This window comes from Gossypium raimondii, chromosome 8 (genome assembly GCF_025698545.1).
Source record: "Gossypium raimondii isolate GPD5lz chromosome 8, ASM2569854v1, whole genome shotgun sequence".
NCBI classification, from domain to species: Eukaryota; Viridiplantae; Streptophyta; class Magnoliopsida; order Malvales; family Malvaceae; genus Gossypium; species Gossypium raimondii.
This window is the reverse complement of record NC_068572.1, coordinates 50,327,356-50,398,035: the sequence shown is the minus strand read 5'-3', so window position 1 is coordinate 50,398,035 and position 70,680 is coordinate 50,327,356. Positions and strand designations below refer to the sequence as shown.

At 32.5% G+C, this 70,680-nt stretch overlaps 9 protein-coding genes, 1 non-coding gene and 1 pseudogene across 12 annotated transcripts; 6 read left to right on the top strand and 5 right to left on the bottom strand.

Moving 5' to 3' along the window:
- Positions 1-138: 138 nt before the first annotated feature.
- Positions 139-1,146, bottom strand: LOC105791946 (uncharacterized). Its single transcript, XM_012620266.2, has 2 exons — positions 867-1,146; positions 139-736 (listed from the first exon to the last, which is right to left on the bottom strand). The coding sequence occupies exons 1-2, from the start codon at positions 1,045-1,047 to the stop codon at positions 216-218; spliced, it is 702 nt and encodes a 233-aa protein (XP_012475720.1). The 5' UTR covers positions 1,048-1,146; the 3' UTR covers positions 139-215.
- Positions 1,147-1,746: 600 nt separating this feature from the next.
- On the top strand, positions 1,747-1,818 carry TRNAC-GCA (transfer RNA cysteine (anticodon GCA)). Its single transcript has one exon. It is a non-coding gene; the product is annotated as a tRNA-Cys (tRNA).
- Positions 1,819-2,709: 891 nt separating this feature from the next.
- LOC105791944 (aluminum-activated malate transporter 12) lies at positions 2,710-5,355 on the bottom strand. Its single transcript, XM_012620263.2, has 6 exons — positions 4,746-5,355; positions 4,490-4,630; positions 4,136-4,408; positions 3,933-4,054; positions 3,699-3,842; positions 2,710-3,548 (listed from the first exon to the last, which is right to left on the bottom strand). The coding sequence occupies exons 1-6, from the start codon at positions 5,065-5,067 to the stop codon at positions 2,925-2,927; spliced, it is 1,626 nt and encodes a 541-aa protein (XP_012475717.1). The 5' UTR covers positions 5,068-5,355; the 3' UTR covers positions 2,710-2,924.
- Positions 5,356-24,510: 19,155 nt separating this feature from the next.
- On the top strand, positions 24,511-27,128 carry LOC105791943 (plant intracellular Ras-group-related LRR protein 5). The gene is made up of 3 exons (XM_012620262.2): positions 24,511-25,193; positions 25,702-26,618; positions 26,713-27,128. Exons 1-3 carry the CDS (start codon positions 24,575-24,577, stop codon positions 26,851-26,853), a joined length of 1,677 nt encoding a protein of 558 aa, XP_012475716.1. The 5' UTR covers positions 24,511-24,574; the 3' UTR covers positions 26,854-27,128.
- An 8,236-nt stretch (positions 27,129-35,364) lies between these two features.
- LOC105791940 (protein LOL1) lies at positions 35,365-37,380 on the top strand. Of its 2 annotated transcripts, none has more exons than XM_012620256.2 (6): positions 35,365-35,532; positions 35,845-35,994; positions 36,411-36,524; positions 36,631-36,744; positions 36,828-36,937; positions 37,027-37,380. In XM_012620256.2, exons 2-6 carry the CDS (start codon positions 35,934-35,936, stop codon positions 37,069-37,071), a joined length of 444 nt encoding a protein of 147 aa, XP_012475710.1. In that variant the 5' UTR covers positions 35,365-35,532; positions 35,845-35,933; the 3' UTR covers positions 37,072-37,380. The 2 variants fall into 2 exon arrangements, with proteins under 2 accessions (XP_012475710.1, XP_012475711.1); XM_012620257.2 differs by having other exon boundaries at positions 35,367-35,532; positions 35,803-35,994.
- Positions 37,381-39,692: 2,312 nt separating this feature from the next.
- Positions 39,693-40,346, top strand: LOC105791942 (late embryogenesis abundant protein 6). The gene is made up of 2 exons (XM_012620259.2): positions 39,693-39,865; positions 39,958-40,346. The coding sequence occupies exons 1-2, from the start codon at positions 39,779-39,781 to the stop codon at positions 40,219-40,221; spliced, it is 351 nt and encodes a 116-aa protein (XP_012475713.1). The 5' UTR covers positions 39,693-39,778; the 3' UTR covers positions 40,222-40,346.
- A 36-nt stretch (positions 40,347-40,382) lies between these two features.
- LOC105791939 (uncharacterized) lies at positions 40,383-43,487 on the bottom strand. Its single transcript, XM_012620255.2, has 2 exons — positions 42,962-43,487; positions 40,383-40,877 (listed from the first exon to the last, which is right to left on the bottom strand). Exons 1-2 carry the CDS (start codon positions 43,196-43,198, stop codon positions 40,638-40,640), a joined length of 477 nt encoding a protein of 158 aa, XP_012475709.1. The 5' UTR covers positions 43,199-43,487; the 3' UTR covers positions 40,383-40,637.
- A 186-nt stretch (positions 43,488-43,673) lies between these two features.
- Positions 43,674-45,926, bottom strand: LOC128043148 (uncharacterized). The gene has a single exon (XM_052635409.1). It carries the CDS (start codon positions 44,759-44,761, stop codon positions 43,940-43,942), a length of 822 nt encoding a protein of 273 aa, XP_052491369.1. The 5' UTR covers positions 44,762-45,926; the 3' UTR covers positions 43,674-43,939.
- A 10,579-nt stretch (positions 45,927-56,505) lies between these two features.
- Positions 56,506-59,424, top strand: LOC105791941 (AP-2 complex subunit mu-like; annotated as a pseudogene).
- A 472-nt stretch (positions 59,425-59,896) lies between these two features.
- On the top strand, positions 59,897-64,028 carry LOC105791937 (AT-hook motif nuclear-localized protein 13). Of its 2 annotated transcripts, XM_012620252.2 has the most exons (6): positions 59,897-60,044; positions 60,130-60,700; positions 60,790-60,845; positions 61,360-61,491; positions 63,025-63,186; positions 63,387-64,028. In XM_012620252.2, exons 2-6 carry the CDS (start codon positions 60,148-60,150, stop codon positions 63,672-63,674), a joined length of 1,191 nt encoding a protein of 396 aa, XP_012475706.1. In that variant the 5' UTR covers positions 59,897-60,044; positions 60,130-60,147; the 3' UTR covers positions 63,675-64,028. The 2 variants fall into 2 exon arrangements, with proteins under 2 accessions (XP_012475706.1, XP_012475705.1); XM_012620251.2 differs by having other exon boundaries at positions 59,980-60,700.
- Positions 64,029-66,899: 2,871 nt separating this feature from the next.
- LOC105791938 (AT-hook motif nuclear-localized protein 23) lies at positions 66,900-68,517 on the bottom strand. Its single transcript, XM_012620254.2, has one exon. The coding sequence runs from the start codon at positions 68,151-68,153 to the stop codon at positions 67,290-67,292; it is 864 nt and encodes a 287-aa protein (XP_012475708.1). The 5' UTR covers positions 68,154-68,517; the 3' UTR covers positions 66,900-67,289.
- Positions 68,518-70,680: the final 2,163 nt, after the last annotated feature.

Sequence of the window (70,680 nt, the reverse complement as noted above, 5' to 3'; positions counted from 1 at the left end):
ACCCTAATTTCCAAAAAGAACACCACTGAGTTAAGTGGCCATGAACTTTAAGAAAGTTGACAGTTTTGGCATTCTTTTCCCCTTTTGGAAGGTTTCCACAAATTGAGATTTAGTAGTACAGTATATGAAGAATAAATAAAAATGCTAATAGGGTTTTTTCCATTGCAAATGATATTATGTTCAATTATTAGAATTTACAAGCTCCATTACTCATCTTAGTATAAGCTAGCAATTTGAGGACTGCAAAAAACTTGCACTTCCTCAAGAGTAACCTTGGAGTCATCCCCAAAGAGGGACTCCTTACCATCCTTTCTCTTAGCATATGATAATCCCAATCTAGACTTGGCTTGCCTCAAGTCCCCAATGCCTGAATTAGTGTCAGGCCCTGCAAACCCGCCCATGACCGGCGCCAGGGGAGGTCCAATGAGTAACCCATCAGCCCCAAACTGGGGACCCCCTCGAGCATAATCAAAAAGCGCTGCACCACTACCCCCAATTTTGGGCAGTATGATAGGATCAGTTTCCCCATTGTCAATCCAGTAAAAGAGGAATGCATCAAATGTATCATAGTAGTCATCTGTGCTTCTATACCCTTCAGGGTTAAATGCTCCGAACTTGAAGGATTTGTTTGTATACCCAATTATCACGCATGGTCCCTTGAAATCACAGCATTCATGAAAATTCGTTGCGCTAAATCCATCAACAGTAGCCTTATAGCAGCATTTTAATTCCCTGCCTGCTCATAAACATATGACAAAGTTCATATCAATTGCATTTTACTAATTCAGAATCTGAAATCACAAGTAATATCTTAATAATAGCATTGTTTTGAATCTAGAAAATGATGCATGTGAATGAGAGAATACCTCTTAAGAAAGTTTTTTCTACCAGAGAAAGAGAGAAAGGAAGATCGGTATCATGGTAGTTAGGCAGTGGCTTAAGATCAGAAGTTTTCTTCTTGCCTATGTTCCAACCAAATAAGCTATAAGTGCTTCTCCTCCAGCAACACTGCTGGAACACAACAGACTTTGAGATGCAACATGCCATTTTAGTGTTTCATTCACTGACATCCTCACAAATTCCACAAACAGGAAGGTTTCTTATCTAATATCTTATCTTATATGATCTGTCCTTCCACCAGTGTTTATCTCTTTCCGGGTAAATTTGAAGTATATACCCATTTTAAATAATATTGAGGGTTTTAGGTTTTTTATATATTTATATAAATAAAAGAGTTATTATATAAAAATTAATTAAAAATATATTTATTAATCATTAATTAAAAAATAAAAAAACATAAAATAAAAATACAAATGTGAGTAAAAAAATTGAACTTAAAACACAAGATGAAAAAATACTAATATTTAGCTATCTGATCAAAGAAGTTAATATATCAAATTAGTAAAAAACACATTTTATAAGACGCGTTTTTATTTCTCTCCAAAATTGGTCTATTTTCTTAAATATAAAAAATACATAAAACCTAAATATTATTTAAAATCTGCATATACTCTAAATTTATCTGTCTCTTTCCCCATTTGTTTACTGGGACAGGACAATGATATTGAAATTTAATTTTACATTTTACATTTTCTCCCATATTAAGATGCATAAATATCTCTTATCCAAAAAAAATGCACAAGTATCATATAGGACATGCATAGGAAAACTTTGATAAAAGGAGGAAAAATAAAGGATGCATAAATACACAATAATAAAGATAAATTTGCCACCACAACAACATCAGGGTCTATAGCTCAGTGGTAGAGCAATTGACTGCAGATCAATAGGTCGCCGGTTCGAACCCGGTTGGGCCCTAATTCGGTTTTACTTTTTCCAGTCCAGTCTGACACCTCAAATTTTGTTGGGACTTATTTGGAATAATATCTTTTTAAGTCCCCAATTTCCTATTATTTTGGGTTCCTTTGTTGCAATTATAATAAATTACTCCCACCCAGTCCAAAACCAAATTAAAATACCTAAAATACATTATCTATATCATAACTCAAAAGGCATCATATCATCTATTTCCATTCTTACCATTATTTATATAACTTGATATTGTTCAAAATTCAAAAATCATTTATATAATATTCTAAGAAAACCATTTATATAATACTTTCTGTTTGCATCCAAAAGAAATTTATTTGTTTAATTTAATCTAGAAAAAATATTTAATAAATTAATTTTGTGGGGTATGCCTGAATTTCGATCGGGCTTTGACATAATATCAAGTTCATATTTCAGGTGAAACTAAAATGAGTAAAGAAAGTGCTTAAAGATACTTTGTTTAGGTCTAACCTGGACCCGACCCACCCACGAATTGGCCTAGCTACTACTTGTATCAAGTCATCTATCTAAACTTATAAATGGTAAACTATAAGAATACTCACCTAATTATGCCTTTGGTTTTATTTTAGTCACTCAATTATACCTTTAGTTCTATTTTGGTAACTCAACTATTATTTTTTTCCGATTTAATCACTCAATTTTTGAGAAAATATGATAAAATATTATTATTATAATTTTAAATTAACAAATAACTATAATTATTTTATTAATAATATTTATTAAAAAATATTTTAGATACAAAATATTACTCACAACTTACAAGACATAGATTTTTTTATTATAGAACTTAAAGTATAATAACATATTTACATTAATTTTCCAGAGATTAAAACAATAAATAAGGAAGAGTATAAAGTATAGAGCTGCAATATATTCAACTTTTATATATTATACAAATAAAATTTTAATATTTTATTTATCTTTTAATAATGATTACTTCCCTTAATTTATATAAAATCTTTTATTAAAAATAAAATAAATAAATATATATATATATTCATGTGATGAAAAAGAAAAAAAACTAGCGAACACTTGTCAAGAAAACTAATATCTAAAAAAGGTTTTTGTCTCTCTTAAAATGCATGGGATGGCAGCTGATTCTTAGTAACATCCACTGGTGGTCTTTTACATGTCACACTAATATCATCGTCATCAGGATTGAACTCCTTGTAGCAAGCTATCCTCCCCAATTCTTCAACTTCTTCAATCACATGATCAAGCCTTGCCACTATCTCCACTAGCAAAGATGCAAAAGCAGCAAAAGGAAGTGCTTCCGAGAATTCTAGGCTTGTTATTGCAATTTTGCTCAGCTGTGGTCTCAAAGCCTTTCGTTCATTCTCTTTAGCTTCTTCCCTGCCCAACCTTTTTCTTTTCCATTCCAAAAACGCAGATGAGTCTGTTTTCACACTTGCTAATGACACGCCATGATCTTGTTTATACCGAGCGGCGTGTGCAGCTGCCAACGCTAGCATGTTGGAGGTCGTCTGGTTCTTTTTTGAGCCTAGGAAGAGCCTTGGTTGGGATTTTATTGCGGTGTCGAGGTCTTGCAAGGCTTCATGAAGATGATCGGAGAGTATTTCAGGGGAGCAATGACGACGTCTTCTGATGTTGTTGGCAAGTTCCATTAGTGCTTTCGTTACTTCTCCGGCAAGTCGAATGCAGGGGTCTTTGAAGCGGGCACGGACTGATCGTGGGGTCTAAATAAAAAAGAAAACAACGAAATTATCGGTGATCATATCTTAATGAATATCACATGGAAAAGTGATAAAAGCATAGCCAAAACATGTAACCATGTTCTTGCTTTCTTTTTTTTATTCTGACAAAGACAAGTTGTGTTTGAAGAGTACCTGAATTTCAGTTTGCAAGCATCCATGGAGAGCTACAACAGTATATCCAAATTGACGAAGAACAGCTCCCACTTTCACATATTGCTGCCATGGAAATCTGTAACAGTGCCTCGAATGCCTTGGTTCCCAACTTGCATACAGTGCCTGCAGAAAACCAAATATTTCTTTATATTAGCCACAAACTATATCAAAGGGCTTTAGATAGTACATTAAGGAAACATGTAAAGAACTAACCAGAGTTTCATCGATAGATTTGGAATCCAGAACTGCTTTATAACCTTTATAGATGGGATCTTCTGATGATTTGTCTTGGTTTTCTTTTATCTCAGGATCATTAAAGTACTCATTAACACAAGCTGTGCATCATTTTTCAGGTAAAGTAACATTAGCGTTTATTAACACACACAAAAAATGGATAAGTTCTCAAATTTCATTACCTTCTATAGATTTAGCTAGCCCTTCGAGCTTGCCTACAGTGGAGTTATGGAGGTCTTCACCTGACCAGATTGGAAACACCAGAAGACTCATGAAAAGACAAATGGCACAGCCAATGGAAATGGCGTAGAAGCGATCATGCACAATCTTTAATACGTTTTCGACTCGGTAGCTTGACACGGTGATCAAATTGAAGGTCAAGAGGAATATCACAACACCATAATCGTAGTTTTTCTTTATATAGGGAAAGAACCTCATGCATGTAGCTGCAGTTCCTGTTGAACAAGATACAAGCCTTGAGAGGTTAGAGTTGAAAAGGAAAATTTCCCAATTCCCATTCAAGTCAAGCTACTTACCAATCAGGAAAACAGCAGCTCCTATGAAAACGGCTCGAACGACGCTCTCGGATCTAGTTGCAATATAGTTAATGAGGAAAGCCAATGATCCTGCTAAAACTGTTCCTAATCCTCTGTTCAGTCCTTTGCATAATGTTGCTCCTGTTAAAACACGAACAATATTGAATGTATTGCTTGATCATCAGGAAAATTAATGCATAGTAACAAATTCAATGAGTGGGATTAGGCCAAGAGGAATTTAACAAGGAAACAGCACCTGCAGTGAATTCTAAAACAACAACCACCGTCATGACAGCCCAAATGGCACTTGTTCCAAAACTTTTGAACAATGGCTCAATCAAATACAACAGGGAGACTAGTGTCAAACATAAACCAACTTTGAAAGCATGAATTATCCTCCTAGGGTCTTCTCGACCAGCCTTCCAAATGGTTCGCCACAAACAACCAGTAAATCTTTTCATTTTCCCTGAAAAATCAAGCAGGCGTTTCTTCCAGTTGTTCTTAACCATTTCAGGCACACCATTTCGTCCATTTCCATTCACTTCAGTCTCCATTCCCACATGAACTTTGGTAGCCATTTCTTGAAAGGAAATAAACAAGCTTTGATAGACGGAAGGAGGAGTAATTGACCAACACAACGTGTATAGTAATTGAGACTACACAGACCAGAAAAAAGAGCTGATATTTTTGTGGGTGGCTGGTGGGGGAGTTTTTGGAGTTTTATTTGTGAGAACCCCGACGTGTGGACAGGGATGGAGAGAGGTGATATTGCTTCTACAGTCACAAGCTTTCCATTATAAAGTGAAAAAAGAAAATAACTTGAAAGCTGATCATTTTCACAGGGCTAAAGTCAGCGACAAGATCATTGTTTTCCTTATTTATGTCTTAAGATGACGGTTAGAGTGGTTTTAATGATCATTTGAATGCATGGATAATACTAATCTCGCCTAATAATAGGCACGCAAGAGCAAGTACACAACAGATTGATTAATAGCAGATTAAACAGCAATTACCAGAGTTACTGCCAAACACGGTGAAAGTTCAGCTGCAGTGCACCAAGAAACACATAATGAAAGATTTACTGTCATTTAAGGCAGGTGTCGTTTTCAGAACTCCATTCAAGCTGCATTTTTTCTTTTCGTGCGGTCAGTAACCATCGTAGACACAAAACTTGTGGTTCAATCAACAGTGCACTGCCAGCCAGTTGACCAACCCAATAAAGTACTGCAATCACAAGAGATTATTGATAGGAGTAGCAAGTGTAAAGGGAATTAGCTTTGTTTTACTATAAAAATGATAATGTTAAAGCTAGAAGGCAGAAAGAGTTCTGGGGTCACAGGTCTAAGCAAAAATAATGCCATTGAAGCTAACTTGGTCGAAAAGGTGGGGTTAAGGTGTTCTAATTTTGTTTTTTTGTTTTTATCATATCGTATGTGCTTGAAAATCAAGTATTTATAATGCAGGGCTACATCTAAAAATGACATCCAACAAATAACGGTATGTATAGTTTGGAACTAATAATAATAAGATATATGTAATGTAATATAAGTTTAAATCCGATCATCTGTATATTTTTCTTGAATTTAATTTCTTTAATAAAATCATATAAATGTGTGAAAATAGAAAAACACCTTATAATAATATTTATTAAGTGTTTAAAATTTGATACTTTTAGTTATTTCTCTGACCGAATAGTATCGAGTTAACTTGTGACACCAACTCAATTAAGACAGCGGTTTTGATCATAGTATATACTTTTTATAGGAGGTCACACAACTTGAATTCGTATCAAATGATTGTCGAATAAGAATTTTAAGCATTGCTCGACATAAGTTAAAGACATATATAAAATTGTTTTGATCATTTTAAAATGTTTAAATATAATATTATAGTTTTGTTAGGGAATTTTGGGAGGATGTATAAGAATTTAGAAGTTACATATGATGTAAAATTTAATTAAACAAAAACCAAGTGAAATTAATGAGGTTGGATTAATTCATTCAGATTCAATTAACAGTTAAATAGATTTTAAAAAATTGATTAATTTAATTAATAAAAGTTCAGTTCATTTATTAAATGCTCAACATCGAATGACATTTTTCACATGAGGGCACCTGTTGGTGTTCCTAACCAACAGCTGTGCTTGATTTTTAACAAAGCCCACACTTCTCGTGCATTCTCAACTCTTTACATTTGCAGCTCAGATTTTTGACATCTGCTTCCTTTCTTCTGCTAACATTTGGCCCATCCACTAGAGCTTGGTTTTTGAGGAGTATGTGTGAAGAAATAAAATATATTAAAATTTTGAAAAATAGTGATTATTAATAAACGTTATAAAAATGTAAAAAATAATTATTGAATGCAAATATTAGGAAAATTGTTGAGAAATTGAATTTGTGGAAGTTAGTGTTTTATTTGATGTTAGTAATTTTTTTCTTTAATTATGTTTAAGTTTCTTTTAAAGAAAGGATGGAGAAGTTGTTAGAAAATATTTAAAATTATTATTTTAATTGAACTTATGCTCGATTAATTAGTCGTATCATCATAATAGACTAGTTAAATAATAGTATAAAAAATGTATCCCTCTCCGTCATTAAATTAGGGTCACGGGCATTACTAATACTTCAAATAATTAATCAATCATAATTACACATATACATACTAGCTATTAACAATATAATATACAGTGGCAGGTCACAAACAATCAAATTATATCATACTAGAATATTATCCAATCGAAAATGATGATTCATGTTGTGCAATGTTAAATTGGTCTTCCACTGTCTACACTCTTATCACTATTTATCTCTTCTTGAATGTTAGAATTCGGATACATACAACACTATTCCAATTATTAGCATCATTCCGTCTACGATTATCTTTTTAATTTATCTTCAATGATGTTAGTGGAATGCACTTAATTTAGGTTTATTAACCCACCCCAATTCAAAGTAAAAGTTACTCTTACAGCCCCTATTAAGAGTCTACTGGACCCTAAAAATAGTTTGAAAATAGGCAGGGACTAATTTGAAACAATTCTGGAAGTTTAGGAATTAATAAAATTTTGATTTCAAGGGTCACTCACCCTTGTGGCCAAGCCATGTGCCTCATACGCCCGTGTGGCCAACACACAGCTAAGACACACGCCCGTGTCTCAGGCCGTGTAACTCTCTGACTTGGGTCACATGCTCATGTGTATTTCCCATGTGTGACACACGCCCGTGTGGCCAGGCCGTGTGCACCCAAAAGTACCTTAAAACTCAAGTTTACCATTTCCTACTTACTTGGGCACTAAGCAACTCAATTACCAATCATTTAACCTATTCAAAACACGATTGAACACACCCAAAATACACCAAATTCATCACGTAATATGCCTAACCAATGTACCCTCATTGGTACCACATTTTATATGTTCAAATACATCAACAACACACCAAACATTCAAGACTTTCATTCATATCACATTTACCATATTTGAACTAACTTTCAACTTCTAAAGTTACCAAATCTGAAGCTAAGCACATACCAAGCATTATGCTAAGCTACCAAACTCTAAATTATCACATACCAAAATATAAACTAGGCTAACATACCAACGTAGCCTCAACCACAACCATATACACATTTAACTATCATTTCACTAGCAACTAAGTTAACCACACCTTATAAACAATATCAACCAAAGACTTCCTAGGTACATGCCATTACAAAATAAATATCACCACACTTGAGCTCGAGATTTGTGTTTTGATGCTGAGTCAGCGATAAATCGAATAGTACCTAACATGCGCACGGAAAACAAAACCGCACATTGAGTAAAACTCAGTGGTATTTCTATAATTCGAAGAACATAAACTTGATATAAGTATTTAAAATGCAAAATGCAACAAGTAAGTTATGTTCTTGTGTTTCAATTCAATAGTATAATTTTTTCTCATTCCTTATTCACATCTACTAAGATTTTCACATGTTCAAATATATAAGTATATTCAATGGCATTTCATTTAACATTTGCATACATCATCTCATGCAATGACATGATTCTTATCTTTGATCAATACTTGAATTCATTCAAGTTTCACATCTCAATTCATCATTTCATATCTTATTTCTCATCTCATAATCATTTCTCATATTTGTCATTTCAATATTTTCTCATCTCATATTCATTTCTCATCTTTGTCATTTCAATATCAATCACATAAATTATTATTTTACTTTCCCCTATTAACACGACACAGACTCGAACAGATACACAGATCCAACCAACACACTAGTTTAATACCCAGTGCCTCATTGGAATAATCCGAAGTAATACTTGCACGCAGCACTATATAAATTGACACCTAGTGTCTTATTGGTTAAATCGAAGAAAATTGGCACTCAGTGCCTCATCGATTTGTGGTTGAAGTAATCCCTAAACTTTTTCTATCCTATGGCATGTCATCTATATCCGACTCAGTCCGATACAGTTAATAGGGATTCATTTCACTTTTCAATACAACCAATGTCTCAATTTCATGAATATATATCATCACATATAAGCATATATTCAATTTGATAATAATCACATTTTTCTCAAATCAATATATTTCATAATATATAAAATCAATCTATTTCATTTCAATTATGAATTTAATTCAATTCCCAAGTACTAAAGTACTCACCTCAAATGCTTACCATATGCAAAAAATTATATATGCAATATTCTACTATTTAATTCGGATTATAGAAACATAAGTCGTGACTTCTAAGTTATTCGAAGTCGATTTTATCCTTCCCCTTTCTACTCGAGGATTCTGGTACGACATTAGCTACGGAATAAAACAATTAAATCACATTAATATTACACATTTCAATTTCACATTAATTTTAAATTCACACTATATTTTGCTTATTCTTCAATTTAGTCCCTCAACCAAGACTAATTTTAACCTTCACATTTAACTTCATATTTGTATACTAATTTCACTCTAGACCACATTTAGCTTTCTCTTTTCCAATTTGACCCCTTAATTTTGAATTTTCACAATTTAGTCCCTATTGTTCAAAATCAACAATTAATTCCACACTTTAGTCATTTTCTATTTCTAACTTAAAAATCTATCTATTTAATCCCTAATACTTAAACTATTCAACAATGTCAACATCTAAAATCTTGAACAACACTAAAAATTATAATATGGGTCAAGTAGCTCTAAGTATCTGAATTCCAAAAATGTAAAAATTACATTAACTAATTAAAATTTGAAAGTTTGAAGCACTTGGTGCCGTCGGCCCCTTTGTTTCTTTCTTTCTTCCCTTTTCTTTAATTTGCATGCAATTGTTTCATCTTTCTTTCTATTTCTTTATTATGTTTTTCATTTTATTATCTTTATTATTATCATTATTATTAAAGTTACTTTAATATATAACATATGCACATGCAAATTCATTAAACCATAACCAGCAACCTCCCACCATTTTAATAAATGGTAAATTTGCTACTTTAGTTCCTTCTATTTCTTTTAATTTATAATTCAACTTTTAACCCTTACACAATTTAATCCTGTACCTTAATAACTCCTAATTTCACGAAATTTACTAAACCAAAAATTAATTAGCTACTAAGTTAGCCTTGTAAATATTTAATAAAAATATTTATGGATCCGATTCTGAAAATGGAGTCCCAGAAATATGTTTTTCAACACCCTTGACTATCGGGTCATTACAAAAAATATAACTTCAATTGAAACTAAGTATTTTAAATGTATATTTAATTTTGTTATATATGAATCTTGTGATAAATTTATTAAATTATATTATATAAAATTAATTAGTTATAGAAAGTTTTAACAAAAATGAAATTAATTGAAATATAATAGCAAAAGAAAGAAACAAAATGAGTTGATCTTAAATTTAATAGCATTGGCTTAATGGGAAAGTTAATACCCGTGAATTTTAAGATTCAATATCTGAGCTTCATTCTACATAAAATTATATGTGAGTTATTTACATATATATATATATATATATATATATATATTAGTTTAGGTTTGAAGGTTTTATGGTTATCAATACAACCATATAATTTATAATGATTAATTTTTATTATAATTATTCGGATATATTTTTTGTAATTGCAGAAAATCCGTGGTTTTTAAGTGCTTTGCACCAATTCACGTATTCAACTGCAGTCATGATATTTTCTAAAAGCACCAACTTGTTGAGAGGAGATTGGTTTTTGTCTACATACAAACTCACCATTTTAAAGGCACCAGTAGGGCTAGTAATACGCAGTCTCAGTCTCTTGATTGCAGGGGCGGGAATGTTTGGTTGGATAATATAAGTATTATCCTAAGTCCATAATCTTATATCTCTAGGGTAGAATTTAAGTTGAGGAATAATCTAACATTCTCATATTAAAGTAAGATTCTGGGTTTACTTCAATTCAAGGCTACTTATCCCTAAACATCTCTAATTTTTTAATATATATTCTTCAAGTAACATTCCAACTATATTATTGTTGTTATTATTAATATTATAAGTTAAGAAAATTAATATTTTATCTGTTATTTATTTTATTTTACCTCAAACGTGACATTTGTAATAATTTTATCATTCTTTCTTTTATATATATAATTTTAGTCACATTTTCTCTTTAAATCATAACAAATAACATGTTTTAATAAAAAATGTATTTTTCTTTTTGTTGCCATTTTGTTCAAAGATAAGCTCTAATTACTTATTGTGCAATTAAAAGTAAAAGCAAAGACAATATAATAAAATGTGCTTTTAAATAATTTTACAATCATCAACTAAAGAACAAATTAAATTTTACATTCCAACCAAATAAACTAAATGAGGTAGTGTAATCTATTCAATGATGCGTTAAATAACCTTATATTATGATAATCTTATTACAAAAGTAATATTACATTCCGCTAACTAGACTCTCATAATAATCACAAGATTTTGGAATATAAGAAATAATACTAAAATCACCTCTTTCTTAGGTAATGTTAACATTACATTGCCATCATTTTAGTGACTGATTTAAACTTAAATGAAAATGGAATAATAATTGTAAGAGTCAAATTTTGCCCAGGCCCAATAATAAAACAATAGCAAAATAATAATAATAACAGTCCATTTAAAAGGCCCGAAAGCCCAAAAAAATTATCACAAGCCCAAATACAAAGAGAGGTCCTATGGCCCAAAAACTTAAACTTTTTTCAGAAAACCTAAAACCCTAGTCCCCCTTGGCTCCGCTCCTCATGTCGCGTTAGCGTGCTCGCCACCAGAGCCCTGACTCGCCTATGCCGCCATTGCACCAAAATGGCAAAGGTGCGCTTCCAGTCGTCGCCGTTGACCATGGACACCTGCAAAAGGAAAACACAAGGACAAAAACACAAACACGCAAAAAACAGTAGAAAAACAATAAAAACAACAGTTTAAGTGTAACATATTTGACTATAAAAGCCATGGCAACCATGTATTTATTTTTTATAGACAAGTAATAAAAAATACAAAAAAATCGATTACAAAAAAGGTGATTCTTTTGATTTATTTTTATTTATTTTTCGAAACAAATAGAAAAATAATAAAAGGAGTTTTTTTTACCTGTTTCGGCCGTCGGTGAGAATCGTCTCCGGCTTGAGAAGCCTCGGAGTCCCTCTAGGGCTCTGTTGAGGGCCTCATCGGAGGGAAGAAGAAACCAAAAGGTCTCTTTACTTTCAGCCTGATTTTGTCAAGATTTTAGTTTTTTAACCCCAAAACGGGATTCCTTATAAAAAGGGGTTAAAAGGGGGTTTTTGGTATTTTTCAGCCACTGGAGACGACGGTCACCGTCGCCGTTGTAACAACCTATTTTCAGTGAAATCAGAATAGTGGTTTTGGGACCACAAATCCGAGTCCAGAAGAAAAAAGTTATTTTAATATTATTTCATGGTCTGCATTATGATAGAAAAGTCGTATGAAAATTTCGTGAAGAAATTTTACCAGTTACATGTCTAATTAGATGGAAATAACCAAATTGCATAAAATGCAAAAGTTGAGTTCTAGTAGCTATAGGTATAAAATAGCTACGAAATTCAAAATTTGAGGTCCTTATATGTCAAATAGACCATTAAGAGGAGTTAGTAGATAAGTATGATGATTCATTATTAGAAATTTAAGAAAAGAAAAGAATGAAATTGGAAAGTAAAAATAATTAAAGATGATAAAGTAATAAAATAATGAAAATATCATCATATTATCATCTTTCCCAAATTATTTTTACATGGAAACCCTAGTTATAAGAACTTGAAGGTAGCAAGCTTATTTTGGCTCAATTAGGTGAGTATTCAAGTCCCGTTTTTAATGATTTTTATGTCTCCGAGATCGTAATAGCTTAATCTAGCTATCTCAGGGATTAATTTGCAAAATTATTAAAGTGCTAGGGTTTTTCCATGGATGAATATTCATGAATTATGAAGTTTTATGGTAGAAAATGAAAGGTTGTTAATAGATAAACAACTTTTGTAAAGTGAATTTTGATGAAATTATGATTTAGGGATTAAATTGAAAAGATGTAAAATTTATGGAAAATTCTAAATTTTATGAAATACATGGGCTGCTATTGTTACATGTAAAAATTGGCTAGGCTTAGAATAAGGATTAAATTGCATGAATTTCATTTTCCGAGCCTAGGGACGAAATTGTAATTAATTAAAAGTGTAGGGGAAAATAGTAATTTTACCTAAGATGTGAATTGGATTGGATTGAATATGATTCATATTAAATTCAGCTAAATTTACTCGTATAGATCCGGATACACCAAATATGGAGTTAGATCGTGGAAAAGAAAAAAATGTCGGATTAGTAGATTTTGCATACACGAACCCTTGTCGAGGTAAGCTCGTGTAACTAAATTGTATATTTATATGTTTAAATTGAATATTATGTATTTGAAATGCATAATTTCCATGTATAATTGTTGACCACATTTCCTACAATGATCGATAAATATTAAGTCCCGTTTGAATAAATAAAATTCGATGGATACCGGGTTCCCGAATTGGTTGTGGTCCTGCATGTGTTGCGAACACACCACAGCTCGAAAGAGCGTCTCATTATTATCTCTCATGAGTATCTCGATATTTGGCTCTCACGAGCTTCCTGTTATATGGTTCTTGCGAGCTTCCTATTAATAGCTCTTCGGAGCATCCCGATTGGTTGTGATTCTGCATGTGTTGTGAACACACCGCAGCTCTTATGAGCATCCCGATTAATGGCTCTCCGGAGCTTCCAGATATTGGCTCACTTGAACTTCCCGATTACGGCTCTTATGAGCTTCCCGTTACATGGCTCACATGAGCTTCCCGTTTTATGGCTCGAAAGAGCTTCTCGTTTACATGTTTGCATGAGCATTCATGTATATGAATTGAAGGATTATAGTTTCGTACACTTTGTGTGTGCTACCTGTGTATCCATCGATATTTTCAATGATTCAACGGGTAAAATCCTGACATGAGAAAAATATGAGTTCTAAATGAATCATTTCCCGTATATCCCTGAAATACATGGAATTGATATATGTGAGCACAAGATGTGGAAAGTTTATGAACATGGAAATTTGATATTTGATAAGCTCATTCATGTTTCTTGAAGTTCATACGAAATACATGACTAACTCGTTTGATGAGGATATGTGTTTAGGCTATTGGCCAAATTGGTTTGGTTATATTAGCATGCTTACCTTAAATGTAAATGAATGGTAAGTTAATTTCCCGTTATACGAACTTACTAAGCTTAAAAGCTTACTCTGTTTATTTTCCCTTGTTTCGGAAGCTCGTTGGGTTGGAAGCTTGGCGGAAATCACTCACACTATCCATCGGCCCATTTCGGTACAAATATAAAACTAATTTTGGTTATAATGACATGTATAGGTTAAATAACCAATGTTGGCATGTAAAGGTTGGTTGTAACTAGCCATTGGAGTGGCTTGAGTTGGACACATTTTGATGTGTATATATGTGTGGTCTTATCATGTTTGTTGTGTATTTGATGTGGTTGAGTGATGAATAACTTATAAGTATGTTGATAATTGGATTGAGTTAATATGTTTGATATAAATAAGCATACATGTGAATTTGATAAATTTAGCAAGTTGGATTCTTGGTAATATATGATGAAATGTCATGCATAAGGCTTGGTTTTGGCTTGATTTATATGTCTTGTATTGGCTTGTGAATGTGTTAAAGTGTTATCGTAGGTGCAAGGCAAATTTGGGTCAGAAAAGTGGCTTGGAAATAGCCTATTTTTGTTCATACGGGCAGAGACATGGGCGTGTGTCCCCTGCATCTTGAAAAAAATTTGAAATTTTGCGAAAAATTCGCTGAGTACTTGGTTTAGTCTCGACTTGTTTCTAATGCATATTTTGGGCCTCGAGGGCTCATATAAGGGACAAGATGATTGATTTCTGATATGAATGTTAAATGATATGAAATGCCTGTTATATGTTCTGTAAATTTCGGCAATACTCCATAACTCTATTCCGACAACAAATACGGGTTAGAGCTGTTAGAGCTGACGACCGCACCCACGACAGAGGTCCGCCGTCCCCATGGCCGACCTAAGAGAAAACTTTAGAGAAAAAAAAAAGGAAAGGGTTTTTTTTTAAACAAAGGAAAAATGAATTTTTTTTGGGAAAATTTTAACTTAAATAAGGTATTGGAATGGCGTCGTTTTGGCTTGGTTCCATAAATCCCAAAACGACGTCATTTTGGGCATGGTCCGCCAACCTGACCTAACCCCCCTTAGGATCCGCGTGTTTTTTAAAGGGGGTCTATTTATAGATTTGGTCCCTCCTATTTTTTTCATCTTTTTAATTTAGTTCTATTCATTTTTATTTTTTTAATTTTTGCCCAATAATTTAAATCTTTGTGCAATTTAGTCCTCTGACCCACTGTGAATCCCTTGGGGAGTGACACGTGTCAATATGATGGGGATAGTTGCCATTTGACCCCTTAAAAATTTCTATTTTATTTTGATTTAATCCTTTATATTATGTTTCTTTGTAATTTAGGCGATAAATTTTATTATATTTTCGATTTAGTCTTTTATTTCCTTTTTTCTTATTTATTTCACAATTTATGCTTTATGTTTCATTTAAATTTCAATTTAATCCCTCATTTATTTAATGTTGCCTATTTATTTACTATATCTTTTATTTTAACATTCAAAATATTATCCCTTTTATTATTATTATTTCTATCGTTTATATTAATGTTATGGTAGTAATCATGACGCAATATTGTTGTTATTACCATAAATTGGTGTTTTACTTTTATTATATTTGCATTATAATTACTAATTAGCCTGACATTTTTTTATTTGTTCATTTAGTTATTCATCTATCATGTTAATATCATCATTTTTTTTACTCACCACTATTTTACTTCATTTGGCCAATCGCCTTGAACCGTGTTTAAATATACTTATCTATTTTTATACTATGCCCAAATAAGTTAAATGCTTATTGCTTTAAATGTTATGTTTGTTTTTACTCGATGCATAAAAAAAGAAAATTTTAAAATCAAGGCAATGTTCGGTATTTGGAGATTCGAGAAGTTGTGTCTTAACTTACGGGGTTTGACTTTCTTTTTGAACCTAAATAACCGAACATTCTTTTTAAAACTAAAACACATGAGATTTAAATAGTAATTAAATAATGAGCAAGCTTATTTTCGAGGATTTGAGATGTCGTGTCCTAACTTACGGGACATGACTTTTTCGTTTTGGTTATCTCGAGATGAGAAGGCCTTTTACATATGTTTTAATTTATTTAAGTGATTTTAATTAAAAATATCATTACACAAGGTGGGATCGTGTTTTAAATTCTCTTCAAATTTTTAATTCTCAATACTAAGACATCAATTAATCAACTAGGTACCAATTCTAGGCGTTACGAGAGTGCTAATCCTTCCTCATGCGAAACCGACTCCCGAACCCATTTCCAAGATTTTGTAAACTATAAATCATCGTTTCAGTGAATCTAAAACTTTTATTAAAATGATATAATTATGAGGTGATCCGAGCACACCTAATAAAAATGATTGGTGGAAACTCTATTTTTAAAAAAAAAGTCCATTTAAAAAAAAGGTTTCGACAATAATAATTAAGGAATCAAATGTTTGAATTCTTATTATTATCACTTGATGAAATTTAATATTTCGTTTATTATATTACAACTAAGTTTAACATTACTTCTTAAAATTACTTTCGGGTTAAAAAGTATCTTTCTATAAGTAATACTAAATAGATCATTTTTGGAGTCAGAAGTGCTTTTTAACCCAAAAGCGAAAAAAGTTTTTCCTAGCTTTTGCTTTTGGCAAAAGCATTTTTAGAAACAAAGGACAATTTTAACTCTTATAAAGTATTTTATATAATATTTATATTGGGTATGTAATTATTTTTCAATTAAAATTTATTTTAAATATATAATATTTTATATTTTAATATTTAAAATTTAGTTTACATATTCAAATTAAATTTTATAAATAATTAATATTAATTGCTTAAAATACTTAAAATCAATATTTCATATATTAAAATATTAAAATAAATGATAATAAAATTTTTATATTCTTACTAAAATATCATAATATTAACTAATTTGAACATTATTTAAATGCATATTTATTGCTTTATAACATCATGTCTAAAATGGACATTTTATTTATCAAAAACACTTTTTGACAGTAATACTAAATACTTAAATCTTAAACCAAATATTTCAAAATTCTTCTCAAAATCACTTTTCTAATTCACTTTTTAAAAGCATTTCTAAAGCAATGTTAAACTAACACTACATTTCGTCCCAAATGATACTTCTGTAACAATTTTACCATTTTTTTAAATTTTTGGTCAAATTTACTCTTAATAAGTAATATGTTTTAGGGAAAAAATGCATGTTTTTTTCTTTTCCATGTTACATTAATCAAAAGAGAAGCCCTAGATATTTATTACTCGTCCCCAATTTTAGTTTATTCATTGGAGAAATGAGATATGAAACTAAATTACTAGATAAATGCATTCAATATTTAACAATAAAATAATTGCATAATGACAGATTTAGCATTTAGTATTTACATAAATCTTATTTTTAATTAAATTTGGTTATTAATCTTTCAAATCGAGTCAGATCCCTTTTTTTAACTTGAATGTTGACTAAAACATTATTTTTTAACGATGTTGGCATGACAACCCACGTGGCAATCTATGTGTATTTGATGTTGATATGGTATTGTATGTCTTATAAATCACGTCAACAAATAATCTAAAAATTATAAAATACTCAAAACAATTCAAAAATAAAATAGATAAATAAATAAAATACATAAACAAACTCTAACCTTCATGTAGTAAGGAATAATAATAATAATAATAATAATAATAATAATAATAATAATAATAAACAAATTCTATGAGAAGGATTTAAAAGAATGTGCTTTTAATTTCCGGTCAACTAAATAAAAAAATTAACATGATAAATTAATTCAATTAAATTTCATGTATGCTATTTTGCCCTGGATGTATACAATACTATTTTATTAGTGAATTTAACGATTTAATACTTATATTCTTTAAATTTCACTAAAATTATAAAATAAAAATTTTACATTACTTAAGAAGTAGGTAGTATTAAGACTAGCTCATATACTACTAAATTTTAACACTATTGGTAATGCAATGTAATTTCGAATTTTGAGATTATCACTAGAAATATAAGTTTTTGGAATGAAACGTCTCTAAAATCTAATTCAGTATTATTGTCGTAGTTAAAAATAATTTTAAAATTTCGATTCATAAAAAATACTTTTGGGAACTATTAAGTGTTCAATACTGCTATACAAATATTTTGTTTTCGACATAATATTTGAAAATATAAAATAAACTAATTTAAATTATATTCAACTAAATTAATAATATATGAAATATGAAAAATTAAATACTTTTTGAACAATTGATATAAATTACCAAACATACCGATTCCACCATAGCAATGTTCATTTCTCAAAATCAAAAGGGAATGTGAAGAGAGACTAAAATTCCAGATTTAAACTTTAAACTTTTGAGCATAGAGATGCATTTAAGTGCTTTTGGATTCCTGCAAGATAAAAAATAGTTATGCGTGTGTAGAAGCTTTGTTGATGGCTTTCTTAGTCTTTGCTCTGTTATCGTTACACGACAACGAGCAAAGAGGGGCAGCTGTACAGCCCAATTTCGCCCAGGCAAAAAGAAAATATATTACAAAAGGCCCAATAACCCGAAGCCCAACAAGCCTAAGACAGCCCAACAGACCCAAGACCAAATGTCAAGGGTCAAACTAGGGTTTCACTATTCTAAAACCCTAACGCCAGACCTTCAGACCTCGCCATGACGCCACCCGCTTGCTTGTCACGTCGGCCACCCTACCACGCCACCTACTCCATCCGCGTCTACTCCACCGCAAAACAAGCAAACACGCATAGCAAGAGAAAATCGAAACAACAAAAATAGAAAACTAAAGTTGTGTAAATCGGCTATAAAAGCACGGATCGATGCTTGTAGATCTTCTTCTTTTTTAACGAATAGGAAATAAAAACAAAAATAGCGATTTGAGAAGTTTTTTACTTTCTTTGTTCGAATCTTTTATTTTCTATTTTATTTTCCTTTTTCTATTTACTAAATAACAAGCAAAGAGGGGAAGGAAACACACTGGAGTTTGGCCATGACCGCGCCTTGATGGGTCTCTCCTCCGTTGTCGATTTGGGTCTAAAAGCGTTGACGGTCTCCCTTCGTTTCGCTTCTCGTGGGTTGAGAGAGCTTGGCTCTCAAGGACACCGCAAAAGGGTTAAAACCAGTCTTGCACCACCGCCGTCGACCTTGGTGGCGGCGTGGTCCTCCGATCGGAGAAGGTGAGGGGAAAGGAGAGAAAAGGGAGGCTTAGGGTTTTTAGTTTCAGTTTTTTTGGGTAAAAGGGGCTGAAAATGGAAGAAAAAGAAACTTTTGGGTTTAAATAATAAAGGAAAACGACGCCATTTTGGGGTTGGGTTGAGGCCAAGCAGCGTCGTTTGGACCTCGACTGCGACCCTACCCAGTGATCCACAGGATCCGCGTGTTTGCGGTGAATGGGCTTTTTGCGTTTGGTCCCTCGGATTTTGCAGACATGCGCGATCGATCCTTTTGGTTTTTCGATTTTGGTGTGTGAATTTTGCTTCTTTCGATTTGGTCCTTGGACCACATGCGATCCTCGCTTGAAACGCCATGTTTTGGGATGGGAATATTTCGATAAGTCCTCGTGCTTTGAGCGTTCGTTTGATCCCCGGCAATCCTCTTTTATTTGTTTGCGATTTAAGCCCCAAATTTTGCGTCTGTTTTCAATACAGTCCTAGTAGGTTTAATTGTTTTATTTATTTATTTATTAAAAAACTTTATTTAATATTTCATCTAATTACTTATTCGCGATTTTGATCAAACTTACATTAGTTTTATTCTATTTATTTATTCATTATTAATTTGGCTTGTCTATATTATTACTGTCATTGTTATAATCATATTTATACATTACGTATATTTTTATATTTGGTGCTTTATTATCTATATGTTTATGTATTTTACCTATATATTTTAAAACATATACACATATGAGTACATATATATACATATATTTTATAATCTCTATATATATACATGCATTATTTATTTATTTATAATTATAAAATATGTACATGCCTATATTTTCTTAATATATATATACGTATTTTACAATATATAAATATACGTTTATCCATTTATTATTATTTTAAAACTTTTGTACATGTTTACATACCTTTTAATATATATATATTACATTTCATACCTTATATATTTTTATATATATTTTTTAATTTTTCATATATACATACTTGCATATTCCTTATTATGTCTTACACTTTATATACATATACATATACATATACATATCTTTTACCTTTTTTAAATCTTATTCATTTCTTTATTTACATTTTCATCAACATTTTATTCTTAATGGATGTTTTAAGTTTATTTGTTTATATGCGTAGTTATTTTGTATGCAATTAATTTGTCTCTTTATTTTATTTTATTTTATTTTGTTTTCGTTATTATCGTCGTATTATTTACCATCGCATTCAATATTGGATTGTACACAAATTAACCTTGTGTTTCATTTTTACTATTTTAAGTTTGATTAATTTATTTTAATGCATAAGTTTCGACTTTCAAAAAAAGTAAAATCTCGTATTTTAGACTCGAGAAGATTGAGCCCTAACGTATTGGGTTTCAATTTTCTTTGTGGAACCTAAATAATCGAGAATGTTTTTAATCAAAAATAAAATAAAAAGCTCATTATCGAGAATTCAATACGTTGTGTCCTAATGTATTGGATGTGACACCGTTGATTTCTCGAGATGAAGATTTTTTTAAGATAAATTAAGGCAATATTCAATGTTTAATATTTTGATAAATTGTGTCCTAACGTATTGGGTTGCGATTTCTTCATTTGATTTAAACAATTGAATATTCTTTTAAACTTTATTACACGAATCTTTTCAAACTTAAGTTTTAAACGATATCGGGAATTAAAAAAGGACCGTGTCCTAACTTACTGGTCGTGATCTCCTTTTTTATCCAAGATAGTTAAATATCTTTTGAACAAGCATTTTCATTCGCATATCGGGAATTCGAGACATTCTGTCCTAACTTACTGGATATGATTCTCTTTCTCGAATAACATGAAACATGCCATTTTCCTGAAAATTTTTAACGTTTTAATACAAGGATCGTATTTTTAAAATTCTCCAAAGTTCTCAATTTTTGACATTAAGACATTAAGTAATCAACTAGGTACCAATTTTGGGCTTATCGAGGGTGCTAATCCTTCCTCGTGCGTAACCGACTCCCGAACCCGTTTTTCTGAATTTTGTGGACCAAGCTTGTTGTTTTAATAAAATCAAACCGTTTATTAAAAACAACCACTTTTTGAGATGATCCAATCACACCTCATAAAAAAGGATTGATGGCGACTCCCGTTTCATTTTTCAAAACCCAAGTCGACCCTGTTTTCATCCAAAAAATAGTGTCAACAGAAATAATATCTTTTGTTGAGGGTTGAAGACCTAACTCCCTTCAACATGTAGTGTTTTATTATTCAAAAGGGAAGAACTTCTGGTTATTGTATTAACAAGATTGTGGTTTTCTTTAGTGGGTGTGTGGCAATGGAAATTAGGCAAATGTGTGTTGGGTTAAGGTTAGGGCCAAAACTTTTGTGGGATTTGTGGGGTAGTCATTAGGAATTGGTAGATTATAATTCAACATTTTTTCCTTAATAAATTATTTTAAAGTCAAATTAATTGAATTAATTAACATATAATAAATATATTATTTTAATATTTAAAATACTTACAATATATAATATATTTGAATTTAAAATTCAAAATTCAATCAAATTGTTTTCGGTTGAAGAATAAATTTAAAAGTATAGACTTCATAAATAACAGCGTAGGAGGTCCAATGGCCACATTTTTCATCATTGATGAAATTGACAAATTAAGGATGAAATAGTTGTATTTTTAAAATGTGAGATTAGTTTATACAAAACAAATTTAATTGATGAATTCGAGGGTCTTTAATCAAACTATATTTCTTCACATAAAATAATGAAAGCTGTTCAACTTGTTAATTATTTCTCATAATTATATCCTTTTAAAACCTAATATTTAATACCCATACACTTTTTCCCTCCAATATTATCAAAATAAATATCATTTTAGTTTTAAATTTAAATTTTTTCAAAACACTTTAAAGCAAATGAAAAGAAAGAAAGTAATATTTATTAATTTTATTGATGTACGTAAATTATTACATAGATGACATGTTAACATTTAATTAATTTTTAAATTTTAAAATTATTAAATATATATATTTATAACTTTTATACTTTTAATTAAATTTAATTTTAAAATTAATTAAATTTTAATGTATCATCCACGTGACAATTCATATATATGTCACGTCAAGAAAATTAAAAAGTACTAGTTTTTCTATTAATTTTCGAGTGATTTGACAAAAATATAAATTTAAAAATAAATTTTTTATGAAACTAGAAGGCCAAATAAGTAATTATCCCTATTTAATAACCTTAATTTTGGTATTTGATTTCGAGAAATCCGTAATTTTTTACTACTTGCAAAGAAATGGATACAAAATTTTCTTTTACTACTTCCGGCAAATATCTATAACTATATAATTATATATTAAAGTAGTGACCAAACCAAACCATGCCTTTGTCGACACTGTGAGATTTTAAAATAGTGGTATAATTTCAGTTTTAGTCCTTAAAATATGCTAAAATTTTAAATATATATTTATATATACCTCCTGACACGTGGCACACCCATCAAGCCTCTTTTCTCCCTTTTTTCTCATTTTATAAAATGGTTAATTTTCAGTTTTGATCCTTCTAATATGCTTTAAATTGAAATTCAATCCTTATACTTTAATTTTTAAATTCAATTTTTATATTTTTATAATATTATTAATTAATTCAAATATTTAATATACTTAACTTTTCAATTAGAATGTTATGTGATTATATATAATTTGAAAGCAAATTTTTAAATCCAAAACATAAAGGGATTAAATTCTTGAAAATAGAAGTAGGATGACAAAATTTTAAATGTACAAAGTGTAGAGACTTAGAGTCATGATTGTTTGAACAGGCTAGATTGACCGGAGTATCGGTCCAAAGAGAGGGATTAGATCAATTGAGCCGTAAACTAGTACAAACCGATTGAATTAAGCTAAAAATGAATTCAGCTATATTTTATTTTTATGAGTTTTAATGATTTATTTAATTGAATCATACAAACCATTAACACAACCAATTCCAACATCAATTTGAAAACTTTATTTTAATTTTCAAATTTTAACTTTATAATTTTACATAATTAAATAACCAACCCAGTAAACCATACCACTTGTTAACCAAGTGTAAGGTGAAATAACATTTAATATTATCAGTTAAAGTCTAGAAGGATAATATTTAGAAAAATAAATTTCACATGATTTACAGGTTAAGTGAAATGATTACTTATGCAGTTTTTTTTTTTTAATTTATCATTCATAAAATCAACTTATAATTTAAAGATTAAATTTGAAATTAGTGTGGAGTGAATTGTTTAATGAATTTTGATTTGAAATTTTTTATTAAAAAAGAGCATAATGGTCAGTTTGATTTTTATATTATGTTCATTTTTCATTTTAATATTTAATTTTTAGACTAGTATTTAAATTATCATTTTGTTATTTGATTCAATTCATTTTTGTAATGGTATTAAAATACCGTTTGTCATGTGGTGTCAATAAGAATGTGTCACGTGGCATCTTACAATCAATCACAATTGTCATGTGACACTTAAGTTTATTTAAAATAAAAACATTGACTCATTATTGACTGAACATTGACTGACGTTAACAGATGTTATTTATATATCATATATGATTTATTTACATTATTAAATAATATATTATATATGATATTAAAAAATAAAAAAGAAGGGTGTCGTGGTGCGTTCTAATAGCATCACAAGGACAGTCAATAATCGATCAACAACCGATCAATGGTGAGTTAATGTTTTTATTTTAAATAAACTTAAGTGTATGCGACAAATTGTGATTGGTTAAAAGGTGTCACATGATATATTCTTATTGGAGTCACGTGGCAACCGATTTTTTTAACACTTTTAAGAAAATGGGCTGAACCGGGTAATTAAGTACTAATCTGGCATAAAAAAAAAGTTTAGGTGATGAAGTGAGAAAGTAAATATAATTCAAAGGTGGAATTCAGCAATAAGCTAAAAAAAATGAAATAGTGGAGTAAAGGCGGAAGTAGACTTGTAGACAGAGGAGAGGCGTATTAGCCCATTGTTTACAAAGGTCCAGGGAACTTTATAATTAGGAAAATAATATGCATTATGATGAAAATATAATTGTATAGAAAAAACAGAAATGGCAGCCAACTATTATAAATAATTAGTCTAATCCATATAGTATTTGATTATGAAGATCAAAGACCCTTCGCCAACACTCAAGATAAACTTTTCTAAAACAATCTCTTTTCCTCGTCTAAAACTAAAAACCACCATAGCCATGGCGGTGATGTCAAAGCAAGATCCATCACCAGCTTTTGTAGAAACGGTACAAGAAATCATGAGACTTTACAGATCACTTCCACCAAGGCCTTCAATTGAAGACGTTGCAGCAGCCAAATCCGTTCTCAAAACTGTAGAAAATGAAGAAAAAATCAAGCTTGAGGAGATCTCAATGGAACGACCACCTGAAGATGTCCCTGAGGAACTCTTCTCCGTTCTGCAACAGGTGAGGAAGACCATGGTGTTGTTTCAAAGCCACCAACAAAAAAAAGAGGCCCTTTACTTGGTTGAAGCTGACAAGATGTTTGAGACGTTTGATGGGTTGATTCAAAGGGCTTCTTTGCTGGTTTCTGGGGATACCCAAGATGAAAAGGTGACTACTTTTAGGGAACAAGTAAGGAAATTTGATAGAGAAGCTGTTATCAGTGATGACAGTTTGGTGAAGAGAAAGGAAGATGGTGATTTGGATAAAGATGATGTAAAGGGTTTGGTTAGAAGTTCTTCTTCAAAGGCTTCTTTCTTTTCAGGTAAACCATTAAATTTCTTATTATTTTGTTGGGAATTTTAGTTTCTTGTGAAATTTTGTGCCTTATATATTCAATTTTGAGAATATAGTTTAAACAGGTTCATGTGTTTTTCACAGTTCAACTTATTGTTGCATGTTTTAATATGATGAAATGAAAGGAGCTATTATGGTCATTTCAACTTATTGTTTTTCTTCCTATGCTGCTATTAAGAGTCTGAAAATGAAATATGTATATATAGAAGAAACTAGAATTCTGATGACGATTCATTTTCAAGTAATATTTTGTCTTGGTTGAATTGAGAAGCTGGGATTTGGCTCTTTAAAAGGAAAGTTTCTGGATTTCATCAATTAAGCTGATCATATTATAATTCCAGCTCTAGTGCTTTTCCTTTATCATGCTATATATATGTCTTTTATGGATTAAAATTCATGAGTCTGCAAGATAGGTAGATATAATTGATAGGCCATGAAAATGTATTCTTAAAGTAAGGCTTTTGGTGTATTTGCAGGTGAAAATAGCAGTGAAAAACTAAACCTAATAAAGACAGCAGCGCTTATAGAAAATACTGCTAAAACAGGAGGGATAGTTCTTGATCTTAGAGGCAAGTTGATGGACCAGATTGAGTGGCTCCCTGTATCAATTGGGAAATTAAAGGATGTGAGCGAATTGGACTTATCCGAAAACCGTATCATGGCACTACCACCCTCCATTGGTGGCCTTCAAGCCTTGACTAAGCTTGATCTTCACTCAAACCAACTTATAAACCTTCCTGATTCGGTTGGGGAACTTGTGAATCTAACAGAGCTTGATCTCCGTGCGAACAGGTTAAAGTCGCTGCCTGCTACTTTTGGGAACTTGATAAACCTCATGAATCTAGATTTGAGTTCAAATGAGTTCACCCATTTGCCTGAGACAATTGGAAATTTAACGTCTTTGAGGAGACTGATTGTTGAAACAAATGAGCTTGAAGAACTTCCATACACAATAGGAAATTGCTCCTTACTTTCGGAGCTAAGATTAGATTTTAATCAGATAAAGGCTCTTCCTGAGGCTGTTGGGAAGCTTGAACGCTTGGAGGTTCTCACTGCACACTATAACAGGCTCAAAGGGTTGCCGACAACAATGGGCAACCTCTCCAATCTAAAGGAGCTCGACGTAAGCTTCAACGAGATTGAGTTCATTCCTGAGAACCTCTGTTTTGCTGTAAGTCTCAGAAAATTGAATGTGGGGAAGAACTTTGCAGATTTAAGAGCCTTACCAAGATCAATTGGAAACCTTGAGATGCTTGAAGAGTTGGACATAAGTGACAACCAGATCAGAGTTTTACCCGATTCTTTCAGATTATTGTCGAAATTGAGAGTTTTCCGAGCTGATGAGACTCCCTTGGAAGTTCCACCAAGAGAAGTAATCAAATTGGGTGCTCAGGTAATGCTAATCTAGCTACAAATTTAAGTTGTTGGGACCTTTCCTGTTTGATTTCTTATGAGCTACTAACTCATTCAACTTCTTTCTACATTAGGCTGTTGTTGAGTTCATGGCTGATCTTGTTGCCAAGAGGGATACCAAGGCAGCACCACCAAAGAAGGAGAAGGGTTTTTGGTTCAGGATTTGCTCGATTTGTTGGCCGTTCCGGACCGCAAATACGGACGACAACATGTAACCAATGAATTACTACTACAGTTTTTTCTTTTTATCCCCTTGTAAATATCTCAAAAATGTCTTGGTTTCTTGTCAAGATGTGTGTTTTTTTTATGCCAGTTCCATTACTTTGTAAATTATTTGTGAGATCGGTGAGCTTTTCTGCGAAGTTCAAAATCCTGATTGCTTGCAAGTGTTTTCAGATTCAAGTGAGGTGAAAAACCTACAATTGTAAATCTTTTGGCATCTATTCTATAGCATCCAAATTCTACTTTTAATATAAATTTTGCTTCTAAATGCATCTGTCCTATGTATTGCTGTTGTACAAAGGAACTGAGTGAGGCATGAAAAAATATGTGAACAGTTCGGAATAGAATTTAGCTACCAAGAACAAATATACATAAAAAAAAAAGGGAATATTTATTCTTTAAAAAGGGAATATTTATTCTTTTTAAAGAATTTGTTTAGTTGTTTCACGTGGTTTCTTCTATTCTTAAATAAATAAATTTTTTACTTTTAACTACTGAAAAAGGTTAGATATTTTTGGTCTCCAAGGTAGTTTAAGCACTCGTCAAAACACAATTTTTACTCTCCTAAACCCTTCAAAAAATCCTCATTAAAACACAATTTCTACTTTCCTAAACCCTTAAAATCTGATTAAAAATCCCAGGACAACTTTTTTTTTATTTTTTTGTGCATAAACTTTGAGAAAATTGTTAATATTATCAATAGTTGACTAATTAATGAGCTTTCCTAAAACAGGAAAAGTTTCAAAACGTAAAAAAACAGAAAATAAAAAACAGTGGGTGTCAGCAGCAACTTGGCTGGTTTTTTAAAAGTTGTAAACTTGTTTGCGAAGAATTTTCTGGAAAAAGCCATTTCTTTCTTCTCCCTTCCATTAATTGTCTTGTTACTCAAGATAGAAACCACAGGGTAGGGAGCCAGCTTTTAGAACATCGCAAGTGTGGAACAGGTTGATTTGCATGCAAAAGAAACCAAGATATTGGGAGCAGTTAATTGCTTGTATTTGTTGTAAAAAGGAAATGAAGGAGCCCCCAAAGCATTTCAATGGGATACCTTCTTGGAATAACATAATGTTGCCGAATGTGATTTTTCCATGATGCAAATGTTCATTTAAGAACAATGAATGGTAATGTCAAAATATGAGAAAAAAACTGATATCACCACTGAAAGCAGCCATGAGCCATCACCCCAAAATCATAGAAAATTTGTTCTGGCTAGAATGATGGGTTCTTTTTTTATGGAACTGTTGTTAAAATGCATTAATTGATACAAAAATCTTAATAGAAATTATTTTGCTTGGTTAGATGCCAAATCCTTTGTTCATTTTACTTCTTCTTACCGATTTAAAAAGAATAATCTAGAGGGATATTCCTCTGCTTCTGGATCTAGACCTTTCCTTTCTTGTTGTTTTTAGCAAAGTTATTAACTATAGGGCTAATGTATTATTTTTCTTTTAATTGCGCCCAATTATTACTTTTTGTATCAATTTGGTATCTAAAGTTTTCCCATCATGTATCATTTATCTTGGCTATTAACAATTTCTTGATTACTGTTTTTTCAAATAAATTAAAAACAGAAAGGAGGTGAAAAATAAAAATACAGTAAATTTTTCAAAGAATCTCAAAATTATTAAAAATCAGAAAAATATATAAAATTCCCAAAAATAAAATACAAAATAAACAGAAAATCTCAAGAAAAATAGAAAAAACACACAAAATAATAAAGATATATAAGTACATATGAATTTACAAAATATAAACACTAAATTTATGTTTATTCCTTCTAAAAATATGAATTATTTATATGTTAATTATCTTATATATCATTTACTATTATTTTATTTATAATATTTTAATTGTATACTATAAATTATTAGTATTTTAATCTTATACTATAAAGTCTTCATTACTATATTTATCTCTATGCTATTAATTAGTTACGAAATATTAATTATACATCATATATTATTAGGTTATAGTTACACGAGAGTTGGTTGATTTTTGCTAGGTAAATACTTTAGATATATAATAAGTTAGTAGCGGGACCAAGTGATTATTACAAGTAAAAAATAGATATGAATATTTACGCAATTTAAAATTTGTCTACGTTTGCGAGTCTTGCCCGAGAGTTGATCCACTATACTTCAATTAATACAAGTTGTGATTTAAGTCTCATTTACCAAGTAACTGTTGGGAAATGTATTCATATTGTAGTAAACATGTAATTATTTTCTATGTATTTGAACGATGAATAAATAAATAAAATTAATTTCACATTTCACTATTATATCTTTTGTGTTTCTATCTCTCATGTTTTGCATACACAACGAAATTATGACAAACAAATATTAGCTCATTGATTGTCTAAGTTCAAACTAATGATAAGTGGAATTGTAAAAATGTTTACATTACAAGAAATACAACTTACTTCAATAGATAATCTAAATAAGCTCGTAATTCCGTAAAAGAATCAAAGTGAGCATTTGATTCAAATACTCAAAAGGATTATTATGTCGTCTAAAATTCCAATTATAGAGATGACTAGTCTTGGTTATCAAAGCAATTGACTCCACGGGTAGAGACATAAATGTACTACTTATTAGAAGAATGATACGTTAAATTGGACCCAATTTGAATTAATTTTGAGTCAACTTGTGAATTAATTCACTTGTGACGTTCATGGTGTAACTTACATAAATCCTGATTTAGTCACTGACCATGCGTATGTGACTCATGTGCTTTGATATGAGTGATGTTTATGCTCTAAAGATGATCGAACTGATAGTCGGTATGTTGAGTACATGACTTGTGTATGACATAACTTTACTAGTAACAATGGACTTCATAACTCGATTAAAGAGTTAATGATATCCTCTTATTGACATTGTGTGGATTGATAAATATGGAATGTGGTCATAGATTGCTTGTTCTTGAATGAGTAATTTATCACATGCATTAGTTGACAGTGATTGCATTAATCATTAAGAAGACGCAATGGTGACAATAAGATAAAACAAATTTGTATGGAGTGAGCAGATTTAACTCAAAGGAATTAAAGATATCATATGAGGTTAACACACACATGGCGATGCCATTGAACAAAATAGTTGGATAAATTACTTTCGTATAGAGTATACAATAAGGAGTTTACAATCATGGTACTTCTTGTGGATTAACTTCATGATTAAGTAAATTGCAAATTATCAAAACAATGCTTTTGAATATAGTTGCAATTAATCAAGCATAATTATATATGTTCGATTGGTCCATCCACTAACTACAAAAGCTCGGTCGAACTGCATTTGAATTAGAAAAAAATTTTATGACTTTGGAAATAATTTAATTGAGGTCAATTTATTCGCTATGAAATTAAATTAGATAGTTGTGAGAATTTGTTCAACTAGAGAATTTAATTAAAGAATTTTCTTGGAAAAATAATTTGAAAAATCTCAGTGATTTTTGAGAAAATTAATTTTGACCAATTAAAATTAAATTAATCAAATTAATTAAAATAAATATGATATTTTTGAAAATTAATTTTCAAGTTAGACAATTGGCACAATGGGTAATTGAACTTGAAAATTGGACCTGAAATCGAAAATTAAACCTGAGAATAAAAACTCAAGACCGCAACTCAAAAATTGGTTGAACCGGATCCTATGTATGAAATTGGGTCGACGGTCTAACTAATGGTTGGACCGAACCGGTTGGGTTGTCACTAGCTTGAATCGAACCAACCAATCCCATTCGGGCAAAACAACGAAGTTTGGGGTGCCGGGGGAGTCACGCTGGTGAGGACAATGGAAAAATTAGTCTCCTAGTAGGACTCCACCGAGTAACTTGATTTCAAATTAACTTTTCCAAAGATAATATTTTTTTAATGAATTTAATATTAATATGAAATATTGAATTTAATTTAATATTTATCTAGATAGTATTTTATTAATTTAATATTAATATGAAATATTAAATTAAATTAAATTAAATATGAGATATTTAATCTAAACTCTCCCCATATAAAAAGAGTACGAGTTATTATTCTCATGCACTTGAAATTAAGAAAAGTTGTAGAGAGAAAATTCTCTAAAGAAATTATTTCAGAAAATTTCTAAAAATATTCTTGTTATTTACAAGTTGACCCAAGAAGTTTAGTGAAATTACAAATTGCTCTACTGGTAATTTTGTGAAAATCTTTTTGATTTGAAGCGAGCGACACTCGGCAGATATGAACTTGAAGAAAGCAGAGAAGACTACTCAGTCGAAGTTAGACCTGTCCATGGGCCGGGCCGGGCCCGAAAAAATTTTCGGCCCGCCTCCTAGGCCCGAGCCCGGCCCGGCCCGAAATATGGGCTTAAAATTTTGCCTAGGCCCGGCCCGGGAAAAATATCATAAGCCCGAGCCCGGCCCGGCCCATTTTTAAAATAAACATTAAAAAATTATTTTAAAAATAAAAAAATAAAAAAATTTATTTTAAAAGTATTTTAAAATTAAAAAATAAAAGTAAAAAATATATATTTATTATATTCGGGCCGGGCCGGGCCAAAAAAGTTGTGCTCGAGGCCCGGCCCGTTTTTTAAACGGGCCTCGATTTTTCCCGAGCCCATATTTCGGGCCTATATTTTTACCCGAACCCTCCCATATTTTGGGCGGGCCGTCGGGTTGGGCCGGGCCGGGCCGCCCGGCCCATGGACAAGTCTAGTCGAAGTATTCATCCTAAACGAATCATAAAGATACGATTTTGATAAAGTGTTTATTACTTTATATAACACAATAGAGTTCTTGTTTTAAAAAAAATTTTAAAACTCTAATTTTTCCTTAAATCTATTTTTTGTTGTGTTTTTGAATCTGATTTTTCAACAGTGACACCCTCACTCCTATGCTCTAAACATGTTCACTCTCCTCTAAGACTTTCTCCTTGGAAGCTTAGATGAAAAATAAGAAACTCACTTAAGTTTACTTCACAACTTTTGCACTCAAATTGATGGTTCCTTAATGAACAAAATGAAGTGCTCCCTCTATATATTCCAACTTAATATAAGTTGTGCATATAGCTTGATAAGTTACAATTAATTAAATCACACTCTCACGTACACATCCATATTCAATTATTTTTATAACCATCCTCTAATCCTTTAAATAAATAAATTTGGATTGCATTAAAAGACTTTGATTTTGATCCTTGTTTGAATTGATATCAGCAATCATAGAATCACAACAAGCCATAAGCATTCACCAAAGTCTACAAATTTAAAAGGGTTAAATCATTATTTGGGGTTTGAGCTTTATAATTTTTCTTATATTGGGGTTTGATTTTTTTTTGTCCAAGTTAGGCCATAAACTTGACAATTGTTTCCACAGTAGGACCTGGACTTGGCAACTTTTCCCATATTAGAGCTTAAACTTTTTCTATCCAAATTAGGCCTTGAAAATAGCAAATGTTCCCATACTGGGGACTAAACTTGGCAATTGTTTTCACATTAAGGCTTGAACTTTAGAGTTTTCAAGGGCTAACTTGGATAAAAAAAATTGAAGTCCCTATGTGAAAACATTTGCCAAGTTCAGGACCTAATTTGGAAAAAAAAAGAATTTAAACCCCAATGTGAAAACAATTGTCAAGTGTAGAGCCTAACTTGGACAAAAAAAAATTCAGGCCTCAATGTGAAAAAAGTTATCAAATTTAAATTCCAAATATGATTCAACCCAAACTAAAGCGCATAAAAAATATGCAAGTTTTATCCAATTTTCAGCTATGCTCCAAGTTACAACTAACGTAGTAGTTGAATGACAAAACTAACACTAACAATCTCCCCATTTGACAATACTTAAACAAAACTTTTAATCTTCCTCGTTAATCCTTTGACTTAATTATGATTATACTCAAGTATTCAACTATTAATAAAGCAAACATTGAATAGCATAATAATTTAAAAAACAAGGTAAGATAATATCACACAGTATAGCAAGTTTAAGGAAAACTAAAATAGTTTTGACTAAAAAATATTGAATTTGATTTGATCGTCGAGCTCAAGCTCAGCTTAAGTTTTCAAGCTCACATGTTCGAATATCTTAATACTAGATTTAAATAGCTCGAGTTTAATCAAGCATTTTATTTATAATATATTTTTAATTATTAGATTATTATTTTGTCTATTATATATATAGATTTAAAACTTAAATCTTATTTTATTTCGACAGGGGGTGAAGTTAAAATTTTTTATTAAAAGGTGATTTGAAGCAAAGAGAACTTAGTCACTTGCTATCCCTTCAATTTACTTCTATTTACCACACTACTTCCTCCCAAAAATTAGACATTCACTTTTACCCTCAAAACCAAATCTCCAAAATCATATCTTGAAGTAGGTGAACTATTTTGCTAAATCACTAAGTCATATGCATCTCTACTTGCTGTTGCTTGCCATATGTGGGGTTCGCCTCGCATTTTTTGAGTAAATCAGAGAAGAAATAGAATCGACATCACAACGAGGAGGAACACAACATCGCAACGAACGACGTCCCAACGAGACAATATACCACGCAAGACATGGTAACGTATATTCAACTTGATTAGTCTAAGAATATTTTAATCATATTAGGACTTTAGTATTAGCCTATTTAAAAGGGTATTTGCAACCTTGTTTAGAGGTTGACAGAATATCTCTAATGTGAAATTTGATGAAGAGTTTTGTGAGTATTTTTGAGAGAGCTTTGTATTCAAATTTTGGGTTTTGCTCATTTAGGTTATTTTATCATCTTATGCTCTTCGTTTATTTTCTTATAAAGTGAAGTCTTCTTTGCCCGTGGTTTTTTTTATCCTTTTCGAATAAATTTTTCCACATAAATATTTGTATTCGTTCTTCTTTACTTTTGCTATCTCGTTGTTTATATTGATCGATCCCAATTATAGTTTACTCTTCTTGTTACTAATTTTCCTTTTAACTTTGTATTCCTCCCTCTACTAATAAGTTTTTAAGTATTAAATTCAAGTTGAGAGTTCGAATAACTCAATTATAATTTAAGTGAAACTGAAGTTTAGAAAATACTATTCAAATAAAGTGGAGTTAAGTATTAAGTCATAAATTTTGAATTAAACTTAATTTTACCACTATTCGGACTATACTCGATTAAACCTTTATTGGCTTGTTTCAGAACTTAAATTATTGATGGTTAGAATATCCAATTTAAAATGTGGAGAAAAGTCAAGAAAAGTACAACAGAGCGGTCCCCTTGTGTCGTAGCATGCTTATCTATGGACCTGTTATGGTTCTCTGGAGAGAGACTTCCAGTTCTTGTAAGAACTCTTGCCCATACTTCCATGGACAACTCTTGTTCAGACAATAAAGTCTTTTGTCTTTCCTCTCTTTTCTTTTGTGTCTTATTTGTATAGTCCAATATCATTTTCCACTTTTCACTTCTTTTTTATTTCTCAATACGCAGATTGTTCTTTGTTCATGCATTTGCTGCTCTTCATTCCTACAAATCAGTTTAGTCTACAAGAACAAAAAAAAAAAAAAAAAGAAGTTAGCCCTGATTTGCTAAAGAATAATGAACTTTCTATTTCAATACACAACTAAAATGTTGTGTGATAAAAGGGACATGATCACTTGGCCATCTTTTTCTTCTTTTCTCCCTTTTTTTTTCATTTATGTGTTATGATAGTGATTTAACTTAGGATATCCAACTATATTGAAGCAAACAGAGAGAGACGGGAATTAAGCTTTTCATTGGCCCTAAAACCAGCCAGTATTAATTACATGTAGCTGAAAATGAAAATAATAGCAGATACGCACAACAAAGTCACAAGGTTCAGTCACATTCACTCCCCCAAAGCTCAACTATAATAATGCAAGGGGAAACAGGACCACCAGCAAAAATAAAATAAAAAGTTATGGTTCTGCAAATAAATATAAAAGAAGAGCCCAAGAATGATCATTTTGACAAATGGAAATGGTTCCTCATTAACTTGCTATTTTCCCATGAGAAAGGGGCGTGTGGCTGAGTGCAACACTCACGCGCATGCTATGTTTTACACTAAAAAGCAAAGCTACAATTGAGAGAGAGGGGGGTTGGGGTGTGGGGTTCAGAGTTTCTGGCTTTCTGCCCCAAAGTTGATCTTGATGTACCACCAATAGAAAAGGAAGTTTACCCATCACCAGTTACCATGCAAGTTAATCTTTTATGGGATTAAATGAGTAAGCAAAGGTGAAAGTGAAAGATAGTTTTCATTGCCTTATATTCAGTCATTCTGTTGGCTGAGTATTTATTAACATTCTATCAATCACTATATCATTTAGTGGATGATCTGTAAATATAACTTTTAACTTTCTATAAAGTCGATGGCATGCGATAACCCTGAGATAAATTTCTCACCAAATTTTTCAGGACCAAAAGAAAAGCAATTTTCACCGATCCGAACTGTTAAAGCAAACAATAGAAATCTCCTTTGACACCAACTTCTTAATTTCACCAAAGGGAGAGAAAGTCAGTTTCTTTTCTTTAATCTGTTGATAAGGAGAAACTGAAAGGATTCAGTTGACAATTACCCCCTAAGATGAACCGATAAGGAAAATAGTTGAAAAGGAAACGTATTTTAACAACTTCTACTTTCTCTTATCTTTGTCCATTCTAAACTTAATCTTCTCTCTCTCTCTCTCTCTCCATTTCATATGCAAATTGATTAGGTATGTGCTTGCCTCACTTCGTAAGGCTTCAAATAAATTTCTTTGTTTATCAAGTGCTCTCAAGCTTTCTATTTTTGTTTGCATACATCCATTTTATCATCATCTTGTATGGTTCTCTAAGAAAGTTTCCAAATTGGGAACCAAGTATTTTGTTGTTATACATACACATACACATACACTCCTTTCCCATCATTTCCCTTTCTGTTTCATTGGCAACTGTTATAATCTTCATTATAGTCCATTCTGATTCCACTTTCTGAGTTTTTGCAGTTTCTAAATTTCTTGTTTCTTACTTTTTGTGGACATGGTAAGAATGGGAGAAGGATTGGTGCTATCTGTTTAGAAGGCAGTGAACTATTAGGATCCCCCAAAAGGGAGTTTACCCTCTGCCTGATTTTACAATGCCAGTTCCTCTTGCTCCATATCCAACACCTCCAGGGTCATATACTCCTCCTGTGAATGGTATCTTGTTCTTCCCTGCAACAGATTTATCTTGAAACAGTGTAAATTCTATTATTGTTTAGTTGCTGTGATGAAAGAATGACCTTCTTAAGAAACTTTGATTAGCTGCAACAGCTAAAGCCATAGGAATAGCAAATCTAAATAGATTTATTGATATCTGAACTATGGAAGAATATCTGCAGTTACTGATGAACGGTTTAGGTTGCTGCTTTCCCTTTTCTGATGTGCATGTTGCCAGGATATGAGTAGTGCATTAGGGTATAAATGAATGGTTCAAGTTTAGTTTTCAAACACTAGTTTGCTTTCTGACAGGCTTGGTCTCATCATAATATGAACCTATCTTTCTAAATCAACAAAAGTTACTATGTTTCTTTATCCATTATCAACTGATATTGTAGCCAAATCTATGTGAGCAGGGGCTCAAAGCCAGCTTGTATGTTCTGGATGCCGAAATCTATTAATGTATCCAGCTGGAGCAACCTCTGTGTGTTGTGCTGTTTGCAATGCAATAACAGCTGTGCCACCTCCTGGTACGTCATCTGCTATTCACTTCATACCCTGAATCTTTCTTCTGTTTTAAGTTATTCTTATATCTGTCAAACGAAAAAAATGTTAATCGAAAGTTAGAAATTACAGGCACAGAAATGGCCCAGTTAGTTTGTGGAGGCTGCCATACCTTATTGATGTACATTCGTGGAGCCACAAGTGTTCAATGTTCATGCTGTCACACTGTCAATTTGGCCTTGGAAGGTATGCCTAACAAGTTATGATGTTCCCTAAATTCAACAATGTGGGTTCGTAAATCTGGTCGATTAAGCTTCCAGTTTTTACAGCAAACCAGGTGGCACATGTAAATTGTGGGAACTGCAGGATGCTACTAATGTACCAGTATGGAGCAAGATCTGTAAAATGTGCAGTTTGCAATTTTGTCACATCAGCTGGGGTCAGTTAACTGTTTAATAGCCATACAAAGGGATTACACAGTTAGTTCATCTTGCGTCTGTTTGAAATTTGTTTCATTGAATGATGCAGGGATCAGCAAGTGGTGCAGCAGAACAGAAGTTCAACAACACCTAAATTTAACTTCACAGTTGAGAAAAAAATACTAGTTTACAACTTTGGTTTTGCATATTACAAATATCCTCTTCCATTGCACCCCTCAGCAACATAGAGGAAATCAAATCCTTGCATTGTATAGAGTTGCCCTTTCTTTTCCTTTTTTGCTTGCGTGGCCTGTTACTGAATAAGCAGTTTTTGACTTTCTGTTTTTTGTTTTTAAAGTTGAACAATCGTTTATCATATGATAAGATAAACTTCATTTTCATTTACTGTGCTATCAGCTATGTATAAGTGGCATTAAATACACGGCATTGAAGTTTATCTCTAGTACTTTTTTTCCTTTTTTCCTACTTAATTGTCAATGTTCTAAAGGTTCAAACAACTGTTTCAATGTCATTCAGGTTGTACCAAATACATTGAATTTTGGAGACCATATGGAATTTTCGTTTAACATTTAAGTTTTTTTTTTTTTTAAATTAATTGGGTTGAAAGTCAAGTTGGAATTAAAGGGATTGTAGCTTTCAAATTTTTTTGGCACCTACTAATCTATAGCAAGGTATAAATTTTTTGTTCAACATAAGATTATGTTCTAAGGTAGTTTCTGCTATACTGGCAAATGTATAGTTCTTTTGGTATTATGTGTTTTGATGTACGGTTTAACTTTTTAATATTTTAATACATATTATAATTTAAATTATGGGACATGAAAAATTGAATTATGTAAAAAATATATTTATAAAAATTGGTATAAATAATGACACCTTCATAAATATTAAAATTTATAAAGGTTATGGTGTATGTATATTTTCTTTATTTCTCTATATAAAAGATATAAAATAACAATAACAACCTTAAAAATAATGTAATTTACTTTATAAAGTAAAAAGATTTTCGTTATTATTCAACTAAGTTGGTTCCAGTTGACTCGTAACACCGACTTAATTAAGTGCTTAATATATACTAGATTATGGTATACTCACGATGTCGAAAAAAATAATTATGTAACAAATCTATAAAAATAATAATAATAAATGCCAAATGTGACTTCTGTTGAAATGACAAAGTTGAAATAACGAAGATTTTAAGCTCTTCGTTATAAATCTCATCATTTGAAAGTATTTTTCTAAATTATATGTAAAAAGATAAAAATATTCTCTACCACAGTCGAGTTAGGATCTAGTTGAGGGTGACACTTAGGGATGACAATTGAGCAGGGCGAGGCTCTTACTAAATCCACCATCACTCCATAGTTAGCATGCTCTACTTAACCATTCATCCTACTCCATTACAAATATATCATATTGAAAGCCACTACCATCTCCATGGATGTTGGATGCATCCATCTCTATCCGCTTTATTTCAATTTAATTTTTACTACTTATCTTTAATATTTTCCATCGTTTTAAAGGCGAGTGGATATTTATACATAAAATATATGAATTCTTTCTACAACACATTATTACACTTTTACCCTTTTAATAGTTATATATACAACCTTTTAATAGTTATATATACAAGGGTAAAATGATAATTTTATATAGGGAGGAGCGAGGTAAGTAATTATCATAATCACTCCATACCCACTATCCAAAAAAAAAATATCTACCTTATCCCACCCCGCATCAACTTTTCAAAAATAAATTTGTTCCATTTGAAGCGAACCAGTTCGAAATCCATCAATCAATTCGATTTTTATCATCCCTAATGACACTAAATCAAAATTTTAAATAATAATATATACATGCTCAAATACGTACACAAATATATTTATATGAACATATTAATTTTAAAATTACTTATTATGTTCAATAGATTATATTTTATTTCTAAAATTAATTATAAAAGATAATAACAATGAGATAAAAATATTTTTAATAATTAGTTGAAAATATTAAAATTTTATATCTAGAATTAATATGCACCGGTATAGAACAAGACACGCCAATATAATTAGTAACAACCAAAATGCAAAATTTGCATTAAGTGAAAATTAAAATTAATTGACATAACCTTCTGACTTTATAAAAAGTCATTTTTTTGCTTCTTTTAACCTTTAAATTTGTTTTTTTGGTCAAATCAACTTAAAATAGATGAAAAATTAAATGATAATTAACCTTGCTGATGTGGAATACATGTAGATTGTCACTTAGATAACACATAAGCATTTAATTGTTTTAAAAATTTAAATGATATTAAAAAATTATAATTAAAAAAAACGTAAATTTAAGGCTGCAAAAAAAAAAATATTTTTTTGTAAAATTGAAGAGCTAAAAAAAGTTATTAAGCCATTATTGTGGTTTATTACCAAAACAGGTTCCGACCGTGTTGGTACGAGATTCCTTGTTACGTTTCCCCATAAAGATTAAATACTCGTGATGCTAAATTATCAGCTCAACTGCTCGAAATTATCGTGGATTCTTTCAACTATACTCTGACTGCTCTCTCTAGGTTGATGTTTATCTTATATATTAAGTTTTATTTTTATCAACAACTCTTTAGAAAGATATAGATAGGTAGCTGGAGGTCCAACGTGGCAAAACTCCACGGCACTGCATGCATGACTCGTGGCTAAAACTTCAACGTGGCAACTTGAACGTTTTTGTTCATAAAGATGGCTGCTGGTTATAATTTCGTGATGATTACTATATTAAAGGAGAAAAACCGAAGGAAAGTGCATCAGATTTCAATCGTTACCGTTTACAGCTAAGTTTGATCGAGAAAAACGATGCACACAATGAAGGAGAAGATTAGCAACATGGCCAGTAGCGCCAAGGAGCATGTCAACATCGGCAAAGCTCAACTTGAAGAAAAGGTACGTAGCTTCCTCTTTCCTTATTTTTCACCATAAAAGAAATAAAGAATGAAGGTAGTGTGTTTTATGGTATTTAATTAATTGGATTGCAGTTGGAGAAAGCATCGGCTTCTACAGAAGAACAGAAGGAGTTGGCTCATGAGCGTAAAAAAGCCAAGGAAGCTCGAGCAAAGATGGAGTTGCATCAGGATAAGGTCAAGCATATACAGGAGAAAATGAGGGCTAAACAACCCCAATATCTCCATGGCTATGGCTATGACCTTGATCATGACCCAACACTTGATAGGGATGAAACCACCGCTCCTCCCTATCATCATACAGCGCATCCCCCAACTCACGGCCATCACAAGTATTAATAAGGTTGACCACTCACATGGCCATGGCAACACTATCTGTGTTTTAGCCTCTTGTTTCATTTGCAGTCCCACTTGTGACGTTTATCTGTAATAGTAATTCAACCACTCATCCATCTTTTCTTTTCTTTTCTTTTTTTTTCCCTATAATAGTCTCAACAAAGTAATTAAATGAGAATATATATATAATATATTAGATCATTCAACAAACCACTTATACAAATGCCTTCATCTAGTGTTTCTAGCCAATATCCTCTTTAGAAACCACCTTACGTACATGATACTTATACAGTGAAATGAAGCTTATTACCATTAGTACAGAAGTTGAGAACCAAAGGGAAAAAATATAATCAAAAGAAGTTGATTGGTACTACGCACGCATTTGATGCAAGACTTGACAAAGAAAAATAAACCAACAATCATATCCACTGTAATCTTCCTTGGTACTCTACACACTGCTGGATTTTACCATCATGTGACATGACTTGGGTCTTCACATTGGCTGCTCTCGTATTATACTTCACTTGGAACTTGGGGAATGCCTTCTCATTTTCTGCATTAGCTGACCCTGATGTTTGTGGCAAAACTTCATCCAAGAACTCATCCGCTACGTCTCCATCTTCATCTATCCTAAGACGCTTTGCATACCATTTCAGACCCTGCATCCAAAAAATCAATACAGGCTTCATGAATAACCTTATGAATATAGTGTAGAATGTAGAGGGCAAAAAGGTGGGGGTGCTTAACATGTCACATATTGACCTCTCAGCTCAAAATAAGAAGGGATATGCTTAACATGTTCATTTCAGAAAACAAACGAGCATGGGCATGCGTGCCTAAACTAGATTCATTCTTTTGGGCCTAACACAGCATACATTACTCCTTTTATTCCTTGCTGAAACTGGATACGAACTATCTGTTTACTTCAAACATGATTGATCTTAGCAACTCAATTTACATGTCAGCATGTATAAATACACAACTCCTCTATTATTGTCATATTAAGCAAATCATGGTTCAAACAGACAATCGCTCAAGTCTTCCAAGGTAGTAATGTTAGTTTTCTCTCCAGTACTGCTTATGACACATCTAGCTATCATCAAAATAGAGGAGCCTCTGTCGTCTTAAGAAGAAGACAATAGAGACAGAACAAATCAGTTGGCATGTACTTGAACTGTTAAAGACATGTCGATACATGGCACCATATCTATTCAATAGGATTAAAAACAACTGTGGAGATCAGCCTTCATCCCCAAACACAGAAGATCTTGGTACAAATTGATATATAAGTTCTTCAAAAAGCAAGACAACACACAAGTTTTCAGTAAGATTGGAGGAAGCATTCCTTTTTATTTAGTTGGTCAATTGTAACAGGATTCACAGGATCTGAGGGGAAGAAATGAAAGTCAATCCCAAGTTCAAAGAGAAAAGGGAAAGAATAATCCAATGTTAAAAAATAAGGGAAAGAAGGTAAATTTAAAGAAAATAAAAAAGATGAAAAAGGATTGATGGTAAGAATGCAAGTCAAAGACGAGGAATGTATTACATGCACTACCATAATTAAACCTAAATATAACATGAACTAGAATGCATCTTCCAGCAATGAGCATCAAACCATCAACTATATCTGGATCTTAGGCCAATCCTTTACATCTGGATCTTATTGCCTGCTTTATATACACAGCTAACACTCAACTCCATAAGTTCATTAACTTCAACAGCAATCATACAGGTCAATTAATTTCATTGACACTAAAGTACAGCAACGTTGATTGGAAATGCATGCTGCAGAATTCAGATAACACATCATACACTCGATGGAATGCAAACAAAAAAAGAGAATCCATTATCCTTCCATTATACTTGACTAATGGATTCTACCAAGTTAAAAAGTCACAAAAAGCAACCGTTAAACAAAATTCTGGAATCTTCATTTGAAAATAGCTTCAAACAAGAACAATATCAACATAACACCAGAAATGGATAAAAAATTTAAAATAGAAAATTATAAGGGAGCTTGATAACCATAAGACACGTGCAATATCAGCAGTGGACAATTTTAACAATAGAAGCAGAAGTTAGCGACATAAACGAAATCCAGAACAGACCCTGAGAAGAAAGGGGGATTGCACAATTTAACTACAATGTGATCTAGGTTTGCCACTAAATCCAAGATTGGGAGTCTAACTGTGGTAGCGTGCATGATCAGAAAGGAAACAGCAGCAATAAAACATTTTTGTAGCCCACTTTGCATTCAATTTCAGCACATTATCATATGTGTTCATACGGGAAGAAGATGATGTTGCCTGAAAAATGCCCTCTAGCACATAGTTCCTGTAGTCAATGACATCAAAGATTCTGTATATCCAACATACCAAGGGAAAAGGTTATAGTAAATCTTCAAATGCCAGCTAGCCTCAAGCTATTTAGAACCAAATTACACAACTCAGAGATACTTTCTCCCTTTCTATGTTCAGTGATTTGTTCTATCTGGTCTTAACCCCAAACTACTAATAATTACTTTGAACATTGCGTTCTTCTTTTAACCACGCTAAATAAGACAAGCAATAATTAATCTCTTAAGCATAAAATCACCTTAATGTTTTCTAATTTTATTACCTAGAAGTCATCTCATAACAAAAAGTAACTAAATTTAACATTATAACAATCAACGATACATGAAGAACCCATATTACAAAATTCGTTAAAAAAATTAAAGGGAAAGAGAGAAATTGAGAAGGACCTGGACGCCGCCGTCAGAGGAAGTGCAGGGGAGGAGGAGAGGAGCAGGATGGGGACGAACGGCAGCGACCTGAACAGGGACGCTAAAGCCCCTACGAGGAAGCCCAGTTTCTTGGAAAACGGGAGGGTTGTTGGGTGTTTGGGAATTGTTTTGAGGGTCATTTTCTTGGTCTTTCACTTCCTGGCCATCGTCTCTGGCAAGGCCCAGCAGCCCCGCTATTCTTCTAAAGAATCGCATAATTAAAGATCAATTGTATTCGATCACCGATTAGATGAGCTCAGCGGAGCAAATCGAGATTAAGAAAAAAAAAAAAAAGAGAGAGAGAGAGAGGATGAAATCAAAATTGGATGTGTAGGGTTTGGAAAGAGGGGAAAGAGGGCAAGAGATAAAGGTAAGGTAGGGGTCCGGTTCGTAGTGGACAGCAAGCTCCAGCACCGGAGACGATGCGCAGAAACGTGATTTATAAACACATCCAGAAGAATTCGTAAGGTTAAACTATCATTATGTATTTAGTTATCAGTAAGGATAATTAAAGAAAATATAAAAACTAAGGCATAATGACATTATTTGGTAATCTTTTTTTTTTTTTTTAAACCTTTCATTTAGTGATCCATTTTTTAAAAAATTGAACTTTTTTTAACTTTTTTTTTTTTTGAAATTTCCAGATTGGGCTTTATTATGAAAATAAAAGTTATTGTTCAAAACTGAAATCAAACCAAATAAACAAAAATAAGATAAAAGAACCTAAAACCCAACACGGCCCAAATCAGATGGCCTTAACCAAAATAAAATCTAGATATTTATAATGAATGTTCTAGAATCGGTCATTAAAGCACCGACCCATTGCCCAATCAGAAGAAGCGTGGGAAACCGTCTTCAGTCTTTTCTGTCATCTCCTTTCATAATGACGATTTCATTTCCAAGGTAAGCCAAAAGAAATCAGTCCGTTTCATTTTCTTGTTCAAAGCCTTTCATTCGTCATTTTTCTTCTCTGGAGACTTCTTCTTCACTTCTCCCATCCAGCCGAGCTTGATCCATGGCATAATCTGGAACTCCCCTATCCAGGTAAAACTCTTCTCCTCTTCTCAATGATTCTGTTGCTATGATATGAGCAAGACCATTTGCGGATCTAGGTATATACTGAAATCTGATGTTTTCAAGTCCATAGATTTCCTGTTGAATGTCAAAAATGTATACTCCCACCATAGATCTATCTTGACTCTTCGATTTACATTTTTTGACTATTGTGAGGGAGTCTCCTTCAAGGATCAAATGTCGCCATCCCCTCCTGATTCCCATTTGAACGCCTTTCCGGCAGGCAATTGCTTCAGCAGCAAAGGCTGATGGAATACCAAAATGAATCTCTGAGTATGAAAAAAGAATAGTACCATTCGAATCTCTGGCCACAATACCCACACCCGACTGATTCTTTCCTTTATCGTATGCGCCATCAAAGTTGATCTTCATGAAACTTTCCTGTGGTGGCGACCATCTCTTTTTCTCTAAGGCACGGTTCAGATCTCTCTTCTCAAGACTATCAATTTCTTTGATGTAACTGATTATAAGATTTGCAACTTCCGTCCCCTTTCTAATTTTACCTTCATGTATTCTTTTGTTTCTGTCGCCCCATATTGCCGAGAGTGCACAACAAAATACGCGACTTTGATCAAGGTTGAGCTGCTCTATTGCCCAGGTAATCCACTGTACAAAATCTTCACAATGATTCCTTAAAATGCACTGAAACGATAATGATCTCCATACCTCCCTTGTAACATGACAGTAACGAAATAAGTGGTTCATTGTTTCAGCTTCTTCTCCACATCGGGGACAGCTCGGATTTACTACTAACTTCCGATGTTGAAGATTCACCTTTGTAGGCAGATAATTCCAAGATAGCTTCCATATTGTAACCTTAATTTTAGCTGGTAGATTCAGGCACCATAGTTTTTATAAAAATTCCCATAGATGGTCTGTAAAGCATAAGCTCTAGGATTGTCAGTCAATTTTTGTAATAATTGATAGACACTTCTGACCGTAAACTCACCCGACCTTTCGCCTCCCCAGATAAGAAAATCATCATGCGGTGTTTGTGCCAGAGGGATTCTGAGGATTCTAGCTGCGTCGTCTTCCAGGAAGGTACTAGTAATCAACTCTTTTTTCCAACTTCTGGTATTATTATCAATCAACTCGCCAACTTTAACATCACGCAAAAAATTAATATCTGATGATAATCTAAAATTAACAGAATCTGGAATCCAAGCATCGCTTATGCAAATATTAGTACCCGTCCCCACCCTCCAACAATGCCCTTTTTTCATTAAGTCCTTTGCTGCCCAAATACTTTTCCATACATACGAACTAGAATTTCCTAACCTGGAATTTAAGAAATTATCATCCGAACTTTTTTTAACTTTATTAATGCGTGGATTGTTACTTCAATCAACATTTAATTATTTTTTAAAATTTCTAATTTTTTAAAATTTCTAAAAGAATATTAATTATATTAAGTATTTTTAAAAATATTTCAAAACTATAAAATATATATTTAATATTTTTAAAATTTTAAAAATTAATTAAATGTCGACATATCATTCACGTATCAATCCACTTGTATGCAATCAACAAAGTTAACAAACTAGCTTTTTTCATCCATTTTGGGTGATTTGACAAAATTACAAGTTTAAGGGTTAAAAGAGGTGAAAAATTAGTTGAAAACTAAATTGATTTTGAAAAAAATTGGAGGGCTTAATAAGTTGCTCTAATTATATGTTTTATCTATGCTGCTATTATTATTTAAATTCAATTAAAATTATTTACAACTTTTCTTTTCTTTTTACATATTAATAAAATAACTCTTTATTAGTAGTAAAATTTTATATACTTTATATTTTCTATGTTTATAAGTATAGACTTTAGAGAAGCATCATAAATATCCTATTGATTAATAAAATACTATCTTCTCTTTGTTCACATATCGGTGCTAGAATGAGGATTCATAGCTGGGACCTCTGATATCCGAATGCCTCTTACTTCTCAATTACTCCAAGACTTTTATGTCTTCAGATATATTTTGCTAGAAATTTTAATTTTAATTCATGGTTAATTATGATTGATTTGATTAACTTGTTTTATTTCTATCTTTTTAGGATGGTTAAAGATTTGATTTCAACATTAATTATGGTTATTGATCTTGGATTTATCAAGCAAAATTTAGATTTATGTTTATATTAATTTGAATTTTAATTCATGATTAATTATGATTGATTTGGTTAACTTCTTTTATTTTCATCTTTTCAATGATGGTGAAAGAATTGATCTCAAGTGTCAATTTTGGTTCTTGATCTTGGTGAAAGATTTTATGCCTAGTAGTTTGCTAATTCACTTTCATTTAACCTGTTCCACGAGAAGTTAGGAATTTGATGGTCAAGTTGAATGTCGCCAAAATCAACTTAGCTTTTCCCATTAAAGGCCTTCCAAATATCGCATTGAATGCAAATGGTTGGTTAACTACTATGACCCAACTTTGATTGTTACTGTGCAATCTCCTTCCTTAGAGTGACCAGGAGGGTAATAGATCCTTTCACCTCGAAGTGTTGGTTTGCAAAACCATATATAAGGCTTGCTTTTCCTAACTACGACTCCGAGAGGTTTAACTTCTGAAAAGTTTTCCAGTGCAATACTTCTACTGCACACCCACTATCAATCAATATTTAGTCAACATCATAGTTCCCAATCTGAGTTGTTACCCCTAGAGGGTCATTAGTTGTATCATTTAGGACTGTAGCTAAATCATTATCTTCAAAAGTTATCTTTCAATCATTGGGAGGGTGAACTCTTTTTGTTGTTGTGTTTATGGAGTAAACATTCCTGGGATTAACTTTTCATTTGTGGGAGAAGGTTGCCTTGTCTACTCCCCCTACTATCACATGGATCACTCCCCTTACGAGTTATTTTCCCTTTGCCTTAGAGTGCTTTTGCTTATCTCTTTTATGATGTAACCTACCATGGGCTTTCCCATCCACAAATTAGGTTAATTGGCCTCTTTGTATTGCACTTTCAACTGCATCTTTGAGGGAGACACATTCCTTGACGGTGAAACTTACACCTTTGAGAAGAGTTTTTCCTTAGGCTTGGTTTTATTAGAGGAAAAGGATCTAGTTTTCTCGAATTTTTTACTTGATTTCAATATGGTGTACTCACCATACGGTCTCCAAGGTCATTTGGACTTATACTCCTTTCCTCTTGCAAAATTGAATTATTTTAAATGAGCATTGTGAGGATAATCTTCAAGTTGTCATTTTCTAAATTTAAAAGATTTTAGGGAAGATTGTTCTCTTTTATTGATTTTTAGGGACTTGTGCATCCTCTCTTTGTCACATCCCAAAATCTGGATTAGTTCGAGTTCCTTCCCTCTCATTATTTTCTAAATAATTCAGCTTAAGTACAATTTCCAATCATTCAATCTAATCATAGCCACACGTTTGGGCCTTAAATCGAGCTTTCGAGGTCCTACAAACAATTTAAAAGTAGCCAGGGATAAATTTGAATAGATTAGAAAATTTTGAGAAAAACATGAAAAATTGGAAAAACAGAGGTCACACGGCCGTGTGACATAGCTCAAATCGTGTGGACCTTCGAAGTAGAGACTCACGCTTGTGTCTCAGCCCGTGTGTTCGTCCATGTGGGTATTCGAAATAGGACTACACAGTTGTGTTGCAGACCGTGTGCCAAACCGTGTGTATATTTGAAGTTGGGTCACACGACTATGTCACAGGTTGTGTGCCAGATCGTGTAACAAATTGTTTTGAGACACATTTCCATGTTATAAATCGTGTCTCAGATCATGTAAAACTTGCACCTAAAATATAAATGACACACAGCTATGTGAGGTGACTATGTGTGACACACGGTCGTGCAATAGCTTGTGTCCCAGGCCGTGTGCTACCAAAATAGCCCATAAAACAAGCCATTTCTATACCAACCCTTGCCCAACAAGTTACACCATTTACACATGCATTCAATTGACCAAAATACTCATTAAACACACATAAAACATACCAAATCAATCAACCTATAACTTCTAACCAATATGCCATTTAAAGGCACCTCAATTCATGCCAACTTCAACTCACATTATAACCTAAACTTACATCATCACATTCACAAACCATTCATCTATTTCAGTCACATATGGCCATACCTCAAGTCATATATTTACATATCAACCAAAAGTGACCAAAGGCATATTCATACTAAGCATTTCAAATCCAAAAAACATATATTCAAAGACAAAACTAAACCAAGTGGACTAAATAACATTAATCACAACACCTATTACATTAAGCCTTATACATGTCATTTATAACCTTAGCCAAATTATTCAAAAACTACCAAATTGATTATTGGATAGTGTGATAGGACTCCGATAAGGTTCCAACTGATCGAGCTGCCAATGATCTACAAAAAAGAGGAAAACAACTACGTAAGCAACTAATGCTTAGTAAGCTCGTATAAGAGAAACTTAAACTTACCGTTCCTCAACATTCAATCATTCAACCATGCTCATTAAATCATATAAGTACTTGACTTTCCTATTCACAACAATCCACATCATTAGTTGAGAGTTTAAAAATATAACATCAAATAACATGACATATATCATGAAATGAAGTTGATTCCTTCATCTTTCTCACATGATTGATTAGTAATCTTTCCCATCCTTTTTCAAGTACCAAATTTACCATTTCATAAGATCATTAACAATAATTACTTTGTATTCATGTCTTTCTATTAACCTTTACTTACCCGTTGAACCATATAGAATTACACCGGATACTCAGGAATACTCACACATAGTGTGCCTTTTCAAGTAATCATGTCTTTTTCAATAACGTTCACACAAGCTGTCAAATAGGCCTGCTCAAACGAGTTGTGGATCGAAATGTTAGCTACACAATGCTGCTCATACAAGTTGTGGAGAATCCGCAACAAATGTAGGACCTCAGCCATCGGTAGGACATCAGAGACCAACACCCGAAACCGTATAAACCCTAATGACATGTCATTTGTATCCTAAGAATTCTTAAGGTTCAGATGGGATTATTTAACCGTCAATTATTCAAAACATCGTGATATTGTCAAGTCAAATTATATTTAACATATTATAAAGAATAATCAATTCAAACAATTATTAATAAGATTATAACTCATACAAACTTACCTCGATAACTATAGTTGCAAAAACAGAGTTGTAAACTAGTTTATGGCTTTAGTTTTTCCCTGATTTAAATCCAGTTGTTGCGTATCTTGATCTAAATAATAATTTCATTCAATTAAGTAATTCAAATAACTTCAAATATCCAATTCAAACCTATAATCCATATTAATGTAAAATTATGAAATTACCCCTAATATTTTAACTTTTAAACAATTTAGTCCCTATGCCCAAACTTACAAATTCACCATTTTTCTAGTAAAAACATACTAGTCGATTTTCCCTTAGGTTTATACCAATCCACATTATTCCTCAATTTGCATGGAATTTTGCTATTTTAACTAATTAACCCTTAAACACAAATTCATCAAAAATCACTTAACAAAATAAGTTTATTTAACAACCAAGTTTGATAATCTATCAATTAAACTCAAAACACATTAAAATTCATCCATAGTAAGTCCCCCAACCTTTAACAGTTATGCAATTTAACCTCCGGGCTAGCTAGACTAAGTTAAAACGAGCAAAAAAACATAAGAATCATTAAAAACGGACATTGAAAACATACCATGCAATATATTCTAGCTTGGTCGAAATCTTCACACCTCCTATAATGGTTTTTCGGTTTTGTCAATACCAAAATGAAAAAGACGATTATTTTTAGTTAGTTTAATTTTAGGTTTATTTAGTAAATTACCAACTTAACCTTTAAGAATCATAAAATTTCACTAAAATCAATCCATAACCTTCCACTAACTTGGAGTATGGTAATATTACCAACTAAATCCTTTAATTTACATTTATAAAGCCATTTAATCCATTTAATTAATAGAAACCATCTTTTGCATCTTTCATGATTTGGTCCTTTTGCCTAATTAAACCATTTAAACTTTAAAATTTCTTAACGAAAATTTAATATGACCTTAAAATAACCCTCTAAACATTAAATAAATATTAAAATATTTACCCACTCATTAGAATTGTGGTCCCAAAAGTACTATTTTGACACCACTAAAAGCATGTATTACATATTGTGTCATTTTGAATGTTGGTATGACTTGATACATATTTTATACCTAATTTTGAGTAATGCTTGAGGTATGAATTAGTAATGATAGAGTTGGATATAAAGTCTATGCTTAAATAATTGAAAATGGTACGTTATAGTGTATGGTATAAGATATGCATGTGGTCTTTGATATGGTGTATATATATGTAAATTTGGCATTGTCAAAGTTAGAAATTGGCAAATAACTTATATAGAATGTTATGGCATTTGAATAGGTGACTTAGGTTGATATGAAATTGATTAATGAGTTTTAAAGGTTGGGTATGTTTAAATGGTATGAAATGGTGCCAAATTGAGGCATATTAGATTGGTTGATTTTGGAAATGGTTAAATGAATGTTTTAGTATGTGTATTGGTTGATTTTGTGTAGGTTAAGTGTGCAAGTAAGTATCGTTTATGCATATTGTTAAATTTGGCATGAAAAATGTACCAAAATTTGAATTTTCTTTTACCATTTTGGCTCAGAGGTATTAGTACATTAAGTAAGAGTATCGGTACTATAACAACCCATTTTTCAGTGGTGTTAGAAATAGTGGTTTCAAGATCATAATTCCAACGAGAGAGGTCATGATTTTTTTAATTAATATTTATGAGTTAAATATAGTATAATAGTGAATCATGAATTAATATATTTTATTAATTGGTCAATTGGTCAAGGTACAAGTGGTACGTACCAAAAGTCAAGTGGTTTTAGAAAATGAGGTATCTGGACCTCCTTTCTATAAACTGAACCCGTGAATATTTTATAAAATATTTAAGGAACTGATATATAGGTGAATTGAAGTTAGTTCAAAAAATTTTAGTGTTTGGATAGTTAATTATGAAAAAATGACTAAATCGTAAAACTATAAAAATTAATCGGTATTGATTTTTAGTAACTCAATGGCTTAATTAATAAGTGATTAAGGTTAAAATTGGTAATTATGCCATAATTCTATAATGGTGGTCGGTTGGTGTGGTTTTCTAACATTAAATATTTATTTTTAATTAAATAATTAAAATGAAAATAGTTAAAACATAAAATAATTAGGAAATGGTCATCACTTTCATGTTTTTTCTTCTCCCAAAACCGAAAAAAACATGGATGAATACTCCAAGGTTCGGCCAAGTTCATGTTTATGCATGTAAGTCTTTTTGAAGTCCGTTTTTCGTAATTTTTATGTTTTTGATGTCGTTGCAACTAGGTCCAGCTAAACCGTATCTCCATTATCAAAACTATTAAAATTTTAAAATGTTTACATTGATGAAAATTTAATATTTTGATGTTTAATGGTATGATTTTGAGCTTAGTTGTGAATAGGGATTAATTTGTTAAGTAAATTTTGTTAGTTTTGCATTTAAGGACTAATATGTAAAATGTTTAACTTAGCATGAAATTATTGAAATTTTTAAGTGATTGAAGGATGATATTGGATGGAATTAGAATCTATTATGTGTATTGGGGCTTAAATGTGAAACTTTTAATAGTTTGGGTTTAGGGACTAAATTGAATAAAGTGTAAAAGTTTAGGGAAAATTTGTAAAATAAAAATTATAAGTCATACTCATTAAAATGAGTATGATAATTTATTTATTTGTAATTTAATAAATTGAATTTAATTATTATATAGATTAAGGATTTAATCATACGGATGATAACAAGAGAAAAGGGAAAATCGTGAATTAGCCCCTACGAGTCAACCGATAGCGTATCTTAGGTAAGTTCTTAGATTAGATATATGTTTATACGTTCATGTTACATGTTGCATGAATTAATTAATTAATTTGTGATTGAATTATTAATATGAAATTGAGAGTATTAACTATTTAAGGTTGATTGTAGGGTGAGTAAGATTTACTTGAAATGTGATGAATGTATATGTAAATATTTATAATTCATGCTATCTTGAATTAGATAAAATTGATATGTGATTGAATATTTAATATCGGATTGTAATGATAAATTGTTTACAATTAAGTATAAAGGTGAAATAGTATGTAATTGGAAATTGATGAATGATTGCGAAATATGAATTATATGATCTTGAAATGGATGTAATGGAATTACAGTCTGTGTACGGATATTATGGAAGTGCCTTTAATTTGTTAATGTGATGAATTCAATTAAAGTGCCCGTTTGAACGTAGTAAATGAAGGGTACGATTGGCATGCTAATAGGGTTATTTGCGCGTTGTACGGGACATATGTGTGATGGTACGAAGATATTACTAATTATACTGGAATCCAACATTTGTTGCGGATTACCGAGTTATACTGGTGTGGTGGAGGGATGTATTGATACTGATTATATGATGCTGACGGGCTTTGCACTTCGATGCTCTGGTGTGTTGTAGTTTGAGCTCTTACGAGTATTCTGGTGTGGTGTAGTTACCCATGTATCTGTATCTGTTTATTATAGTTCGTCGGGCCATATGATGAATATATATGTATTGAATTCATGAATTATTTGGAGATGATATGTTTATATGAATTTTTAAATGTTAAGTGATGAAATTGAATAATTAATAATTATGTATTTAAAAGTTGTTCAAACGATATTAAAACGAATGGAAAGTTTATAGTATGTATGAAACGCTTACGATAAATGCAATATTGGTGACAAAGTTGTGTGTATAAAAGAAATGGAAGATGAATATGAATTGACATGATCAATTGGTTAATACGATTTATATATTGAATCTTTCCTAATTGAATGATACGAAAGTATGTTGTATTGAATGATTGAGAGATTATACAAATGATATGTGAAACACTCACCTTATTGTTGTAAATTTCTTGACAGGAATACATAGTAAATTAGTTATATTTGTTTACTTAATTGTAAACCAAGGTAAGAATTTTGTTTAAGTAATTATGAACTTACTAAGCTATGTAAGCTTAATCTGTTATATTCACTTCAAGGCTCACACTATCAAGTTTCTATTTTGGTATTTTTTGACTTGGTTATTCCAGTTTGTGGCATGTATATAGGGTTTTGAAGTTGTCAAATTTAAGGTTTTAGTTAAATATGTAAATAAGCGAATGTTGGTATATGATGTAAGCTTGTGTTTCATGTTGATCTTGTGATGAATGTGGGGTAAGTAGTAGAATTATCATGTTGATCTTATTTAGTTTGAATATGTTTTGTGTCATTTGAATGGTAGGCATGTTTTGGTTTTGATATCTTACTTGTGAATTGATATGGAAATGGTCATTTACTATTGGTAACTTGTGGTTCTAGAAGTGAGTATAATTGTCTTTGTTAAGTAGCATGAATGAGTGATTTTGGTAACTGGATTTGAAACCTTATTGATGATGAAATAAGTTTCATATGATGATTGCATACTTAGTTATTAATTGTAATAGATAAGATGGTTAATAGATCATGGTTGAACTATGACATGTTTTGTAATGGATTGAGTGAGTTTTATGCAGGTCATATGTGTACCTATTTGTATTTATGAATTAAAATATAGCTTTGGGCATGAAATGAATTTTCAAACTTGTAATTTTTGATCAACTGGATAGAAGTATCAATACTAGGGACCAAAGTATCGATACTTGACCAAATAAACAATGTTTTCAAATTACAAAATGCCAAAATGGTATCGATATTGATTTTGGTATCGATACCTATCACAAAAATATCGATACTTATTTTTTTTGGTATTGATACTTAGCCCAAAGTTTTGCAAAATTTACAATTTGGTCATTTTTCATGCTCGAATTTAATCTATTGTATTTAAAAGCTCAGTTTAGTTCTGTTTTCATTGTTAATAACTAATGTGTGTATTTATATGATCATTAAATGTTTTAAATTACACGTGATTATTCCAGATTTATTCGTAACATCTCGTAGCTCGGGTTCGGCAATCAGACCAGGTATGGGGTGTTACAAGTAGTTAGTGATTTTCTTCAAAATTTTCAAACATCAAACTTTAAAATGGTATCGATACAAAGTTAATGTATAGATATCTTAAAAGAAGTATCAGTATTTTAAGTCTGGTATCGATACCTTTGGTTTAAATTAATTTTTTGAAACATCGAAGTTCATATTAGTATCAATACCTAGATAGGGTATCGATTCTTGATTTGAAAACTTTAAAAATATTATAATTTGGTCCTTTTTCAAGCTCGGGTTAGCAAATGAGCTTTCTTAAGCTCGTATAAATCTCAAAAAAGATTGTATAATGTGATTATGAGTTGTTTTGATGATGATTGCTTGTATTGTAATGTAAAATGATTATTAATTGTTTGTAGTTACTCTAGTAATGACTGTAGCATTTTGTAACTTGGACCCGACGATCAAGCCGGGTAAGGGGTGTTATAGATGACTAGGGTGGTGATTGGACATGTTAATAATTTTGGATGAGACGTGATAGTTGGTATCATAAATGATAGTTAGGTGGGCCCTTGTACAATCTTGGAGTAAGAAGAGTTGTCTTGAGGGATTTTCACGAGAAGTTGTATCGAGAGGTTGGCCACAAGGAATGGTTCTTGGCTTGGTCACAAAAAGTGGATGTTTGAGGAGTCTTTCCAAGGTGTAGGGTATAACAATATTCAAAGGTAACAATGTTAATTTTTAGTATTAAATTTGAATTTTAGAAGTGATTTGATGAAAATTAATTGTTAATATTATTATCTTTGACCTTTCAAGTTTATGTTAATATAATAAATTTAGCCTTAATTGTGAATTGATTTAATTTTGCCTTTTATTTGTTAAATACAAGTGGATCATTATGATTTTTAGAGTTAATTCACTGAATTTTTTATTATAAAAATTCAATGAATGTTAATTTCAAGGTTGTTAACTAATTATAATATTTTATCAAATTAACCCTAAAATTTGAATTAAACACTTAAAAATAAATATTTTTTTATTTTTTAATAAAATAATCACTTTTATCAAATATAAATACGAGTAAAAACAAATATATCGACCACTTAAAAAAAAAGTTAATCTTCTGTATCTTTTATGTCCCTTGACCATTAATCCTCTCGACCTTTTCTTTGAACACATTTTCCATTCCTTCATAAATTCTCTTCTTCATCGATGAGAGGATCACCAAAGAAAATTCGAAGCAAGCGTCCTCTACTTATCCAGATTCGGTTCCGTCACTGGTTTCTGCCGTCGCCAGCTCAATTGGAACGCAAGCTTAGTTGTTTTTTCAAGTATGATAATTGCTCAAGTGTTTTAGGTTTTTCCCCCCCGCGTGTAGTTGATTTAGTATAATTTTCATATAGGGGAAATATGGTGGATTCCTTCCTATGCACATTTTGCTAACCAAGGAACCCGTTACATGTCCCGTGCGACAGATTGGAGGTTGCTTTTAATTTTACATGAGAATCAGCAATGTATACACCGGCAGATGTTGTCATCTAACTTGTGGGGTTCAATTAAAATTTTCAAGATTTGGGGTCCAATTAAAATTTTCAAACTTTTTGTGATTTAACGAGAATTTTCAAAACATTTTTGGGGTCTAATTAAAATTTTCAAAAATTTTAATTTTGGGGGTATTTAAAGTTTTCAAAAAAATTGGGACTTAATGATAAATATTCAAAATTTTGTGGTTAACGTTCCGCCTCTGTATACATATTAATTATCGTTAGCAGTAATGCTAATGTAGCTTGTGCGTTCAAGTTTGTTGTTGACGTACAGTAGATATCTTTGTTCTCATGTTTCAGTTTATTGGATATTAGATATAGAAAAGATCATGCTGTCATTTATACTTCTGCAGGCTGTTGCATTGCTCAATCTTATTTAAGTGGCGCCTTTGACGGAAATGGTGTTCATAATAATCTTATTTAAGGACATTTGAATGGTTTGCCTTCAATACACATCCTTTTGCTTGATTTATAGTTCGTTTTACTATTTTTTTTGGTTTAATTCATGATGTTCTGTAACTTCTGTTGCTATATCGTGCATGAACTTACATTTGACTCTTGACTCCTGGAATTATGGACTGCAAATCTGTAATAAGAAGCTTAGATCGACATGATTAATACTGGTAGCAACTAGTAACTGAATGTGTTGATTTAACTGATCAATCAATCAACTATTGAATAATGATGAATACAATTTCTGTCTCTTAAATTGCATGTTAACTTCTGTACCATACATTTATAATGAGACATTTTGTGCTGCTGAAGGGAAGTTGGAAGGGTGAAGAAAGTTGTACACTGAGGAAGGAGTGCAATCTCCATTTTCATCCAACGTGAGCTGTATTTTATGTATTATAGGTATATTTTATTTTGACAATTGATGCATGTAGGTAATACTTGTATGGCAGAGGTAGGTATAATATTGTGCTTTAGTTTTTATGTAAAGGTGCATTCTCATTGACCGTTTTCATTTTCTATATGCATTAAACAGGTAGCCATCAGATGAGCCTGTTCCAAATGCAACTTCACAAGTTACCAGTGCTGTTAGCTGGTGAAGAGTGGGGCTTGCTTATAAAAAGGAATTAGGTGCTAGCTTCTGAATTCTGTCAAATTCCTTTCTATCAGATGTGGTGGCTTAGGTTGTAACCGTTGTTTGTTTCTGGTGTTTCTGGACATTATGGAAAGTGTAAAGCTGCTTATGTCTTAAAAAGGTTGGTGCTGGTTTCAGAAGTGTTCTTGTTTGTTGATGTCTGTTTGGCTGAAAATAAACCATTTGGTGATTGCAGGCAGTGTGCTTCATTGTGATGTTATGAGGAAGAATAAAAGATTCTTAAGAAGTGCTTCCTCTCTGGAATGCCTGATTCAAAGTTGGACTTGAGAAAGAATTACAACTAAAATCCCATCCTACTAAAGGGTGGCTTCTGATTGCATTCAAGTCCCCGTCTAATACTGTTTCACTATGTTCATATGTCACTCTCTTGTTTTCTTGCTTGTTAAAGTTGCAGTGTTTATGATGGAATTTTGATTATTCATGTGACTTTCAAAAGCATTTCGTATTGGATTGCCTATTTTCTTAAACTCTGTGACTTCTGTTAATATTGCTCCTGTTGCCATGATGTTAAAATTTCCTGATATTCGTTTCAGAGCATACTAGTCCAGCTTTGTTTCTGTGTCTTACAATGCTATATTCTGCAGTGGCAAAACTATTAAGCTGGACAATGTTACTTTCCATCAGTATGTGAATCTTACTAGATTCAAGTCAGAAAAGACTGTTAGTTTTGTGCCACCAGATGGTGATTTTGAATTGATGAAGTTTGTGGTTTAAGTTTGTGTTATTTAGTATGTAAGGTCAGTCACATAGAAGTTTGTTACTTAAGATAATTGTGAATGATAAATTCTATATCTATCTATAGTTCGCTTCGAAGACTACCAAGGTGTGTTCATTATTTGCTTGCTATGTTACTTTTAGAATGCTTTTGTTGATCATGGAGCCATTTGAACCAAGTAATCCAGTTAGATTGTGAAAACAAATGCTTAGTGGTGCAATCTCTATCTATTCCCTTTTATATTGGTGACGCCTGATCATATTTCTATGTTTCTTGCACTCTAAAACTGTTTTATATAGACTTTTTAATATTCTTTTTGACTTGATGGACGCATAGGTACTGTTTCACTGAGGGTGTTAGTCTTCCTTTCCAGATATTGCCAACAATTAAGGAACTTGGTCAAACATTGATGCAAGTAAATGTTAAGGTTTATAATCATACATTTTGAAATTGTCCATATTTGGAAGTTTGTGGTTCTGTTGGCTTATTTATATTAATATTTCAGGTTAAAAGCGTCTTTGGAGTAAAAATGTTTGCACTTGTAGTTATCAGAATTCCTGTCCCAAAACAAACAGTGAAACAAGTTTCCAAGTCACATCAGGTTGAGCAAAGTATAATGCTTCCTATTGATAGCTTGCTCTGGAAGTAAGTGCTTAGTTTGTTAATATGCAATGTGGGTGCCAAAGCCCCAACCTCAATCCTGTTCCTGCACCCATCTCTTCGGAAATTACCCAATGAGTTTATTGTCCTTTACTGCTCAGTAGTTTTTTCATGCCTGCGGTTTATATCTAGATTGACTTCTGCAGTTGCTAAGTGTTAAAATTCATGTGATTCTCTAGGATAAGAAAATTCCCGGGACAAACAAAGCCGACCTTGAGTGCAGAAGTTGAGTTAATTTCCATGATGGCTGAAAAGAGATCTTGGATGAGACCACCAATTCAGATGGAATTTGAGGTGCCTAAATAGATTGCTATCTTACTGCTCAATCATGTTGAATCCATTTTGCTTTAGTTTTAATTTCTCTTGAAAAATATAGAAAAAATGTTGTTCTTGAAACTATTCTCCTAGTTTTTTGATGTACTTATTACCCTCATTATCTGTAATCTTTATCATTGATGCTGTAGATTCCTTTTTACCCTTCAAAGATTGCTGAATTTTCATGTATGTTAGATGAATAGGAAATAGGGAATCAGCGTTGCTACCAGGAATTATTGGATGATCAATGGATTATGAAGGGAACTAAGGTCTTATTTGGTTCTCAATGAACATCTTGGACAACAAAAACTGATTATTTGTGTATCATGAAATTGCTGAAGAACATAAATTCTAGGTGAATTAAAAGAGGGGATATTGACACCCTACCATGCTTTTGCAAAACACGTGTCTTAATGCCTTCTGGTGAAAGAAATACAGATGAAACTTATCCCAAAATTTCCTCTCAGTTTCCAATGTTTACAGCCTCTGTAAGCATACCTATATATTCTGAACGTATTTTGTAATTCTTGTAGCTGAAGATGCTATTGTTGACTTCATAATGTCACAGGTATGGGAGAAGAGTGGGTTGGCCATATTACCAAGGGCAGGGCTGGCTCATATTTGATCAGGTGCTAGTAGCTTGGGGTAGCTACTGTGAGATTGTATCCACATGTAACTTGAACCATGATAAAGTGGAGGTTTTTGCCCAGTAAAAGAGCATAAAGCATAGCCCATTTCAAGCATATTCCATAATTTTAAGCATCATTCTTAGTGTTAGCTCCATTATCAAAGTGTCTGGGAGATATCAGGTGCAATGTTTTGGTAGGTATCATAGATGGTTGAATGGTGTGGCCAGGTAAGGCGTGGATACCCGAGTCATGTGTTGACTACAGAAATTGAGATTGTTGTTGTCATTGATATGGTTAGAGCTTATCTTATCCATTTTCCCCTCTTTTAGATAAATTATGTACAACACCCATTAAATTCATGGCAGTTACATACATCTGTATTTCAGCAAAGCAACCATCCGTCGAAGTAATGCATTGTCTGTTATGTTTTGCCCTTTTCCTTTTCGTCAAAGATGACGCCAATACCATATCTATCACATGCAGCCTACTAACTTTCCTTGCCTCTTAAAGAACGAGGTAATAAATAACACAAACCACAATTAAAATGATAAGTATTTTTTTTTTTTGGACTCTTAACAAAAATTCACTAATGTAAGTGCTTGAATGTGTCAATTTGGATGTTAAATTATCATTTAATGTCTATAAGACTGAAACTTCGAATTAAAAATGTTGCTTGAAATTTTTACCCTCAAAATAATCACATTCGTACGTGTTGAAATCCGGCAGTTGGCTCCCCCACGACAAAATCTAGGGGCAAAAAAGGTGCACCTGGAAATGTATGAAAACCCTAAATAAATAAATAAATGAATAACAAAAACCCTACTTTAAGGTGGATAATTATAATAAGGAAATGTTATATTAATTTAATTTAGATGTTGAGTTTTTTAATTCCAATGGTACTCTTCCTTTTTGGAGTTGGCACTTCTTTCAGTTCTTGAAGTAGATAACTCATACAACTCTTGAACTTAACTCCTTCGAGTTATTTTCTCCAACACTTCTTCGCAATTTCAGTTGAGTTTCAAATTACACTTCTTCTTTCTTTTCATTTTTTCCCTATTTCATCAAACTCTGAGAGAAAGAATCTCTTGTTTTTAGAAAGAAAAAGAAAAAGAAATGGAGTCGAGAGAAGTGCAGGGAGCGGCAGCGGGGGGAAGGGGATTACAGGCACAACAAGCGCAGCAGATGGTAATAGGACCCACGTCTTCATCGTATCCGTCCAACTCCACCTTGATCACCTCCAATCAGACGGCTAATATCCCTCCTTCTTCAGCTCATCGTTTCTCTTTCAACCCCTTAACTTCGCCGCCTCAGCACCATTTACAACAGTTTCATCAACAGCATCATCATCATCAACAACATCATCAAAACCAACAACCACTCAAGCCGCTTCATTCTTTGAACTCCGTCGCCTTTGATGGATCGCCGCAATTTCAGTACAATACAGAGCCCACCATTAAAAAGAAGCGAGGTAGGCCTAGGAAATATGCTCCTGATGGTAACATTGCTTTACAATTGGCACCCACTACCCAAATTCCTAGTCACTCCGCCAATCACGCTGGTAACGACTCCGTCGGTTTACCAAGTGTTGGTGCTGCCGCTGAACCGCCTCCTAAAAGGAATCGTGGAAGGCCGCCCGGTTCTGGGAAAAGACAGATCGATGCATTAGGTAACTCTTAATCTCAGTGTCAAATGTTATATCTTCTTCTTTCATCATAATTCGTTGTTTAAATTTTGTGCGTCTGTTTCTCTGGTTAGGTGGAGTTTCAGGGGTGGGATTTACTCCTCATGTGATCACCGTGAACACCGGTGAGGTGAGTGGTGTATATATAATTTGTAACGATGGTTGTTTTAGATGGAATGGAGAATGTGTGAAGTTTTCTTGGTCTTAAGGGATTTATATTGGGAGATGATTAAATTCTCTTATATTGTGTTTTCAAATGTTTTAAGCTAGCATGAAAGAGTGTCTTCAGACCCTTTGTAATACAACTGGAATTATGGATATGGAAAATATTGCATAAAAGCAACTCATCCTATAATTGCTAATCAGAGCACCATGAAGTAATTAAGATCTAAATACTGAATTGAGCAATGTAAAATATGTAGAGCATGTGGATCCTAGCTTGAGTCATGTCATATTTACGCCTTTTATATGCTGTTTCATAAATTCATTGTTGGAGGAACTTCTCTGTTTATCAGCCTTAAATTTTATTGCTTGCCAATAAACGTGCAATGCTATTGTATTTGCAGAGGTTCTGATTGATCATGTTTGTAATTCTTGAACGTTATTTATGATGTTCCTTAATAGTATAGCCTTTTCATGTGTAGGATATAGCATCAAAGATTACTGCTTTTTCACAGCAAGGGCCACGCACGATCTGTATTCTCTCTGCAAATGGTGCTGTCTGTAATGTTACACTCCGCCAGTCTGTATTATCTGGTAGTATGGTGAAATTTGAGGTATTTTTAACATCAATATAATATCCATCTGATAAACTAAGTTTGATCTTGAATGAAATCATCTGGTTAGGACCTTGGCTTAAGTTGGACTGCTTACATATTTACAGGGCTGCTGAAGTTTAAACTTTCTGCACTTTCCTTTAACATAAAAAGGCATTTCCTGTCTCCCCATGTATGTGTTTGTGAGCTTGTGTGTATATGTCCACAATGCACACACACATCTGTTGGTGTCTTTTTTATTTTAGAGAATAATCTATTTACTTTTTGCAACTTTTAGATGCATTTTAATTTAACCTATCATAAGTTTTTTGTTGCATGTTAGTATCTCAGTCTGAAAGCAAATGAATTAGTTCAGAAGAAAAGGAACTTATGAATGTGAATACAGATCTGCCAAGAGACTAATGCTCATACCTTATGTCTTGTCTTTTTGGCTTAGTGAAGAACAATGTCTAAATGACTTTGTTGCTTGTTGCTTGCGAGACCACTGTTAGATTTTAAGTTTTGAGGTAAATCCTCAGTTCATGATTTATTTCATCTATTCCATGACCAGAACAGGGGGGGGGGGATACTTGTTGCACCACGATTTTGAATCAAAAGAGATTTTAATAAATGGAAAATCCATTCACTCTATCAATAACCCAATGAAAAGACTGAATAATACTGGGAAAATAGTTAACAGAGTAGGTCAGTTATTGGAAGGATTTTTATTGTTAATGTCATCTTGTTGATAACAGTGGATTTTTGTGTTCATTTTGCTAATTGGCTCTTTTGATGTGCAGTTCTGTTAGATGAACTTGTTGGTTTTAGATACAATTATTAGGTTTAGAGCTAACATTTCATGTCAGGTAACAAATGGGTTTACCATTACCATCATTTAGTGACAGCAGCAGCAATATTTCAAACAAAAAAAAACAAAAATAATGCTTAGCTGCCTCCATTTGGAGGTATAAAAGAGAATTGATGTGAGAACTATTCTTGAAGCAAAACCAACTAGAAGACAGCATGTATGAAAACCTTATATTGGAAATCCATGTACCAGAACACAATACAAGCAAGCCCATATAAGGTGCAATCTTGAGTCACTGGTGTCATATGTACTGCTGTTTAAAGTCAAATTATTGATGATCCTCCATTTATACTAGCTAGTCAAATAAGTTTGATTTGAAAGAAAGAGAGGAACAGGTGAGTGCATGTGTGAGAATGAGATCACGTTATAGTTGGATGATTGGCATGTATAGGTTGTTGAGGTCAACTGAAGAATATAAATTGAAGTAGGCTAGTAATGCCATGCAGCCATGGGTTGTTTGTTCTTTTCAGTCACAGGTTTTTCCCCTTGAGTTTACTTTCTGAGATTTATATAGCTAATGGTATGGAAAGACATGTATAAAGCTGAAATCTCAGCATTACATGGCTATAGACACATGAAATATTCTCAAGCTGAAATGGTCCATGCAGTTTTAGCAGTTTGAATTATAATATTTTATCAATAATGTGCAATTTAGTTATGGCAATATATATTTTTTCTAATTGCAGGGCCGATATGAAATTATTTCTTTATCAGGTTCGTTCTTGGTTTCTGAAAACAGTGGTAGTTGCAGCAGGACTGGTGGATTAAATGTTTCCTTGGCTGGGTCTGATGGTCGAGTGGTAGGTGGTGGAGTTGTAGGCGCACTACAGGCAGCATCACCAGTTCAGGTATATCTGATACTTATACTAAATCTCGTAACGGTATGATAGAATTTTTGCTGCATTCACATCTCAGAAGACTAGTAGTTTCAGTTTAAATATGTGCATTTCAGACACCATGCAACTGGGTAATCATCCGGGTACTAAGGGGGTTGCTTCTCATGGCATGACATAAATGTATTTCATTCTTGTTTTCTATCTCCTGCCAGGTCATTGTTGGCAGCTTTATTGCGGATGGGAGAAAACAGAACTTAGATGTTTTCAAAACGGGACCTCTCATGCCAACGTCAAATATGCAAAACTTTGGGGGTCCAGGGACAGCAGGTAGTTCTCCGTCGCAAGGTGGGTCAAGCGAGTCTTCTGATGAAAACGGTGGTAGCCCTCTTAATGGAGGGTCTGGATTCTATAGTAATTCGGCTCCTCCATCCATGCATAATAATAATATGCAAATGAATCCACAAATGAACTCACTTTGGCCTGGCCACACTCAACAATGAAGATGCCTGCTGCATTCTGAATTAAACAGTTGAGCGCTTGGGGCTCGGGCATCAACTTGGTGACTGTTCTTGCATCGAATATGCAACACCCTTAGCTGTCAAACTGGGAAAGAATGGTGGAGAATCAATTTTCTTATAGATCCAGTCTTTTGTTCTTTCTTGTTGAGTAGTTTTTTAAGTTTTCTTCACCTCACTAAAAAATGACTGCTTTTGACACCTTTTTCTTTAGAATCTCAAATTTACTTTGGTCAGAGTGTTTGTTCCTCCTCTTCTTCTGGTTGGTGCTTTTAGAGTTTAGATGTAAGACTCGTTTTTATGGATCTGAATATGATAGGAGTCTTCTATAGTTCTCAATGGGATTTGTTGTCACCATTGACAATGCATCTATATCAATTATTACACTTACTCCAACAATAATTAGGCACTGTGCAAATGGGTTATTATATTCAGCCCAACTGATACAGCCCAGTCCGAAGATGAAGCAACAAGAAGCATTGGGTTCTTGGGGGGCAATGACCAGAAAAGCTGCTTAATCATTTGTGCGATCTGTTGGGTTAATTAATTATAAATGGCGGTTCCCTTTTGGTTAATAATACGACTTAGATTCAGTGGTTTGCATAATTGCTAATTACTTTTTGGTCAATGGTAAACATGATGTACTTTGGAACTTATAATAAGTACTGTTGATAGGTTCTCAGGACAACATCATTTCTTAGTATTTCTATCTTAAACTTCATTTTCATGTCTGGGTTTGCTATTATATTATACATTAGATTTGGTATTTTATGCATTTTGAGCACCCGTTAATGTAATAAAATCAAATCAAGTGAAGACATTTTGTGGGTTTATTCTATCATCACTGTCATTGGAAACAAACAACCACCACAATAATAATAAAATTCTTGGAAATAATTAGGTCGTTAGGCTTAATCAAACAAGGGGAGTTTTCTTGTGAGAATAGGTCAGCTCTTGTTTGTAGAAAACCAGGTAATTTCCTTATAATAAAAATGTTCCACCACATCTAAACTACTTTATTTATGTCGTTAAGCTAAAATCTTATCATTTTCTTGGTGTTGTTAATTAGCATAATTAGTAGGAAACTTTGACTCTATTTGTAATTACAAAAAATAATTGGTATGAGATACTAGTTGATGCTGTGGGCAAGGCTGGGGCATTTTCTCATAATAAGGGGCAAGATATATATATAAAGATTGGCACCTCCTTAATAACATACATATTCTTATTATTATAAATATTCATGTTTCTAGTTTATAGAATAATCTTTAATTATATTATATGCAACTAAAATAATATTTTATTTTATCCAGCAATATATTAAATTTCTAGATAATCCGTTCCTCTTTATTATAACTATTCAAACTATGAAACATACTTGTAACATTTCCATTCAATCTAACACTACTATTGGGATATATATATACATATTAGAGTAGAGGTCTGCATGTTTTATTTGTTTTACGGTTTAACATTAATTATGTCTAAGTTGAAATGGTATTCAAGTAAAGTGTTCTTAATAACTACAACTCCAAAATTTGAATTTAAATAGCTACAATCAAAGCATCTTTTATATGAATACAACTTGCGGAAATGAAAAAAAAATCCCGGATTTTGCTTAAAAGAAAATATTGTGGGCATCTTGTGATTCCAGAAATTTACGAAACTTGTTTGAATGATTTCTCCCATTAAGCCAAAATTAAGCACAATGAGAACAATCTGCTTTCAACTGCTGATAGTTGGCGTACGGCAAAGCGAGCATTTTGTTTCTCCACGATGGAATTCAAAGTGGAGATAAGAATAAATTCAGTCACACATAGATATATAGTTTATATTTTATATATTTAAAGTCAGTCCACTATTAAAAGAATACCTAACTCAGTGATTAAACAGACTAATATGAAGATGATGAAGAAGAGGCTGTAATCGTAAGCAAGAAAGGAATCAGCATCAAAGATGGATAAACAACACCTTTATTATTTTATAAAAAATAAAAAAAGGCCTACCCCAAGCTTCCAATCCCTATTATTCTTAAACTTCTCATGCTGTATCTATGACTATATTATATACATATATGTTAAATCATCATCGTAAGGCTATATATCGCTTTATAAAAGAAAGGATTTGCATATGTTCTTGTATTGAGCCTGTTAAATTACTTGCTCTAATATAAATGACGACTGATAACAAGCTTTTCACTACCTACACAACCATGCATATATATATATATATATATATATATATCCTTTCCCATGCTACAGATTCATATTTTTAAAGCCATTTCCAAACTGTTGTGATTCATTATAATCACCAAAAATAATATTTGAATATGAAGACACTACTGTGGCTTTATATTATTTAATATGCAAAAAAAAAAAAAAAGTTTGTATAATTAAAGACTGCTTCATGAGTTGATTATTAATTCATAATTTAGTATACAGCTTGTAGTTTATTTAGAGACTACAAATTGACATTTCTTGTGAGGAAATAAAATTCGTCATCCATCCCTGGAACTACAATAAGGTTGTCTCGAAGGACAACATTAATCTCCATTCTTATAGTACCCATTCCCACCCTAAATGGGTGTCCAAATTTGTCACAAAACAACATTAATGGAGTCTGAGTGGACAAGCCACAAATTGCAAAATATACTGCAATTATATATATATTGGATCACCCTACATAGGTAAGTCACCTATAAGCTAATTAGTTGATGTAGATTTGAGAGGGTTATTTGAAGAAGAAATGGAAGGTAGCTAGTTTTGTGATGTGTATTGATATAGTTGAAAAGATTTGGAAGAGAGGAAATGTGATGCAATAGAAAAATAGAAGGGGCTTGTTCCCAAGAGAGCTGTGTAGGAAGGTAATTGAACTTCAATGCAAAAGCAAAAACTGATATGTTGTGTGAGGCACAGGCACCCATTAGAAACAATTAAGAAGAAATTAATCCCCCCCCAAGTGACGAAACCTTTGCTCTTAATTTACTATAATTTTATACTGTTTTATTTATTATCTACTGAAAACTATGCAAACATAACACAATCCCATGTTACCAAATCCTGCAAGATTTACTTTGGAAAGCCTGTGAGTACTTTCCATTACAAGGAATATATATATATATATATGTTGTGTCTGAAACATATATAGAAGATGAAACAGATTGATATGTGATGCAATTTAAAGAAAAGAATGAAAACCCTAGTTGACCTGTTAGTAACACTGGAATTCAGTGACTGATATTATCCAACAAGAGTTAAATTAATACATCATCAAACCATTTCTTATAGGGAGAAAGAAGAAAGTCCACCATGAACAAGAGAAAGGACTATTTCCAGAAATTATAGATTCCAAAATCAGAAAAAGAAAAATACTAAAACAAAGATCAAAAAGGGAAAAAAAAAAAACTAAGATTAACATCAACATCAGAGGAAGTGGGAGAAGAAGAAGAAGAAGCAGCATGATAATGATGAGGATGATAAGTAGTCCATGAATTTCCTGACCTTTATGATCCAAGAATCCCGATTATATCACCAATGAAACCCGCTTTTGAGCAGTTTTTAATTTTCCGTCCAAAGCTCTCATTTTGACCCAAGCTTGATCTCAAAACGGGGGTCGACCACCTGAATTTCCAGGCCATCCTTCAACAGGTAACTGCACATTAGGCGGCATATTCAGAGGCAAATTCAAGAAAGGCAACCCACCAGCCCCACTTCCCCCATCACCAAACATGTTATTTCCACCACCGCTTCCTCCGCCACCGCTGCCGTTTTGCATCTGCAACTGGTCATCCTCTTCTAAAGGCAGCCTTTCATAGGCCACATTTGTGAACGATGCAGCTATGACAATAACAGGCCCTGCCGTCATCAGTTCCCCAACTACACTTCCTCCTACAACCTGGCCTTGCCCGCCAGCCAAATAGATTGTTAAGCTCGTAGCACCTGGAGGAGCTGGCGGTGGCAAAAACGAACCCGAAAGTGATAGTATTTCAAATCTGCCATGAAGGGTAACTACAGCCCCAGCTGCAGCTGGTTGCCTAATGCTCACGTTGGTCACCGTACCGCTTCCACTCAGTATGCAGATTCCCCTTTGCCTTCTCCGAGCGTAGTTGGCAACACAGTCAAACACATCACAGCCATTCCCAACTTCAAGAATGTGAGCTCGGAGCGTGTTTGCACTCTCCCTTGTGATGATGACTGGAGGCTTGGGTTTGTTCTTGGAACCTGGAGGACGACCTCTGGGCCTACGGGCAACAAGGTCACCCGCACCCGAGTTGCCCGCGTTGACTAAATCCAGGGCTTGGCGTGAACCATCGTCTCGGTGATGGTCAGCTGACCCATAGTGACCACCAACACGGTTGTTGGAAGCTTCTTGTTCTTCCGGTTCAGGTTGGTGTTGGAGGTGAAGGTCCGGTCTATGAAGCTGATGAAAATAGCGAGAAGCAGTGCCTAAATCAAGATCAGCCATGCCAGCATCAAAGGACGACACAAAATAAGGAAAAACAAAGGATTAAAAATATTTTCCCCTTTTTCTTTAAAAAAAAGAAAATTATATATAAAATTATGGGGTTTAGATTAAAAACAGTTTTGGGGTGGAGGATTTGTTTATTTTAAGGAAGGAAAAAGAAAGGGCCTCTCTGGGACTCGAAGAAAACAAAAGGATTTGAATAGCTACAGCAATAAAAAGGGTGGGGTTTATTTTTCTTTTCTATTTTTTAAGAAATTAAAAACAACAAGAGGGAGGGGTTGGAGTACAGAGAAAGGGAAGGGGAAGGGGGAAGATGAAGGAGAAAGATGATATATGATCAAACAAAGTCTCTTAAAAAACGCAGTCATTCCTCACTCCTCAATGCTTAAACCTATATACATAAAATAATACGGTTGAGAAATTCTTTTATTTGCTTTTTTTCTTCAGTGGTGGATGCCATTCCTACTCTCATTATTGGAGCGTGCAGCTCACATATCATTAAAATTTTCTCACTTAAACTATTTATTTTTGTAGATTTATTTCATGAAATTCCTTTTAAATTACTGTTATAAATAAAAATAGTTACATTACTGATGTCCAAACAATTTACCAATTAAATTAACTTCTATAATAATTAATTATATCATCAAAATCAATTAATAGAAAATTAAAGAGAAATGATTTATGAAACAGAAAAGTCACATTCTCTTGTATTTTTATCAATTATTTAATGTTATTTTAATATTTTTTATGTCATTGGCACATCATTTTAATAATTTTTTACCTAAATCTTGAACCTTAAATCTCAAACCTTAAATTTTAAACCTTATATCTTGAAACCTTGGATCCTCAACCTTGCACTCTAGACTTAATCCTAAGCTTTCTTTTAATTTTAATTTAAATCTTAATCCAAATTTAATATGGTAATTTTCAATCTAATTATATTTTATATTAATTTAATCCTAATTATATATTTTTATGATTGTAGTTTTATACCTATAAGAACTCGGAAAAATCTAACTGAAAAACATAACCCTTAAAATATGAATTCTTTTTCTTAACGTGCTTTACTATACTGCCAAATATTCATTTATTTACTGGAAATGTAGACTATTTGTGGCAACCCTAAATTACATTACATTTTAATAAGAGATTTTACATTTTAGATTTAAATTTTAAAAATAATATTATTAAAAATAAGTACAAAACTCGGAAAGATTAATATCACACCTTAATAAAGAAATAAATCAATTAAGACTATCCTAGCTTCAAAAAAAAAAAAAAAAGGGAAAAGAAAACTTAGTCCCACTTTTTTTATCAACTCGCTGATAGCCTCTTTTTATTTTTTTTTGGTAGTAAAAATAGGAGAGGATCAATTACAAATTAATAGAGACATCATTAGAATCAGACAACAAGGATAGACTATCTAATCGAATCTGGTTAGGTACTTTAGCAGGAGCAACATAGAAAACTCGGGGGACAAACGAAAACTCTTTTATTAATCCCGCCAGAATGTGGGGAGTAAAATTTGCTTCTCTTGGAATCTGCTTAATGACCACTCGCCATTCATGTCTGCACGATTATTGGATTCATAAAATTAAATCTCTATTCACTTGTCCTTTAAGACCACCATGAATACCTTTAACAACCAAAGCGCAATCAGTCTCAAGGATAACTTCATTCCACTTGAAATGCTATGCTAGTTGAAAGTCGTTATAAATAGCCCAAAGTTCATCTTGTTCAACACTACATCTTCCAATATTTCTCCCAATCCCCCATAACCACCTACCATGCTCATCTTTTGCCATTGTTTTTGAAGATGAAAGACCTAAAGACGGATTGCGGGCACCATCAACATTTAATTTAAAAGAACCAATAGATGGTAGACTCCACCTACAATTCCTACTTCGATTGTTAGTAGTTCCACTAGACCTGCCAGGCCTCAACTTAATATATCTCGTCCAACACCACAAAGACTGTATTACATTGGCAAAGTCAAAAGAAACTTCTTGGAGAACTATGGGATTCCTTTGTTTCCAAAGCTTCCAACAGACAATATCAAAGAAAGATTGCCACATCACATCTTGATACTCTAAGCCAAAAGCGTTCCTCAAGTTCGACGATATCCAATCCTGTAGAGAATAAGAAAAAAATTGAGCTAAGAGGCTAGAGGGAATAATCGTTTCCAAACCTCCCAAGCTTGACAATAGTCTCTTAAAATGTGAATGCAATATTCCTCAGCTCTCCCACAAATCACACAAGAAGGGACCGTCAAAACTCCTCTTTTACAATGTTCTACATTAGTCATTAGACGTTCCTTAAGGACCAGCTAAAGAAAATGACGAACCCGCTGAGAACCATCCAAAGAGTACTATAAGCAAATTTGACTGTATAATCACCACTAGGAGACCATCTAGAGATAAGTGCATCCTAACCAATCAGGGGATTCGAAGCTGAGATTCTCACAATATAAGAGAGAGTATCACTATCCCAAAAAACAATGTAAATAACCCCAATTCCAATTTCC

Bases quoted from the DNA above. Each gene is read 5' to 3' on its own strand.
- LOC105791946 (XM_012620266.2), bottom strand. From the start codon at position 1,047: ATGGCATGTTGCATCTCAAAGTCTGTTGTGTTCCAGCAGTGTTGCTGG. The intron at 737-866 runs GTATTCTCTCAT...GTTTATGAGCAG, and splicing joins AGAAAAAACTTTCTTAAGAG to GCAGGGAATTAAAATGCTGC.
- LOC105791944 (XM_012620263.2), bottom strand. From the start codon at position 5,067: ATGGCTACCAAAGTTCATGTGGGAATGGAGACTGAAGTGAATGGAAAT. The intron at 4,409-4,489 runs GTAAGTAGCTTG...CTTGTTCAACAG, and splicing joins AGCTGCTGTTTTCCTGATTG to GAACTGCAGCTACATGCATG. The intron at 3,843-3,932 runs GTTAGTTCTTTA...GGTTTTCTGCAG, and splicing joins AATCTATCGATGAAACTCTG to GCACTGTATGCAAGTTGGGA.
- LOC105791943 (XM_012620262.2), top strand. From the start codon at position 24,575: ATGAAGATCAAAGACCCTTCGCCAACACTCAAGATAAACTTTTCTAAA. The intron at 25,194-25,701 runs GTAAACCATTAA...GTGTATTTGCAG, and splicing joins AAAGGCTTCTTTCTTTTCAG to GTGAAAATAGCAGTGAAAAA. The intron at 26,619-26,712 runs GTAATGCTAATC...TTTCTACATTAG, and splicing joins TAATCAAATTGGGTGCTCAG to GCTGTTGTTGAGTTCATGGC.
- LOC105791940 (XM_012620256.2), top strand. From the start codon at position 35,934: ATGCCAGTTCCTCTTGCTCCATATCCAACACCTCCAGGGTCATATACT. The intron at 36,525-36,630 runs GTACGTCATCTG...TAGAAATTACAG, and splicing joins AACAGCTGTGCCACCTCCTG to GCACAGAAATGGCCCAGTTA. The intron at 36,938-37,026 runs GTCAGTTAACTG...TGAATGATGCAG, and splicing joins ATTTTGTCACATCAGCTGGG to GGATCAGCAAGTGGTGCAGC.
- LOC105791942 (XM_012620259.2), top strand. From the start codon at position 39,779: ATGCACACAATGAAGGAGAAGATTAGCAACATGGCCAGTAGCGCCAAG. The intron at 39,866-39,957 runs GTACGTAGCTTC...ATTGGATTGCAG, and splicing joins AAGCTCAACTTGAAGAAAAG to TTGGAGAAAGCATCGGCTTC.
- LOC105791939 (XM_012620255.2), bottom strand. From the start codon at position 43,198: ATGCGATTCTTTAGAAGAATAGCGGGGCTGCTGGGCCTTGCCAGAGAC. The intron at 40,878-42,961 runs GTCCTTCTCAAT...TTTTGGATGCAG, and splicing joins CCTCTGACGGCGGCGTCCAG to GGTCTGAAATGGTATGCAAA.
- LOC128043148 (XM_052635409.1), bottom strand. From the start codon at position 44,761: ATGAACCACTTATTTCGTTACTGTCATGTTACAAGGGAGGTATGGAGA.
- LOC105791937 (XM_012620252.2), top strand. From the start codon at position 60,148: ATGGAGTCGAGAGAAGTGCAGGGAGCGGCAGCGGGGGGAAGGGGATTA. The intron at 60,846-61,359 runs GTGAGTGGTGTA...TTTCATGTGTAG, and splicing joins TCACCGTGAACACCGGTGAG to GATATAGCATCAAAGATTAC. The intron at 63,187-63,386 runs GTATATCTGATA...ATCTCCTGCCAG, and splicing joins AGGCAGCATCACCAGTTCAG to GTCATTGTTGGCAGCTTTAT.
- LOC105791938 (XM_012620254.2), bottom strand. From the start codon at position 68,153: ATGGCTGATCTTGATTTAGGCACTGCTTCTCGCTATTTTCATCAGCTT.